This window comes from Vicia villosa, linkage group LG3, assembly GCF_029867415.1.
Source record: "Vicia villosa cultivar HV-30 ecotype Madison, WI linkage group LG3, Vvil1.0, whole genome shotgun sequence".
NCBI lineage: Eukaryota > Viridiplantae > Streptophyta > Magnoliopsida > Fabales > Fabaceae > Vicia > Vicia villosa.
In genome coordinates, this window is record NC_081182.1 from 9,017,679 (window position 1) to 9,089,767 (window position 72,089).

At 32.6% G+C, this 72,089-nt stretch overlaps 5 protein-coding genes across 6 annotated transcripts; 2 read left to right on the forward strand and 3 right to left on the reverse strand.

Annotated features, from left to right (window-relative positions):
- Positions 1-7,468: 7,468 nt before the first annotated feature.
- LOC131660232 (protein MAIN-LIKE 1-like) lies at positions 7,469-10,768 on the reverse strand. Of its 2 annotated transcripts, XM_058929415.1 has the most exons (4): positions 9,965-10,768; positions 9,252-9,642; positions 8,422-9,126; positions 7,469-8,325 (listed from the first exon to the last, which is right to left on the reverse strand). In XM_058929415.1, exons 2-4 carry the CDS (start codon positions 9,636-9,638, stop codon positions 7,984-7,986), a joined length of 1,434 nt encoding a protein of 477 aa, XP_058785398.1. In that variant the 5' UTR covers positions 9,639-9,642; positions 9,965-10,768; the 3' UTR covers positions 7,469-7,983. The 2 variants fall into 2 exon arrangements, with proteins under 2 accessions (XP_058785398.1, XP_058785399.1); XM_058929416.1 differs by having other exon boundaries at positions 9,252-10,768.
- A 143-nt stretch (positions 10,769-10,911) lies between these two features.
- On the reverse strand, positions 10,912-14,339 carry LOC131660233 (transcription initiation factor IIF subunit beta-like). Its single transcript, XM_058929417.1, has 6 exons — positions 14,088-14,339; positions 12,893-13,001; positions 11,864-11,997; positions 11,691-11,765; positions 11,343-11,492; positions 10,912-11,220 (listed from the first exon to the last, which is right to left on the reverse strand). The coding sequence occupies exons 1-6, from the start codon at positions 14,310-14,312 to the stop codon at positions 11,101-11,103; spliced, it is 813 nt and encodes a 270-aa protein (XP_058785400.1). The 5' UTR covers positions 14,313-14,339; the 3' UTR covers positions 10,912-11,100.
- A 954-nt stretch (positions 14,340-15,293) lies between these two features.
- On the reverse strand, positions 15,294-20,410 carry LOC131654865 (V-type proton ATPase subunit a2-like). Its single transcript, XM_058924792.1, has 18 exons — positions 20,224-20,410; positions 20,071-20,115; positions 19,877-19,996; positions 19,671-19,778; positions 19,489-19,599; positions 19,109-19,282; positions 18,902-19,039; positions 18,676-18,783; positions 17,775-17,882; positions 17,517-17,665; positions 17,199-17,352; positions 16,944-17,104; positions 16,659-16,865; positions 16,389-16,572; positions 16,210-16,293; positions 15,921-16,114; positions 15,769-15,828; positions 15,294-15,687 (listed from the first exon to the last, which is right to left on the reverse strand). The coding sequence occupies exons 1-18, from the start codon at positions 20,365-20,367 to the stop codon at positions 15,480-15,482; spliced, it is 2,457 nt and encodes an 818-aa protein (XP_058780775.1). The 5' UTR covers positions 20,368-20,410; the 3' UTR covers positions 15,294-15,479.
- Positions 20,411-32,994: 12,584 nt separating this feature from the next.
- LOC131657516 (protein EXPRESSION OF TERPENOIDS 1-like) lies at positions 32,995-34,349 on the forward strand. Its single transcript, XM_058926905.1, has 2 exons — positions 32,995-33,623; positions 33,954-34,349. The coding sequence occupies exons 1-2, from the start codon at positions 33,158-33,160 to the stop codon at positions 34,340-34,342; spliced, it is 855 nt and encodes a 284-aa protein (XP_058782888.1). The 5' UTR covers positions 32,995-33,157; the 3' UTR covers positions 34,343-34,349.
- Positions 34,350-69,338: 34,989 nt separating this feature from the next.
- LOC131654866 (S-type anion channel SLAH4-like) lies at positions 69,339-71,706 on the forward strand. The gene is made up of 2 exons (XM_058924793.1): positions 69,339-70,212; positions 71,426-71,706. The coding sequence occupies exons 1-2, from the start codon at positions 69,340-69,342 to the stop codon at positions 71,684-71,686; spliced, it is 1,134 nt and encodes a 377-aa protein (XP_058780776.1). The 5' UTR covers position 69,339; the 3' UTR covers positions 71,687-71,706.
- Positions 71,707-72,089: the final 383 nt, after the last annotated feature.

Sequence of the window (72,089 nt, forward strand, 5' to 3'; positions counted from 1 at the left end):
TTGCCTTGTCAGCTTTACGCCACTGGCATTTACTGGATGTTTGTAACCATCCATCAGAAGATCCCATAGATCACCATCTAGGCCAAGAAAGTAACTTTCCAGTTTATCTTTCCAGTATTCAAAGTTTTCACCATCAAATATCGGCGGTCTAGTATAACCATTGTTACCGTTGTGTTGCTCAGCAGAGCCAGATGTAGATGCAGGTGTAGACTTTTCAATTTCACCAGCCATCTTTTACTGAAGCGTTTTTCTCTTCCTGAATCTTTTCTAAACACGGTTAAGTGCTTGCACCTTAGAACCGGCGCTCTGATACCAATTGAAGGATAGAAAAACACTTAGAAAGGGGGGGTTTGAATAAGTGTAGCTTTAAAAACTTGACAGATAAAAATAAATTGCACAGTTATTTTTATCCTGGTTCGTTGTTAACTAAACTACTCCAGTCCACCCCCGCAGAGATGATTTACCTCAACTGAGGATTTAATCCACTAATCGCACGGATTACAATGGTTCTCCACTTAGTCAGCAACTAAGTCTTCCAGAGTCTTCTGATCACACACTGATCACTCCAGGAACAACTGCTTAGATACCCTCTAAGACTTCTTAGAGTATACTGATCCACACGATCACTCTAGTTACAACCTGCTTAGATAACCTCTAAGACTTCCTAGAGTATACTGATCCACACGATCACTCTAGTTCCTTACAACTTAATGTAATCAATTCTAAGAGTATTACAATTGCTTCTTAAAAAGCTATAATCACAAACTGTGATATTTCTCTTAACGTTTAAGCTTAATCTCACTAATATATTACAACATCAATGTAGTGAGCTTTGATGAAGATGAAGATTCTGAGCTTTGAATTGAACAGCGTTTCAGCAAGTTAATATGAGTTGTTTTGTGCAGAATCGTTAACCTTGCTTCTCATCAGAACTTCATATTTATAGGCGTTGGAGAAGATGACCGTTGAGTGCATTTAATGCTTTGCGTGTTCCGTACAGCATCGCATTTAATGTTATACGCTTTTGTCAACTACCTCGAGCCTTGTTCACGCTGTGTCTACTGACGTAGCCTTTAATAGCTTTTAACGTTCCTTTTGTCAGTCAGCGTAGCTTGCCACTTGTACTTCCTTCTGATCTGATGTTTGTGAATACAACGTTTGAATATCATCAGAGTCAAACAGCTTGGTGCAAAGCATCTTCTGATCTTCTGACCTTGAAGTGCTTCTGAGCGTGATACCATCAGAACTTCAGTGCTTCTGATCTCATGTTCTTCTGATGCTTCCATAGACCCATGTTCTGATTCTGCTTCGACCATCTTCTGATGTCTTGCCAGACCATGTTCTGATGTTGCATGCTGAACCCTTTGAGACAAAGCTTCTGAGCGCTGAATTATGCATACTCTTTATATATATTTCCTGAAAAGGAAATTGCATTGGATTAGAGTACCATATTATCTTAAGCAAAATTCATATTATTGTTATCATCAAAACTAAGATAATTGATCAGAACAAATCTTGTTCTAACATGAAAGAGTGAGAATGAGATGCAAGAAGAGTTATGAACTATACCTATTTATAGTGTGACCTTCTGAAGCATTTTAGTGTGTGGAATTAAAGATTTTGATGGGTAGATTCTGTTATCCAAAAATCAGATCCAAAGTCTCCTTATTTGAGTCTGCTAATCGATTAGATTCTTCTTTTAATCAGTTAGATTTGTCGATCTTTCTATTTTTTACAAGATTTCCATAACTGATGGGATTTGATTGTCTTAGCGCATAAGATGTGCTTGGATTTGATTTGAAATTGTATTTTCCAGACGTTCTTAATCGATTAACAAAATGTGTTAATCGATTAAGACATCATCTTTCATATTTCTAGGTGTTTATTGGCCTTTTACTGGATTTTATGCACCCTCATTTGTCTTTGTTGGCACCTTTAGCTATGGAACTAACACAAATTCTCATTTTATGGGTTAGCAAGAATTTTATTCAACTGAGAAAAAATAATTAAAATAAAATAATTATATTAAGGGGTTAATCAGACTTTCCTGATCATTTCAACCTTAACATAATTTTACCTTTATTTATCAAGAAATTTCTTGATAAATATTTTTCCCATGAGGGAACATCTTGCGATGTATTCTTCTCTAAACATCATTGAAAGCGAGAGTTGGTAAAATAATAGAATGGATTAGTCTGTTACATACGTATTCATTTAATTGATATTTTCATATCATTAATTTTAGGTTACTCTAAAAAATACATTGTTTTGATCACAACGGTTGACATTCGTCATCATTGTTCATCCTTGGGATCAAAGACTTCAAACTCTGTATACTTCTAGAGTATAATGATGCTTGATACAACTTCTTTTAAATAATCATTTAAACTTCAAGCTACAAAGCATTCCTGCAAAACAATTAAGATTTCACCTTTGGTGCCCAAAATATCTTTTTGGGCTCATGTGCATTAGTCACAAAAGATCTAAGGTAATAACTTTAGATCTTTTCCATTTAAAGAAAAAATCTTTCAAGTGTCCAGTTTTCATATATTGGGTGCATTTATATAATGGATACTTCTCTTTTCTGAGATCTTCATTTTCTAGTCTCAAGATTGCATCTTCCGTGTTGGGTGCTTTTTGAGCATATTTTATCTTCTTTGTTTGAAGATGATTCTTTCATGATTCTCCCTAAGTTTGATGTCTCTTTTCCTCTTATTTGTTCTAATATTGAAGAAACTTCTTCATATTCTCTGTCGTTCTTTGAACAATAGGATCCTTCATTTGATGTTGATCGTTCAATGATTGAGCATGTTCTTTTCGAAGGTTTTAACCGAAGTTGTGTGATAGGAGCAAGACGTTGATATTTTCTAAACCAATCAAACCTATCTCTAATAGAATGAAGAGGTATCTAATCACTTTTTTTGATGATTTCAGTAGATTAACATGGATTTTATTAACAGAAAAATCAGAAGCATTTTATGTTTTCAAAATTTTTGAGATTCATGTTAAAAAGGAAGCAAATTCATTTTTTTCTGAGGCTTGCGCATTGACCATGGGGGAGAGTTTACATCACGCCAATTCACCAATTTTAGCTGTGAAAATGGTATACAAAAACAACTAACAGTTGCATTTACCCTGCAACATAATGGGATTGTAGAATAAAGAATATAACCATTATGAACATGGTTATGGCCTGAAGATGTAAATTGGTCTGTGCATGTCTTGAATTGGAGCCCAACGTTAGTGGTGAGGAATAAGACACCAGAAGAAGCTTAGAGAAGGATCAAGCCTTCAGTTAAGTATTTTAAGAGTTTTTGGATGTATTTCTCATGTTCATGTACCTAATGCTAAAAGAACTAAGATGGACGATAAATGTTTGTGTTGTGTTTTGTTGGGGGTCAGTGAAGTATCAAAAGCATGTAAGCTTTATGATTCAATTTCACAAAAGATCATAACAACTAAGGATGTTGTTTTTGAAGAAGACCAAGGATGGTATTGGGATAAGAAATATGAAGAAGCCATCTCTTGTGACTTAAATTGGGATTATAAGGATGTGGAAGTTAATATCGAAGAAGAAAATAAAGTTGGTCATGAATCTGATCATATTTCTGATATAGAAGAAGAGAAAAATGTCTCCTCTAATTCTATAGAAAAAGATAATAACACTTCTAATTCTAAGGAATGAAGGTGTAGAAGACCACCACTTTGGATGGAAGACTATGAAAGTGGAAAAGGAAATTCAGAAGGAAATGTTGATGTTAATTTGGCTATGTTTGCAACTGGTGATGGCGATCCTACTCACTTTGATGATGTTGTTAAAATTGAAAAATAGAGGAAATCCATGGATTTGGAGATGAAGACAATTAAAAGAAATGGCTCATGGGAATTGATGGAATTACCTAAAGGAGGAAAGAAAGTTGAAGTGAAATGGGTTTACAAGACAAAATTCAAAGAGAATGGAGAAGTGGACAAGTAAAAAGCAATTCTAGTAATGAAGGGGTATGCCCAAGAGTATGAGGTAGACTATATATAAGTATTTTCACCGGTGGCTTACATGGAGACAATTCATTTGGTGGTAGCATTTGCAGCTCAAAAAGGATGGACAATTTATCAACTGGATGTAAAGTCGGAAATTTTGCATGAAGAGTTTAATGAAACAGTGTATGTGGACCGACTTGTGGTTATGTACAAAAAGTTAATGAGCATAAAGTCTATAAAATGAAAAACATTCTTTATGGGCTTAAGCAAATACCACGTGCTTAGTACAGTCGTGTAGAAGCATATTTTCTAAAGGAAAGTTTTGAGATGTGTGATTGCGAGCATACCTTGTTTGTGAAGACAGCAAAAAAGGTATAGTATTACTTGTTAGTTTGTATGTTGATAATCTCATTTTTATCGGAAATGACGAGCTGAAGTTTCTAAAATTTAAAAGCTCTATGAAGCGCGAATTTGACATGGCAGCTTTTGGTAAAATGAGATCCTTTCTTGGTGTTGAAGTGATGCAACGATCAGATGGAATTTTCTTATGTCAGAAGAAGTATGCATTAGAGATGTTGCAAAATTTTGGACTAGATAGAAATAACTAAATGCACAATCTAATTGTTCTTGGTGTTAAACTCACAAAATATGAGTCTAGTGTAAAGGTTGACAAGACATAGTATAGAAAAATTATAGGAAGCCTTATGTATCTAACATCTACTCGACCCGATATGATGTCTGTGGTGAATCTAATTAGCAGGTATATGGAGAATCCTACTGAACTGCATTTACAAATGGCCAAAAGGGTGTTGAGATATTTAAGAGGAACAGTTGAGTTTGGAATCTTTTACATTAAGGAAGAAAACAATGAGCTTGTGACTTACATTGACAACGATTATGCAGGGGACTTGGATGATAAGAAAAGTACTTCGGGTTATATTTTCTTGTTGAGTTCATGTGTTGTTTCTTGGTCATCGAGAAAACAACCAATGGTGAGTCTATCAACCAAAAAAGCAAAGTTTATAGGTGCAATTTCATGTGCATGTCAAGTCATATGGGTGAAAAAAGTGTATAAATCAAAGCAAAGCCATTATGATTCATGGTGATATTAGTTATGCTATTAAGTTTTCGAAGAATCCAATAATGAATGGTTGTTGTAAGCATATTGATGTTCATTTTTCATTTCCTTCGGAATCTGACAAAGGCTGAAACTGTTGAGTTGATACACTGTAGCACACAAGAACAATTGACAAATATCATGACAAAATCACTCAAGATGAATGTTTTCCTAAAGCTAGGATGATCTCTAAGAGTTTGTTCAGAGAGTGATATAAACTGATTGCATATAGCATTCAGTTTAAAGGATGATTTATTAGTCAATTTTATGATTTCTATATCTTTTAAGAGTATTTATTTCCTTTAAATTAGTCTATCATATTATTAGAAAGTGCTAGTAGTGGGGTGAAAACATGCTAGTTTTTATTTCAATTTCTCATCTATGTAAGGCTATTTATGAGCCAAATTATTTATTTCAATACATAAAAAATTATCCCTGTCAATTTCCTTATACTTTCACATACGTGTTTTGGTTCCTAACAAAGGTGAATTACATATTATCTAATTATCTAATAGAACAAGAGATAACTTGTCAATTTTTAAAATTCAATTTGGTTCCTAATGTTGTATAAGCACAACCAAAACTGTTGTTTTCTTCTATGTGTCTCTCTCTTGGATTATCAAGCATACTTCCTTTGAAATCCATGTTCATGGGAGCGACAAAGTCCTAATAAATTTTTCATTTTCCTTAAAATGTCTCTGATGGTGGTAGAAGGGTCCCAATATGGGACATCCAACCCCCCAACACCCACTATACAATGCAAATTGTCTATTTGAAGTTGAAGTTGATTTTTTTTTTTTCTTTACATTATTGAGAAGATGGTAATGGGGAATCTTAATTTGAGGGGGAAAAGGATGCCTAAAAATCTTCTTAAAAGAAGACAGAGAAGATTCCTAGTTGAACATCACGATAGAAGACGTATGGTGTGGTGTGACCTCAATGGCTATCGCCATCTCTTTATTCTTCCAAGTGTTCTCATTCAAAACTCCACTTGATGTACTTTTGATTAATCTTGTTAAGGCAAAACCTCATGCAACATTACTTACTAATTAGTCTCTAGTTTTTAATACTAATATGATATTGTCAAGTATTAAATAATTAGATATCAATCATATTTCATAGAATGTGATACACTCTAACACCTTGCACGCTTAAGACATTGACATATCAGTATTACAGAAGGTCTTATCTATATCATTTTAAAGTTTAAATTGGATCTAACTTAACTCTCCTAAGATCAAACTTTAAGATAAAGGCTATTTTCATTATATTTTTTTTGTTGTTGATTGAAAATATATTTGTTAAAATAGTTTCATATTGTTTAGTTTTGTATGGAAAGAAGTGTGTCTAAAATTATATAATAGATTCTAGTTTTTTATTATAAAATGCTTTTTTTTTTTTAAATTAAATTTGTTTTTGACTTTTTTATTTTCTCTTGTATTCTTGTGTCTAAATATTATGAGCGATAGTTAAATATTTATTTTTAAGAGAAAGTGAATCAGCCAAATAATTTTGAAAAAAACTTGAAAGGTTATATTTAAAAAAATGTATTTCAAATCGATTCTTGTTGAAAAAGCTGAGAAAGAAGATGATTTTTTTTAGAAAATGACTCTTTTAATTTTTAATCTATTATAAAACTAATGAAGAAAAAATGTTTTTAAATGTGTGAGAGGAACCACGCAAAAAGAGTGGAGACATGACATTTTGAATATAGTTAAGTAATGAAGGAAATGGAATTAAGTAGATAAAAAAAAAGAAAAAGTTGAAATTTTAAGTTATGATTCGAGTCATGACTCTGGTGATGTGATTCGAATCTTGAATTGAGTTACGTTTCACGAACTTAAATAAAATTTGAAGAAGTGTTGTTTGTATCGATTTATGTGGTTGTGAATTGAATCACGAAATTTTTCATTTAATTCGAAGTATGAGGTTTTGTGAATCAAATCACATTACCAGAACAAAAATATTTTACAAAAATCTACTCATAGTTCTATTTAGATAGAACCATAAGTCAAGTCACATATCTCGAGTTCAATTTTGAAAATTTCTTTAGCCACCTCCCTATGGGGGTCACCTCCAGCGAAAATCCCAAAATACCCCTGCTTCGGAAATGAACTTCCGAAGCGCTTTTTTTTTAAAAAAATTTCCATAATTCGGAAGTGCATCTCCGAAAACACCTCATGGGGGGTGTCTTCGGAGATGAACTTCCGAAAACACCTCATGGGGGGTGAATTCGGAAGTTCATTTCCGAATTATGCAGAAACTGTGTTTTTTTTTTATGTTTTATCTAAAACAGTCTCGCATTTTAATTAAACGTAAACGCCAAATAAAATAAGCAATAGATAAACTGAAAATACTAATATGATAAATAAACAAAAAAAATACTAATCCGATGAAAATAATATATACAAACCGAAACAAATAAAAATAGTGTGCTAAAGATACAATCCGAAAACAAAAAATAAATAAACCCGACCACTACTGGGTGTGCCTAACCCTCTCACCCTGGGCCCTCCTCTGCCGCCTGTACCCCGCCGCACGGCCCGCATCAGTGACGATCATCTCCATCACAGCGACTGCATCTGGACCGCCCTGATGAACGACACCTCGATCCAACGCGTCCCGCCCAAGCATCTCTACCCGCTGGCAGATCGGCAGGAGATCAATGGCGTGGTCATCCTCGGCCTGCTGGTTCTCCAGGATCTCCTCATGTGCTGGCCTAGGAGCGCCGGGAACGTCGGGTCTCAGCAGACGATGGGACACCCGGTAGAACCATGTGACGTACCCCTCCTCACTGTGCCAGTCATGTGTGACCCGAGTGAGACGGTACTCCTGCGGTACCACATGATGCTGCCAGTCCTCCCATATGGCGGTGAGCTGCACTCGGGTCACTGTGTCGGGAGCTGCCTCAAAGGGTGACCTGGGTATCCGCTGCACGAATCCGAACTGACGCATGCACCGCTCAGGGAGATACCGGACCATGATGTCGGTCCCGCATGCCAACCAGCCTGAATATAGAGCAATGCCGTCAAAGGGGACAATCTGAGCGTAGTCGCTGAACGGCCTCCAGGTGACGTCGTCGTGCATCGTGCGGTCCAAGTACAAACGGTATGGTCCCACCGCATCGTTCCCCCTCTGGAGAGCGATCTGGCGGCCCTGGGCATGGCGTCCACATATGCAGGATCGATGTGAAAGCCGTGGATGCGGGAGAAGTAGGAGATGATCCAGCTCTGAAACAGAAACACGATAATGTATTAAAAATAAATACGAAACATAAATAAATAAATAAATAAATAAATACGATAATGTATTAAAATAAAACGTACCGTAAGTAGTGTGCAGGATCCGACCAACTGCCTCGTCCTCCAGTTGGAGGCCTCATTCAGCTTCTGGTAGAGGTATGCCAGAGTAGCTGCCCCCCAGTTCCACTGGTGAACGGTATCCAGGTCCATGAAGTAGCGGAGGTAGGTCACGTCGACGTACCTGGCACTCTTATCCACAAAGCATGCAGCGCATACCACATGCATGTACCAGCACCGGAGAGCGCAGCCGCGGTGATACTGTGTGAATAGCTCGTCACCCTCACCCTCAGCCTCGGCAGCCGCGTCCAGGTGGTGCTCAAAATAAGTGCTCAGTGTGGTGAACCAGACATGAGGCTCAGATGTCGTGACGCACTCAAAGTGAGCAACCTCGTGCTCCATGCCCAAATAGAGCGTCATCCACTCAATGGCCTCGACCCTCTGGATCCGAGAGTGGTGCAACAGTGGCCCCCTAATAGGCAGGTGGAGAAGACACTGCACGTCGTGCAAGGTGATCGTCATCTCCCCAACCGGCAGGTGGAAAGAGGACGTCTCCTTGTGCCAGCGCTCCACAAATGCCCCCTGCATGCCGGTGCTGATGGTGGTGTAACCCGTCATGCAGAGCCCGCAAAGCCCTGAACCTCGCACATGGTCATTAAACCACTCAGCTATTGGTTTAAACAGACTAAATATCTTCTGAGCGTGGTTCACCATTTTCAACGGCTCTCGCTCCTGTTGAAAAAAAAAACAAATAAACGACATATATTAAATAAGCGACATATATTAAATAAGCGACAAATAAACGGTTAAACTATAAAAAATGGTGACAATTAAACGGTTAAATTAAAAAAAAATACCTCTCCCTCCCAGATCCGCCGAGCGACGTGATCGTGGTAGTGAATCAGCACAGAGGTGTCAAAGGGCCCTCCCGGATAGTCGTCCTCCTGCTTATCCTCCTCCCCGGCTGGAGGGTCAACTTCCGGTACCCCCTCCGGCTCGTGGTAAGTCACTGTCGCCACCTCCTCCTCCTCTCGCTGGCGGGAAGAAGATGCCTGAGCCAGCCGACTCCTAGATCCTGAACCAGATGTACCCTCTCCCACGTCCACGGGAACTCGCACACGGCGTCCCCGGCCCTGCCCCCGTCCCTGGGTCGACGCCAGCTGCGCCGCCGCCCGCTCGCGTCTAGCCGACGCAGTCTGGGACTCTCTCCCCTGTCTGATGCGTGTTGGTTGGTTGCCTGACATGTTCCTGTAAACAATCGAAATCGATTAATATGCGAGACAAATGAAAAAACAAAAAAAAATGAACTTCTGGTACAGTTCGGAAGTTCATTTCCGAAAACTGGGGTGGAGGTGTTTTCGGAAATGAACTTCCGAAACACCCCTGCGCAGACCTTCAATACAGCCTCCAATGGCAGACCCAAAAAACCTAAACCAAAACTACTTTTATGCCTACTAAACATCCTAATATCAGTACTAACCTATCTTAATGTGATTTTTTCAGTTTCTAAACACCCTATTAGAGTTTATTCAAATAGATCTAAAACTTGAAAAAACAATGTAGAACTTACCAATTAGTGTTTGATGATGAGTTTGGAAGAAGACTTGGGAATGCTCTTTGATCTTACACTTGATTTTGGCAGAAAATTTGAAGAGGTGTTGTGTTTTGATTTGAGTTAGGGTAAATGAATGGGGGAGGGGGAGTGTTTTGTTAAATCTGCAGAACGCGCAGTATTTCGGAAGTGAACTTCCGAAATGCTGTTTTCGGAAATGAACTTCCGAAATAAGACAATTTTTTCAAAAAAAAAAAAACGCTTTCGGAGATGCATCTCCGAAAACGCCTTTTCTTGCATTTCGGAAATGAACTTCCGAAGTCAGGGGTAGTTTGGGTTTTTCACCAGAGGTGGACTAGAAGGTTGGGAGGTCTATAGAGAAATTTCCTCAATTTTTGGAAGAAAAAAAAAAAAAGAAGCCATGATTTGAGTCGTGCTCAACAAAAGTACCCATAACACGATTCAAAACATTTATGATTCAAATTATGCTGAACAAAAATACTTGATTCAAATCATACACTTTCTTGATTTGAGTCATTTACGTTGACTTTGGTCAAAGATTTTTTTTTTGATAGAAGGTCAAAGGAATATTTTATGCATGCAATGCAATAGCAATTTTAAAAGAGGTGCTAGTGCAAATTTATTGTGAATGACACAATTGCAATACAAACATAATAGACAAACAATAAAACACCCTAATTGCACATGGTTATCCTATGAGCAATGTCAGAAAACACTTCGTTTAACAAACATCACTGTACTTAACAAATTCCCACTTACAAAAAATCTCTTGTATGAATCGAAGATCATTTGTTCATCAGTTGAAGATATTTCTTAATGTGACTAAACAATAAGAAAATGAATTTAGACACAGACACTTGCTGTAAATTGTAAACCCAGAGAAAGAATAGTAGCCTCCAAAAACAAAGACAGGTACACCAGTTACTCTACACTTTACACAAAAGTATCTGAAAAGCTCTATGGAGCCAATATATATTCATTGCATGTTTGATATTATGGTGGGCAGCGCCTTGATTTTACAAAAACTATACCCCAAACTTTTGCAGTATTATGTTAGCTCATCATGATTTGACCAAACACACCAGAAATCAAATATGCAAAGTTAGATAGTTATAATGTAAAGAACAAAGCACTTATTCAGCATTTGTTTCTTCAACCGATTTCTTGTATTCAGGCTTCAGCTCGTAAGTTCCTTGGTTGGCACCTCTTTTATTGTATACACACAGCTCATTCAAGATCTCTTTCAAGAATTGCTGCAACAGAAACATCAGGTTACTAACTTATGCCTTAAATGCCAGAGCTCTATGAGAAACCAAAATCAGAGTCGGCCAGGCACCAATGCCGTACTAAAACAAAAGGGCAGAAAAAAACATACCGCGGGTTGATCAGTTTCTTGGACAAGTTGCTTCAAGGCCCAGTTAGGCTGTCTTTCAAATAGTTTGAACATAATATCCTCCAGCTCTCCCCGGTCTCTTCTTGTTCTCTTTGTATCAGTTTGTTTGACTGGTTGTGTCCTCTTTTTATCCTACAAGAGTTTCATAAGTATAAGAAAAAGCTCCGTAGAATTAGCACGCACACATTTGCAGAAATAAACCTTCTCGAAGGAGCAATTCCAATTAATTATTTTTGTGATTTGCATCAATTTCGTCGGCGTTTCAGTGTTTTAGAGTTGTGATATGAATTTCAAATTTTCAACATTACAACCCATATGCAAAATAAGTACCTTAAAATTGGTTGAAACTAAGCCAACCATTCCAGGCATTGGCCTCATGTGGACTCCACGAATATCCTCAATAACCTTGCAGTTGAATCAAGGGAACCAAAGAATCAATTATTTTATCAAACATATAAAAATAAGAATTAAGTGATAATTCATTGATAAACATGAAATACTACCTGTACTTGTCGATTTTTAATCATAGATTTCTTTGTCCTCTCCCGGCACAATTTTCCATAATCATCAATGTTTTCATGGCGTGGTTTCATATCAAACTTATGCTCTACTTTCCCTTCCATTGAAACCTTGTCACCTAAAATAAAGGTAAAACTGTTACCTAACTCAAGGAAGCCAAACTCTATTGTGACAACAAAAAGAAAAATAAGCTGTATACATAAAAGTAGTACTCGAAAAGTTTTTAATTTAAAATATAGACCACTACTCACAGTATCAGGAACTCCAGAAAAAAATAACAGATCATTGGTTGGGCACTTATGATTACTAACATGAAATAATGGTTGAAATTCAACTAGTTTAATAACCACTGACTCAGCATAATCACCAATAACACAATAGTTGAACCATGGCTATTTGGAACTTACGAAAAGTATCAAATTGAAATAAGATTCACATATATCATAACTTCCGATACATGTGAGTCTTATCTTGATTTGATAATTAATAGAATTCAACCGATACCAATCTCTACTGTGTATCTATTTGGACATGAATCTGATTTTGAATTCAGATTCTTTATGACGAATTGCAATTAACTATGAAGAAACCCAACCTGATTCATTCTAATGAACCCCAACTACTTTGTGTAACCAACCACTTTTCTTTAATTATTTAAAAGTGGACTTTCTTGAATTATTTTGAGGTTCAATATGATAGACACATGTGTATTATAATTAAGTTGTCACAAGATTCAATTCATGAATCAGTAAAAAGGTCTTTTGATTCACGATTTGAATCTAGATTTGATAACCATGATTTGAACCATAATCCTGATGGCAATGTCACAAGTTTTATTTTACATGTCACCATGGTTAAACCAAATATTAAAAAATAAACATCATATCATCTACATGATGCTAGACATCTAACGTGTGTCCACTATAAACTTGCTCCAATTTTGAAATTGCAATTGATGAGTAGGAACTACAACAGTGACAACTGAAAAATTGGGCAGAGAATGCACTTCTCACCTTCACTTGTCTCAGAGAAGATGCACATAGGAACGAAGTCTTTAAACATATTCAGAGAATAAGCTTTCGCCATATTCACAGAATCAGTGCCAGACATCTCCATTGTAAACTGACATGATAATGAAGAGTTATAAATCAGTGATTGTCTCAAAGCAACACAAGCAAAAAATATCCAATCAAAAGGTGATGAATCTAGAAACTAAATCTTTGTTCCTCTTGCGCAGTTAATAAATATGAATGTCATAATAGTATGTAACATCTATAATAACTAGTAAATAATCCTTGAAATATGGAAATGATTGGATTTAGAACCTAGTAATCAATCCTGGATAACGGCACACGGTGACTGACCCCAAAATTGTAAAGCAAGGTCAACATTTGAATCAAGGGCAACATGAGATTTTACATTGGCTTAAAAGTTCATGGCAATCATGGCTATCATATTGAGATTCAAACAATTAATCAGAAAACTACTTTTAAAAAGATGATTCAAACAAACAAGTGACATATGCAAAAAAAAATATCGGTTGATATATTATAAGCAAATTTCAAAATAATTCATATTAGTTGCCAACTATATGAAGTGGACAAGAGGCCGGATGCCCAAAAGCTCAAGGGCAAGCTACGATTCATGCTATTCATCAGAATGAAGATTTATTTTGCGGTTCTTAACAGAAATAGATATGCATGTACAAATTACAATGATTCATATTGAGTGTGATATGCACGATTATCTTGGTGCCACGACTTCTCTGTAATTTTCTGTGACTTAAGCTGCTATAGCAGTCACTACTCACTACGACATAAAGTGTAATGTCGTACATCCAAATCCAAATTAGTGACCGAAGGCTCCAATGATCAGTAACAAATTACAATAATAAAAAGACTAATATTACATAATAATATTATAGAATTACATGGATAAGAACAACAAATTCAAGTAACCTACTAAACAAAAACACACAACTCAAATCAAAAGCAATCACACTGTATTTAATAGCCTTTAAGATCAAACTCCGATTCCTAAAAATTCAATTCCTAAAATTAGGTGTTCCAATCTAACCACTCTAATCCAAAATTGCAATCATATAGGGTTTCAACAAAGGTAAAGAGAAAATTATCCACAACAATCAAACCAAATAGTTAGGGTTAAAATCGTCATAACGAAGTGAAAAAAGCGATGAAAAAGAAGAACCTGAAGATGAGCAGGATCGTCTTCAGGAAGCAACGGATCAATAGAGAAAACGACTTTAGAAAGCGGTTGAGAAGGAGGATGATTCTGCCATGACTTAGCAACAGCCACCGGACACTTCATCAACCACACGGATCTCTCCGCCTTTGAAGTCTCCAGAGTTGAACCGCTACTTCCGGCGTAACCGTTTTCTTCTTCCATCTTTATTCTCTCTTTCTCTTCCTTCATCGATGGTTGTTGTCTCGACTCGGTTTTCCTTGCTTCTTCTTCTAGTCAATTTTATTTATTTGACTTCGATTTGTTGAAACTAAAATGGGCTTTGGGCTTGGGCCAATAATAATACTCATTGCTATCCGCATTAGTGTTATTTTCATACACCCCTCTAATAAGTATGTTTTATGATATTTTTTGAAAATTGAATAATGAGTGGTTTATTATTTGGAATTATATAAGTCTCGAGAAATTAATTTTATTAAATTTTAAAATCTAAATTAATTAAATTTAAAGGATGTCAATTAAGTTAGATATTTTTTCAAAATTTAAACTGTAATTTTAATTTTATGAAAATTCTTGTACTATATAAATTTACTATAATGTCTTAAAAAAATATTATTATATGAAAATTTTTCATTTCATTTTAAGGTGTCTTCACATAAAATTTCTCAGACGTAACTTCTCTAAATTTCATTTTCTTCTATTTATTTCTTCCTCCTTTATGTGATTATTATTTTTCTTTTAATTTTATATATATTATTATTTGATTCCCTTTTTTTTTAATGTATTGCTTCCCCTAAATCCTAAAACGGTGTGTTTCAACTTTCCCCTAAAATTTTATCCTAAAAATAGATAAAGTAATAGTTAAAATTGTCAGAAACTTATGTCCAATATAGAAGACTCGCAATTTATTTATTAATCGTAGAATTAATTTTGTATTTAGTTAAGACATTTCAAAATTATTGGTTGTAGAACATGGTTAGAGCATGTCTCAATTAAGCTAAACAGAAATGATGTAATTCCTTTGTTTCTATCATCTAATGAAGTTGTTTGCCGTAAAAATAAAGACACAATTGAAAAATTAGAAAATTTAGAACTCTTTATGCTATTTCTTCATACTAGTTATGTGAAGACCATGAAATGATAACCTTTTCTTCCATTTCTCACTCTAAATTCTCTCTCCCCTAACTAACTTATACTAATGGACAACAAACATGAAATACAATACTCTATTGTTATTTATGAGCTATTGTTTGAATGGAAAGTTGATGTACAAAATATACATGTTATACATAGCTACAACTGGGTGACATGTAGGAACACTTATCATTATATACACTATATAAGTTCTTGAAGTAAATGAGATATTTTCATCTTTAAACATCACCTAGTATTTAGCAACTACAGCCCATCCTCATCGCCAAGGGTTGCAAATGCAAATGGTAAGAACTTGTAACCATCTCCTTCATAAAATTTGTTCTGGAACTCTACCCAATGAAGTCTTAAAGCATGCAAGAAAGCACTTAAACTTTCCATTACCAACAAGACTCCAACTGTCGCACTTATAAAAACGATAATGCCAACAATGAGCACAATCGTATTGTTATACCTGCATCAATCACACAAATACATCAAATAAATTACACTGAGCTTCTAAAAACTTGAGACGGTCCTGATTACTAGCACTTACCCGAGAGCCAGAAGTAAAACTTTGTCATAGAAAACGCTTGACAACTCGGAATGAGCTAGACTAAACAAGACCAAAAACCAAAAGAAAGTTAAAATGATGGCTTATGATATGAAGTATTCACATAGTGGCATCAGAAACTTTCAACTACTTACCTGAGGGCCCATAACCGAAGATATGAAGCAGTATTGGACACAGCTCCAAGAACAAATTCTATTGTATGTATAAGTTGGTGCACAAAAATCTCACTGAAATCAAAATCATCATTGTCACGATGAACACCATCTGACTGTGATTCAAGAGGATCATCCCCGGCAAAGAGCAGAGAGTAAGATTGACCTTTATGCCTCTGAAAAAGCATGATAATAAAAATTACAAATTAGTTTCAATAACAACCAATAAAAACTAAAAAAAAGATTAACAATAGTTATAGCATATATATACTTCTCTATGTTGTTTCTTTAGGAGAAAAGGCTTTGGCAATAACATCCATGGTACAGCAACAAGTGCCAAAAGTAGTAATATAACCTAACAACAGTTAAATAATAGACAGTTTATATGTGACATATTTTTACTATAGAAAATTGTGTATCCAGTTCTAAATGAAGTATGAAATTTCTTACTTGAAGAAACTTTTGTCCTGTAAAGAGTTGGTTTTCACCCAAATCATCTGTTGGACTTAGGAACATGTATATCATGACATGATAGAGGTCAGCCTGTGATCCAGTGCACCATTTTACAATTATGAGGAGTGAAAGGTATCCAAATAGGCTATTCAAGAATATCATCTGCGGAACAAATTGGTGCCTGAAGCAACAAAGACAAATCAAACAAGACATATTTATATTTGAGAGACGAATCGAAGCGAAAAGGGCTAAACAAGACTAAATTACCATATGTTTATATTGTTTTCAAAATATTTTGCATTATAGTAACTCAATATGATTCCGAGATTCATCTGAGATACTCCGAGTAGAATTGACATCTTCATTTTCAAAGAGTTAAGAAATGGAAGTTCGCTACGAGTGCCATGCCATTTAGGATCCACACCAAATGGATATGTGTCACGCATTTTTATCAAACCTATTGTAGTAGCATCCCTGAAAAAGTAATATTAAACATGACTATAATCATTATAAGAGAACATTGATATGTCAAATAAATTTAGTTACAACCACCTGCATGAAGAATCGCGACATCCATAGGCCGTTGGTCCGAATAGTTCAAAAGGAATAGAGAAGAACTCATTGTATATAAATCCGGTGTAAATTGAGAAGAGAGACATCAACAAAATAATATATCTTCCACCAAAAACCATTTCTAATATGTCTCCAAGTTTCTACAAATTAACAATATCAAATAAATTTGAGGTTGATACAACAAACAAGGAAATGTTTAGAGTGAATAGAGAACATAGTGATTGAATGAAGTACCTGAGAAGAAAACTTTTTCTCATTTATTATGAAATACAATGTTGCTAGTAGTAAGCATATGCCATGACCCCAATCGCCAAACATTACAGCAAAAAGGAACGGAAATGTAATGATCGTGTATACACCGGGATTTGCTTCTTGATATTTGGCAATTCTATCAAACAATTATCAACAACTTGTTTACATTAAAATATAAATAAATACTACCGGCAGAATTGAATCATGAACTAATATCTTACATTCAACTCAACTATGTCATTTGAATTATCCAGATAAAATAGGAGTATGTATGAACGAATTAAATGTTGTGTAACTTACCCATATGCATCTACAATTTCTTGAAAAGAAGCAGTAAATTTATTTGTGCAAAAATATGTGGGAGGTAACTCCTTTGTTTGTAAAACTTGAAATATTGCCCCAACTTGAGAGCTACAGTCTGTAGTTGCCTGCAACAATACTTTCTGAATCTGCATGTTGAATTTAAATTAGTTGGCTAAGTTAGCTAAGACAAGTTACAATTCATATATGTTTATGAATATCTTATTAAATATTAAACTTGTAGGTTTAAAAACAAACCTGACTTGTTGCAGAAAGAGGACACCATCCTTCTGCAAGGAGACATTTCTTTGTCACATTAATGCTTAGCATATTTAGAATGTGATATATGGATTTTTCCTTCTTCAACTATTGATGAAATTTTATGAAAGAAAATGTTAGCTTTAAAATGATTTTTTCACATAAGCTTAGAAGCAAAATTGAAAAAGAGAAACATATATTGTATAGACTATTCCTGGTTGTAGTGAGTGGGGGAGATTAGACAGGAGTTGGCTAGATTTTTTTCTCAGTAGTTTATGGAACCTATGTATAATCGTGTATAGTTGGATGGGGGAACTTTACTTCTCTTTCTCTGGAGGACAGACAGGTTCTCAACTACGTGTTTTCACCCACAAAGATTGATCTAAAAATCTCTCAATGAGATGAGAATAAGAGTTATGGTTCTGATGGTTTCAATTTTTCTTTCTTTAAAAAAAGTCAGGCCTTTCCTTAGGGGGTCTCTTTCTATGTTTTAGCAGTTTCAATGCATGGGGATTCTCTCGTTCAGAGTTTCTCCTCTTATATTTTCACTCTTATCCCTAAGGATGGCTCGGTTACTAGTTTGGAAGACTTTCGCCCTATCTCTTTGGTCAGATCACTCTATAAGTTGGATGCAAAAGTGTTTATGGCTAGATTATCAAAATTTATGGACAAGCTCATCTTGCCTAATCAATCAGTGATCTATTTGGGTCTCGAAGCTTTTGGTTTATTTATCGCTCTAACTTTTGTATTTGCCTTTTGCTTGGTTTGTTTCTTAAGAGCTTTTTGTACACTTTTTGTATTAGCTCCTTATGTATTTTTGAAACGTATGTACTCTATCTCCATCTATTCATTTCTTAAACTAGATAAAAATACTAATTGAAATTGAAATTATCAAACATACCAAAAGGTTCCATTGCTCAAATTCATATCCAACTGTCTGCAACAAATTGCTCCGATGAAGTAAACCCATATCTATAGTTGTCTTTAATTCTGCAAGTTTTCCTGACACCTAAGTTCACAATGGAAAATTATTAAATTTTAAAAAAATATTATTTAGAAAACTCTTTCATCTAAGGTAAATATTATTTAGAAAAAAATTTCATGATGCAACAATCTATTGTGTTTACCTCTGTCATCGTTTGAAATTGTTTACCCAAATCATCCGAAAAAGGATAACGATTTGCTCCAAAAGCATCACAAATTTTGGTAATTTTACTTTTTATTCTCTCTCCAGAATAGAATATAACAAACACATTTTTATGAACCTATAAAAAGATAAGTTAAAATGAATAAAAATAGTTAAGATTTTAATTTTAGAGTTTATAATAAGTAACCTTCTCTCCTGACAAAGGATCCACAATATAATCTTCAACCATAGCTTGTCTCAGAAACACATTTCCTCTAGTAGCACGAAATAAAATTCGTTCAAACGGAATTGATTTTTCCCTATTAACAAGACCACATATAAACCCGAGTTTAATCTGATTTACCAGATATGTTGTTGTCTCCTACAAAACAAAACAAAAATCTTAACTTCGTCAATAAGAAACATGGAGAAAACTTTGTGAATATAAACTTTCAAGACCGTCTTAAGTTTTTGAAGGTCATGTGTATGATATTTACGATTTGACTGTGACAAATTTTGTGTCATGTGCGTTAACTCGTTGCACACCCTTAAAGATGATCCTAAAAACTATAAACTTAGATATTATACTTGTTCAATTAATAATGGACTGTCAATAGTCCCTTCGACAATTGGTTGAACTCCAAGTTCTCTTTGGCGAACTACAGCGCCATTTTGCGCGGAAGGAAAAAACTCTCCAACCTGAAATGATAAAACAATTAAAGCATTACAAATTTAAATATGATCCCAATGGTGAACATTAAAAATGTTACCTTCTCTAGAACAAGCTTATACTCTATAAGCTCATTATAAGCATGTTGCAACTTTTCATTATTTGCATTAATCTCAAGTAGATCGGCTTCAAGTTCCGCCAGTTTAACCTATAAACAATATAGACGGAGAAAAGTTTTTTCACATGATAAAGAATTTTTTTATTACCTTAAGAAAAAATAATAACAATTTTAAAACACTTCACAACCTCTAATTTTTCTAGATCCACATCAGCTGGTGTTGATAGAGTTGAGGGAGATATACTGGCCTTTGTCATTTGTTCCTTAAATAATCGCATTGTACGCGTCATTTCTCCGCATCTTTTAACCTAATGGTTATAGTGTTTAGCTTTTTACAATCTAATATAGTAAAATCAATTCTATAAAATGCAACATAAGGTACCTGAGAAGCATAAGTTCGTTGGAACGGGCTTTTATCTTCATTAAGCTGAAGAAATCGATTATTTAAACAAGATTTATCTATAAGATTAATACATACGTATGGAGAAAAACACAACATAATCGAAAAATATGATCGTAGAAGTCGAGATCATACATCTTTGAATTGAAAAAGACCAAGATCGCCAAGGTACGAGATGGTTCGATGAGCTGATTCAATTGGAATGATCAATTGAGCAAGTTGCATAGGCTCAGAACGTAGCATATCCATTGTGGAAGAAGAATAATGTTCATTTTCCATCTATATTTTCTCAAGGTGCAAAAACACATAATTCATGAATGAGTGAAGAATTCATGGCGTGAATATATGCTATGCATCAAATTAATTATTGATGTTACTTTAATTTTGCGATATAATATGCTTCTTTTACGGAAAAATGCTCATGCACACATTTTTTTATTAATAATAACAATAATAAAGTTTTTTTTTTTAATTTCATTACTAATAATAACAATTGTAACTCAACATTATAATAATTATCATGTACTAATTTCCTAAGTTTAAATACCTTAAACGCAAAAAATACACATAACCATATATATATAATCAAGAATTTAGTATGTTAACCATGCAATCTTATCTTCTTGGAAGATTGGATGTCGCTGGAAAATAATCTCTTTTGAAAACGATTGTTTTGAATTCTAATTCAATTTGTTAGAAAGATTTTTATATGCTTGGCGTGTAGAAGTTTGGAATCTTAAATTTGGGGTTCTCAAACTCTTTCAATGGCCATTGGATTTCACACCATGAAAAATATTCTAAGTCTACCAAAATAAAGACACCTAAAAGTCGTAATAATAAGAGCAAACATCTCAAAAAACTTTATCTTGAAGAATGCATACACCCCATTTAGAGTCATAAGATTGGACTTAATGAACATGAATCAAGGAGGAAGACAAAGTCATTGCTTTGTAGTTAAAAGGCATGGAGATCACCTCCAAGGCACTACAAGTTAAACAAGAATCAAACGAAGAAAAACACGACGACCAAAGTGAAGATTCAAATGATGATGCATTATAACTCATATCAAATGGGTTCATGGTTTGTGGGAAAGAAAAATTATAAGTAGTTTCCAAAGAAAGATTTGAAACACTCCAAATATTTGAAAGAAATGAAATAGACTGAAAATAAGAGACAAAAAATCTTGTGCGAATGAAAAGACATATGACATTTTCAAAATGAATACCTAAAGCTTGAAAAAGAAAAATCTAAGAAGAACGCTTTCAAAGTAAAAAAAATTCATGCCAAAATGGGACGATTATAATGAATTGTCTAATGAAGATATGAAGATGAAGAGTAGATCTTATGGATAGTGGTCACGAAAATGAAAATGACACTTTTATGGATATAAAGTTTAGATATGAGTTATGGTACCAAGATAATGGATGTTCACGACACACGAAGATAAAAAGTCACATATGTAAAAGTGTGACTCTCGAGGATGGTGGGAATGTAGGTTTTCAAGAGGAGAACTGGACAATATTTTATTTAGAAAATCATTTAAAAATGATTTTTTTTTTTATGCTCACACCCATTCATCCTACATTCTCACTTGGTAAGGATAATTTAAGCAATTAGTTAGATACAATATTATACAAAGGTATAATGGACTCTTTACTTTATCTGACTGATTCGAGACCTGTCATTTTATTCATTATAAGTCCATGTTAAAGATTTTGATCATATCTTAGGTAATCTTACTTAAATATTATTGAGAGAATCTTTAAATATATGAAAGGTATTATTAACCTTGATCTGTGACTTTATTTATTCTATCTAATGAGACTTGATAAGGCTTCTTTATAGATAACATAATTAGAGAGATTGTTTGACTGAGATAAACATTAAGTGTTGTCTTTTAAATATTGGCTTTGACATCTTGATCTCCAAGTAAAATGACTTGATCATCACATCAGATGAAGACTTCAGCAAATAGTGTTGTCATCATCAAAACCAATAGGTCAAGAGATTGATGTGATCATTATACTTAGAAGCACATAACTCGATATTCTCCCCAATTTTTATTATGACAGCGCATCTCTTTGGAAGACGGACAAACAAAGAACAAATGGTAAAGAATTTGAGTGGTTAAACTCCACCTTACAAATAAAGAGAGTATACCCTACTCCCCTTAAGAGTATAGATTTTCTCCTTTAGAATGTTTAGAAAGGCGGGAAAAACGATAACATATATGAAAGGTATTCAAGCACATAGATCACAATATAAGAAGAAAAATAGTAGATGCATTTGATAATCAAGATATTTCAATAATTAAAATGAGAAAAAGGTTACAAAGGGAAATACTATGCAAGGAAAATAAGCATTAGGTAAGCAAACATGTGAAGACTACTTCATGTCCCCATCATCATCAAGGAACAACTATGACAAAAGATGAATATGAGCAATAATTCATTCCAGGTAGTTGATCTTATGTTTAGTCCCTTTACGCTCTTTGATGGTAGTTTAAAGGAGAGCTTCAATGGGAAAAGTCTAACAGGTTTTGTTAACACTCTTCTAACCCATATATATTTTCGCATGTATTTTTACGAAAAATAAAACAAATAAACCACAAGGGCGTCACATCTTCATATATTTTCATATAACAAACATCCCTGCTCCGTAACACGGGTTGCAAAAACACTTGAAAACATAAGTAGCTAGCATCTTTGGCATTTCCAATCAAACTATTTCAAACTTCGGAGCGGAATAAATGAGTCTCAAAACTTCTTTATAAAATATTTCAAATACCATGAAAGGTAGTTCAAACTTCAACAAAATCATCATACTTCATGTTATAACTTCATGATTCAAAAACAAGATAAAGTCATGAAAGTAATACAAAATCTCATGATAACAAAGGAACACAAGGTTCACAATCAATTGACCCCAACCCCGATGTTACATATCAGAGCAAGGCTCCCTTTATTCTACGGAAAGAAAATAAAACACACTCTGAAGTTATCTTTTAAGCTTCCTGCATTAATCTTGATCACCTCCAAGTTACCCACTTTTCGAGGCAACATTTATAATCAGAAAGGGTGAATAAATCATAATCATTATAAAAAAAAGATAAGTAATAAATATAGTAGTTATATCAAGGAAACAACAATAACATAATATCATTTACTATATTCTATAACATAACGATAATCAATACTCCTAGAATCAATCAAATACATCACTTAAAACATACAAAACATCATACTCCTAGAATCAATCAAAGAAATCACTTAATCTAAGTATTGTGCAATGCCACAAATAATGAAATGCAACTTCATAAGACTCATGCATGTGGTACCAAAACTTCACTGATGACTTAGTCAACGTTATCTCCAAAGATCCCCACCAATAGGATCGATTCCCGCTTGGAACTAAAACACTTCACCGAAATTGCACTCAATCCACACTATGGGATTGAGGCCATCAATGTACCATATCATCCTATATACATCATTGGATCAATATCCTGCAAAACATCACTGGACTATTCGTCCTGACAAATGCTATGAATGCATGATGCGCAACAACACATAAAATACGACCACGGCTAGTCAAGACGCATCATCATTCATCATATTAATCATACATCATCACATAATTCATAATGCACACATCATCATTGCAACAACATCAATTCATCATAGAACATACGTCGAGTCACGACAAGACTTAGTTAAATGAATTCATAATAGCAAGCATTACTTATTGGTATATCACCACATGGTATCATCATCTAGTCATGAGGAAAAAACACATCATCATCACAATAACATCATATCATCACAAGGAAGACACATATCAAGTTATATCACGACATGGTTACGTCAATTCATAGCAAAAAGCATACTTACTTTGTCATCAATACATAGTTTCATCACCTAATCATAATACAAGCACTATAAAAATACATCATATGAATCATTTTATTCTTCCAGGGTATAGTTCATTGCATTAGCTTTCCAACGCTTTGAGTGGTGCATCAAATGGAGTTTGAAAACTCAAGTTATAGACTTTAAAAATTTATGATTCTGACTCCATTCGCCTGGCGAATGAGGTGGCTCACCTGGCGAATCAAGGAAGTGGCTAAACCTCTCAAACCATTCAAACAACGAATCCTCATTCGCCCAGCGAATCTGACAGCACAACAAACCAGAAAATGCGATTTTTCACCGTTGGAGACCTTCCGTACCTCCAAATTCAATTCCGTAAAAAGTCTCAGTTTCATAATTCAAAATATTATGATTATACAACATTTATAACAGCCTATAACACCTATTTAGAGGTCCTAACCTCATAAATTCATCAAGCATTCATCCATCCATATGTTCAAATAATGATTTTCACCTATTTCGTCAATCTCCATCCTAGGTTCATCAATCAAACAAAAATCCCAAATGTAACCTACCTTTATCTGAACCCTAAATCAATTATAATAACAATTATGAACTCCCCTTACCTTAGATTGTAGTTAGCTTTGATTCTCATCGCGTTCTTTTTAGGAATTCCTCCGTGTTCTTCGTGCCCTAACTAGAGCTGTCAAATAAGCCCAATTTTTCAAAGCCCCAATTTTTTGGCCCCATTAAAGCCCCACTTTATTAAGCCCCTTATTAATGAGAAATTTTTTAGGCCCCATAATTTTAGGTCCCTTAATTAATATGTTATTTTTGGGCCCTACTGAGGGGGCCTTATTTTGTTTCAAAAATTTCATTTCTTGTTTGTTCCAATAAGGATTAGTATTCTTGTAATTTGTAAGGTAGGATTACATGGTCATTATGCATAAACTGTAACAAATCTATGTTTTACAAACTAATCTTTCATCCCTAAACAAAGTTCCTCCATATTTATGATAGAACCCCTAAGTCTATTAATATTGAGCCCAATATGGTAGAACCCCAAACATTATGTTGAGCCCAGTTTGAAATTTTGTTTAGACTTTGTTTCTCTTTGTCGTATTTTTAAGTAAATTTGATGTGATATACTTGTGTTTAAATGCTCTAATTTGATTTTGGTAGATGTCATATAATTCCATAATATTTTCTAGCTGGATTTGAGTGATTAAAGATTGATATTGTTTGATTAAGGATTAGCTAATATGGAGAATGGGAATATATTAGTAGTATATTTCTCAATCCCTGGTCCACCTTTGGGAACTATTATATGCTAATAAACTATGATAATATTAGGAATTAGTTGATCAAATGTAATTTGTCTGTATCTTGTTTCTGATATAATTAAATTAAACAATAAAATTAGTGTATGGACATGTTCTACACGACTTAGTCTCAAAATGTATATTCTGCACATAATAATGAGCCACCAAATAATATAGAATTATTCACTCTAAATATAGTTTGATGCTTAAATTTAAATTGAGAATTGATAGTAAATTATTGAAATTTATGCAAACTTGTGAATCTAGTTCTAATTAAAAACTGTTTAAAGTTAGCTTGTTTATTTTAGAATATTACTTATCAAAATTAAAATTTTATTTTTATTTTAAAAGAAATTTTTAATTTGGGGCCTTGGGCCCTCTTCTAAATATTGGGGCCTTATATTTTTAGGGCCTATATATTTGAGGGCTCATTATTCTCAGATTTTTTTAGGCCCACTCATTAAGTGGGCTAGGGCTCAAATTTTTTGGCCCCCTAAATTGACACCTCTAGCCCTAGCTCTTTCCCTTTGCCTCTTCTATAAACTTCGATCGCACAGAATGAATCCCTTCTCCCTCTTTCTGGGACCCCTAATATGGCTTTCCTATTTTTGCCCTCACTTAACCTCTTATAATTTACTATTTCGCCCTTATCATCTCTAACACCAATATTATTTTATTTTACTATTAAAAATAATTCCACTTATTATTCTAATTATTATAAATTATTCTAAAATACTCCAAAATCCCTCAATACACCTAAGCATCACACAAATCACCACAACATCACATGAATCATCAAAACATCATATAAGTCATCATATCCTCAAACATCACAGATCATCACAAACCATCATAAGGACTTAACATAACATCACATATTCAAATGTTTCACAATAACTCACATAAACATCACATAACCATTATTCATCAAAACATCATGAATCATCATAATGACTCACATAAAAACACCAAAGCATCACTCTACCGTTGGTATTCCACTCTTTCTCTTCCGATACTCATTCATTTTCTTTCTTAATTGAAAGTACTCAATTTAAGTCTTTTTTTATTGTTGATTGAAAGTACTAAGTTTAAATATAAATAAATTTTGGTTCTAGTTTTAGACTCTTTATAAATTATGCTCATAAATTGCATTATTTTATTAATATATATATATATATATATATATATATATATATATATATATATATATATATATAGTTGTGTTTGTGTCTTATGTTTTTTTACATTAGTTGTGCCTTCTTCTTCTTCTTCTTCTTCTTCTTATTCCTTGTTGTAGTGAGTGTGGGAGATTAGACAGAAGAAGAAGAAGAAGAATAAGAAGAAGAAGAAGAAGAAGAGAATGCAAGATAAAGAGGGGTTAACCTTGTATAGACTGCATCAATTGTTGTGGTTGAGTCTTTAAGACGGACTAATTTGATTGATGGAGACGCACATTAATATAGGTCATAGTCGATTATATCTTAAGGTTAATCAATTATGAAATGTGAAATTTGAAATTTAATTTTCAAATAGCCACTAATTGTTTAGACCTTTAAAAAATTGAATATATAACCTGTTTTTAGCTTCCTCGCTCTTTTTGGACCCTGCATGAATTTAGGCTAAGCGTATGGAAATGTTATAAATCTCATATTTAATAACAGATGATATGGACATATGTGTATACACGTCTTGAAAATTTTCACTTATGAAGAGATTTTTTCCCTATCAGTATCCGGTCTACTGGAACATCTAATCTAATTTAAGGATTAATTATGACATCAAGTAATTCCTACTTTTTCTCAATCACAGTTGCGGAGATCGAACCGTGGTCCTCCCAACGAAGTTCAACACTAATCTCCACAGAATTAATCAATAATTGATACTTATAAAGTGATTTTGTAAGACCGTTTTATGAGACTAAGTTACACTTCATCTAAATAACTAAAATAAAATTAAAGTAAAAATAAAATGATGAGCAAAGAAAAGAAACTAAAACGATAAAATAATTATGCATTGGTAGTCTATGTGGCAATATCCAAGGAAGATACGATAGATAAGTTTTATGTCATAGATGTATATATTTGTCTCTTCTCTTCTTCCAAAATGAATGTTATGAGAGACTAAACCTAATCCCTCTTACTATCTTTCTCAAATGAAATGGGCTTATTCACTCACACCCCCTTATTACTTCTATTTCAATCAATTAGGCCCAATAGCTATTATCTCGTTATTCTCTCAATAATTCTAATAACCTAATTAGCATAATAACACACAATTAAATAATTATCACACCAAGTAATAATTAAATAAAATAAACAAATAACAAAATAATTAATAAAAGGCTTAAATGCACTTTTGATCGCCCAATTTTAAAGTTTTTTAAGTTTTAATCCTTCCATTTTAAAACTCAACTTTTTAGCCCCTAAACTTTACCTCACTCGGGATTTTGTTGGTCCCCTCCAATTTTGAATAGTAGGCACTGATGATTGGGATTAAAAAATTATTTTTAATTACGTGGCATTAGTGACTAGGTTATTTTATTATTTAGTAAATTAATTAATAATTTTAATTATGTTATTTTTTAAATAAATTAATAATTAATACTTAAAAGACTTTATGGACCTAGCACTTTTGTCCCACACATTCACTTTTCAATTCTATGTTGTTGCTTGAATTACCTTTATAAACACTAAATATTATTCTTAGAAAACCAATGTGGGACATAATAACAACACAAGTACATCATTCTTATTCAACCACACAACAACATCATCTTGTTTAACAATATCATCTTCATCAACAACTTGGTTACTATGCAATGGAAATTGACATAATAGAACATCATCATAACATCACCACCATACTCATTCTACAATACAACATCATCTTCATCAACATAATAGAAAACAATGATGCATTAAGTCAAAATTCCTGAAACTATTTTAGCTACAAAAATGCATTAGTTCAAGTTCTTCAATCCATTTCCCCGCTGACAGACTCTCAACCTCTGTAGATTGCTTTTTTTTTCTTCAGTTTATTATTCTAATTATTTAAGATTACTTTTTTAATACCTTTTATGGTTATTTACGTGTTGCAGAGATTTCTTAATTTGATATTTCTTTTGGTTCATTAATAAAAATGTTTTCCATGTATAATATATTTCTTTGTGATACTACTACAAAAAGATACTATAGGTCTTCCAATTTTTCGCCATACTTACTGAATGTTACTGATGCAATACTTGCAGAATTTTACTGATGCAATGGAAATCCACAATCATAGCAATATTACTACTTCTAGCATGCATTTTCAAGGGAAGTGGAGAGAACAAAAACAGAAATGGAATTGAATTAAAATCAAACTTGTTTCTATCTGTACGATTTTCTCTCAAATTCTGAAATTGTAGGTGGTGATAATGATGTTAGTTGTTGCAGGTGTGTGTATGGAGTTTGGAAACCGTTTGAAATCGAAGGTGATGGGTGGTGGAGATACGAAGTTGTGCGAGTTGTTGCCCGCAGAGGGAGTTTGATGCGCAACTTTGGTGGTGATGAATAAATCTTATGATTATGGAATGGTTTGGAGTTTGATAGAAAAATGGTTGGGTTTATGTGAAGTTGTGCGGGAGAATATGAATGGTTTGTAGTTGAAATGTGTTGTTGTGTTTTAAACAAGTCCCACATCGATTTTTCATTAAATATCTTTAGCGTTTATATAGCACTTTTATGCTTACAAGAATGTAGATTTGGATATTGGGCTCTTGTAAATATCTAATGGGATTTATTCTCAAAGATTTATTTTAATTAATTTAAAAATGTACTTATTAAAAATATTAATTTATTCAGTAAAATTATTTAATAATAAATTTCTAAAAAAACATTATTAAAAAGTATTAAATTATTCATTAAAATAATTAAAAAAATATTTAATAATAAATTATCCCAATCAGCATTTACACATCATTAAAAATAATTTTTTTATCCTAATCATCACTAACATGTCAGCAAAAGTGGAAGAGGACCAACAAAATTTCAAATGGGGTAAACTTTAGGGACCAGAATAGTGAGTTTTAAAATTGAGGGATTAAAAATTAAAAAATATTAAAATAGGCGGACTAAAAGTGCATTTAAGCCTTAATAAAATAATAAAATAGCCAATAAATAAAAATTGGGATGTTACACATATACTCTTCAAATCTCGATCTAAAATGAACATATATTAGGTTCTAAACTCTAGACATAAATTTAGATCTAATATTCACATTGGGTATCAATGTTTAATGCTCCTTGTTGTTTAATGGGTTGAGACATCGTCGATTAAGCAATAAGGTAGACATGGGCACTGATGAGCATCAGTGTTATAGACATGGACACTGATGTGAGGGATACATGATGATATTGATGAGTATTTTAAGTTGCTTCCAACTAATCGATAGATTTAAGTTTTTGATGGGTAGATGAAATCCAAAACTTGATAAATTATTTATTCTCTAAGGAATGGATTTATTTTCTTGTTCATAATTTTACTTTATGCATTTTACTCTTTTAAACCATTCAAAAGCAAGCTCAAAAACATGGAGATTGTTGAACGATATTCTTTCCCTCTCACTAATCCCACTGGAGACGATAAAAAACAAAAATACTTACTTTTGCTTGCTGCTTTACCACAACCAACACTACTGCTTAACTTGGAAAGAGCTTTAGGAAGTTGTTGTGAAGGCTAGAGAAGATCGTCTCATATATCTTCTAGCCTCACTCAAGGATGCATTCTTCATTTCATGTTTTGAGCATTGCTTTTGACTTATTAGATTTTTCGAATTTTCATGTTCACTTTCCTTCCAACCTTCCTTCACCATCTTAGCATCTCATTGTTTATCATGCACACTTTGTTTTTTTTTTTCAAATATGCACACATATAGATAAATGGATATATAGATAGATATATAGGTAGATATGTAGATAGATAGATAGACAAACAGACAAACAAATAAACAGACAATAGATAGAGAAACAAACATACATACAGGCAGAGAAATAGAGAGAGAGACAGAAAGAGAGAGAGAGAGAGAGAGAGAGAGAGAGAGAGAGAGAGAGAGAGAGAGAGAGAGAGAGAGAGAGAGAGAGAGAGAGAGAGAGATAGAGAGAAACAATCAGGCAGCCAGACAGATAGATAGATAGACAGACAAACATACAGACAAACAAGCAAATATACCGACAAACAAGAAGACAACCAGATAGATAGATAGACATGAAATATGTCTTCACCTAGTCTAACCACAGCAATAACAACTACACTACTTGGAGTGGCCCCTCCATAATAAAGATTGTTAAACTATTCATAACACACAGTCATGGTGTTGGATTCGTAAGCTCTGCCAATTTGAAAAGATTAAAATTTTCTTTTTTTATTGGTCACAATTATGTACCTTTTCTCTATTTTCTTCATCAACAAAATATGATCACCTCAACATTATGCGTAAAAGTAAAATGCAACCTAGAATATGAGTCATTTTTTGATTGTGTGCGAGATCGTAGTGATTTTAGAAACCTTTGGTAGAACATTGAATTTTTACATGTAAACTTTTTTTATAGATCAACTTCTGACTTAAATGAAATTTTTTACATTCGTTCCGATCTCTTTGATGCGGGGAACAAAAAATCAACTCGCATCTTTTGAAAACCCATACCCTTGTATCGTGTTACCATAGTTTCTCGCTCCATGACAAATTCCTTCCACACTTAATTACTTTAGCAACCACCATCATCAACATATAGAACAGTGTATAATCAAATGAAACTCTATCAATTAATCTTGTACAATTATTAATGTCGATAGAAACTACAATGGTATGCCGACCCGCGTTGGCTTTGGTGGAATTGTTCGCAACTCATCAAGAGCATGGAATTTGGCTTCTCTAACTTCATCTCGAACTCTACACATATCCTCTAGAAAAAACTTTAAGTGAATCTTGAAGACTTTTTGCTAGCAAAAAATGTGGGTTTAATAGAGTCATTTTGCAGCACAAACACTTCTCGCAATATCAACCTCTTCGAAGCCTCCTCAAACAAGTACCAAAAAGATGTTATGTTGATTCGAAACATTAAAATTATCCTACTTTCAAACAAGTTGTTCCTAATTACACAATCAAAATTAAAATTTCTTCTATCATCGATCTCATAGTGCACATTTTTCCTTCTTTCTATATTGAACAACACTTATGCGATGGACGCTGAAGACATTTTCATTTTAAGATTTTATTTATTATTTTCCTTTTTATAACTCTACAACAAAAGAAAAAAAGTACACCTCAAACATTCAATAATCATAATAGTTATTTACTTTCCTTTTCATCAAATCTTGGTTAAGAAAGTCACGCTTGGCATAGCTAAGAGTCCCAAAAACCGTTTGATTTAAATTTTGTATTAATTATTTATATAAAAAAATCCGTATTAAGATAAAAAAATACTAGTAATGTGATGGAGACATATATGTAATTAAAAAAGCAACATATTTTTAAAAGATGAGTAAGGATCCTCTTAATTTCCTAAAAGAAATGGAGGTGTCCATTACTATATATAGTTTTAGTGTAAATAAAAAATATATTTACACGCATTTCTAAAAGTTGTGACATTAATTAGTAGGGAAAAGCCCGTTTTGCCCGCACTTTTTCGCGGGGCGGGGTAAGGTTTTAGGCCCGCTCTCTTTAATGTGTCCGCCCCGCGCCCGTTTTTTTGCGGGCTTTTGCGGGCATGAGATTTTTCATACAATTTTACTATTTTTAGGCCTAAAAGGTTCAATGCCAGCAGACTTTCCCCGCCCCGCCCTCACTTTTATGTGGGGCGGGACAAGATTTTAGACTCGCACTCTCAAATATGTCGGCCCCACCCCGCCCTATTTTTTCGCGTGTTTTTGCGGGGCGGGCATGCCAGTTTGCCACCCCTATTAATTACATATTTATGCATTGAAACTATAGTAATGGACAAAAAAAATGAAGATGATCTTTACTCATAATAGATGCATATAGAGCATCTCCAAAATGAAAGTTGTTTAATGTACAATAAGATTTTTATAAGATTCAGAGCTTAACATTTTTATTATTAGAGTAGATATACGTGACATATCATTGCTTTAAATATTTGTGTAAGTTGTTTCATGGAGTAATTCAAAAAATATATTGCTTATCATTAAATAATATTAATCTTCATAATTTATGGGATAAAAATAAATTTATTAAATCACATATATATTGTTTATTAAAATTACTATTGATATAAAATTAATTTAAATTAATTAAATATTACTTAAATACAATGTAACAATTTAGGCCAAGTCCAACACAAATACTTCTACCCATCAAAATAAATTCTCTCAGTAAGTTCTCCTTCCATATTTTGGTACATTAAAAAATCCAAATTAAAATAATTTAAAAATTATTCCAAAGACGGTCAAGAAAAGTACAAGCGGGTTTTCCGGTACAAGGACGAATAAGCAAAAGCTAATCTAACACGTGGAACCCCACTGTCCGTTAGATGGTCAACCCATAATTCTGAATTAAACTGTAGAGAATAGATTTTCATGTCCCCCACACGCACTCTCTCCATCTTCACTCACTCAAATATCATATCATAATTAATCACACTCTCACTCTCTCTCTCTCTCCGTCATTGCAAAAACCACTCTCAAAATACTGCACAGTACTTTTACTACAGTAACTATACAACAAACACAAAACCAGCCTCATCATACAGTAGAGTTGATGGCTGCAGTTACTATTGACGGCGTTGCAGACAACAAACTCATTCCGTGCCATAATTAATATCATACAGTTTTCTTCATCAAAAGCTGCAAGAACTTCTACCATGGATGATACTGTAACAACAAATGTCTAGGTTTTTTTCTCTAGGTCAAAAACAATATACTAGCAGTAGTAACGAAGAGATCTTAGAGATATGGCAACAACAAAGCTTGAAGAACTACAGTGTGTTTGGAGTGGCTCCTAAAACCTGTTCATTTGATGAGTGTGGAGGAAAATTCACGATGATGATGAGACGGAACGGAGGAACAAATTGTCAAGACTGTGGGAATCAAGCGAAGAAAGACTGTACACATCTAAGATGTAGAACTTGTTGTAAGAGTCGAGGGTTTCAGTGTCAAACACATGTCAAGAGTACTTGGGTTCCAGCTTCTAAACGCCGTGAACGACAGCAACATCTATCTATGTTGCAACAGCACCAACCGTTTCGTCGAAGAGATCATGGAGAGAGCTATAAGTATCATCGACATGTGGATAATCAAGATGGTGCAGGTTCTTCTCTTCCATGTCCTCAACCACCTAACCCTACCGCAGGTAATATTTGTATAGCGTAATGTAATTTCATAAGATAAGATATCACTTTAATATATAGTTTTATATAGTTTTAAATGCTTGCTTCAATTGATGTATGTGTCTATGCATGTAGGTAGTGTATACATGTTACTGTATTTTGTGACCCTAGCTATCTTCTTTACCATATTCCATTACTGTTTTTGAGTAAAACTGACGAACTCAAATTATTGATTTAGATAATGATTCTTTTTATTTTTTGAGTTTGTTTAATAATAATTGGAAAAGTGGAGGTAACTTTTCATGAATGAATGAGTGTTTTTTTATTGAGTGATTTTGTTGATGATTGTTTAGGGTTTGAGTTGGGACAGTTTCCAGCTGAAGTGAGTTCTGCATCAGTAACGTTTCGGTGTGTGAGAGTGAGTTCATTGGACGGTCCAGAGGAGCAGTGTGCGTATCAAACGGCTGTGAGCATAGGAGGACATGTTTTCAAAGGAGTTCTCTATGATCAAGGTCCTTCTCCTTCAAGTCTTTACACCAGTAGTACTATTGCACCTATGGAAGGTTCTTCAGGTGGAGGTCATCATCAACCTCAACAACCTCAACAACTTGATTTCTTGACAACTGCAACCGCATCTGCAACCACAACCACTGGTATCTCGTTTGATCCTTCACTTTACTCGGCTCCGCTACATGCTTTCATGGCCGGTACACAATTTTTCCACCCCCAACATCCTAATTAATGAGAGCAACTCTACCTATATACTTGAATCATATATGGTTGGATTGGAACCTTTCTTGTTGACATTTCTCAAGTTTTGTTACGGACTCTTGTTAATTAAGACTTAGGGTTAGTGATTCTGGTTGTTGTTAACTTGACTTTTTTTTATAAATGATTATTATGATTAATGGACTAATGATTCTGGTGCTGCATGAAAATGAAGGGGGAAAAAGATCAGTGTTTGTCATGTGTTACCGAATGTTAATTCTAATTATCATGCTTGTTAAGTGCATGTTTGGATATGAGTTTGGAATGGCTAGACGCCCGTTTAAAGGGTCCTCTACCGTGAAAACCAGAAGCGACAAATAGTAGCTTCCACGTAAACGTGATAGTTTACCGTGCTTTTGGATCACCCAACGCCACCCCAAACATGCAATAAGTGTTTTCCTTGACTCAAATAGCAATCGGATATATACAAGGTTTTAAATAACAATCGTCGCATATGATTGCAAAAAAGCTTTTCGCAATTTTGGTTGGTTGTGATATTGATTTTGGTCGTAACGGTGTGAATTTATCACAATATTTTTAATCATAAATGAATAACAGTATTGGTTTTGACACCTTTAAATACCATTTTATTGTGACCTTTAAATACCATTTTATTGTGACCCTGATCATTTTTATCATCTTTTATAGAACATTAGTTATTTATCGTCATATATATTATACATGTATATTATACATGTATGTGATGCGGTATTATGATGCATGTTTAAATTTTGTATTAAATAATAACATCTTTCTAAATTGCGGAATGTATCACGTGATGTTGCTGCATTGATGTGGTTGCGGTAGTGTTGGTAGTGTTTGTAATTGTTTCAATCGCATCAGGACTCAATTGCATGCGTCGTAAATCATGTTAAAAATCGCATCATAGTGTGATCGAAAACCATGTTAAAAACCGCATTATAATTCTACAATGGCCAATCATAGCACCACAACGGTTATATCAGCCTACAACTGATTATGCATTGCCTACAAAAATTACTTGATGTGAAACATAAAATAACTAAAAAAATTGAGTATTTTATGTTCATTAGTTTACAAAATAAATTCACCCTACAGCAATTTGACCACAACTGCAATTTAAAATAACCATAATAATATTAGGTGATCCAGACAAGATTGTTTAAATTCTTTGCACAAATGGTCCATCTTGTTCTTTGTCTTGTCTCCATTCATCGCTTCAGTTAAGTTCAGACTCTAAATTAAAGCAAAAAACCACTAGATAGTTATAGCTAACACTCTTTTCTACACCTTTTTTCCTTCTCTTTTGATACATATAAATGGAGAACTGCAACTAGCATTTACACCAACTACTTCTCTGAAAACCCAATAAAATTAGCCACTTGAATAGACATCCATGATCTGCGGATGTCACCTCCACATGCTTGAGTTGGAAAAGTTGTTTTCTTAATGTTTAATGCTTCTAAAAGTATGTGCATGATACATACATAATGCTTCTACCAATGATATAGGTTAAGGTACATTACCATACAACAATATAGGGCTAATCATAAACTTTCATAGATTACTTGTTTTAGTGCATAAGGAAGAATCAGAACCTCTACCAAGAATTTCCATTGATTTGTAATAACTGGCCCATTACATGTGCTATGTGCTATACTATACAATTACAACCTTCATTTGATAGTGACATACCATTCTCTTTCTCTTTCATATCCATGCTTTTGTTTTGTAATAGTAATTTCTTATATCAATATCTAGATGATTATATCTTTATATGAAGCAAAGATTGAAGTTGACTTGATTTTTTATATACTTTGTGGAGGACATATGTAGATAGGGAATAGAAAAGGAGTTGAATCTATAATTGTAGCTTAAGTCTAGTCACTTCTGTTTGCCACATGCATCGAGAGAATAGAAAGAGAAAGAAAATAAAGCTAGATTATGAAATCATAGTTCAATACTTTGGTGATGTTGAAAACAATTGAATAAAAAATTAGGGATGTTGGTTGTGATGCTTTCAAGAATAAAAAATATGAGATAATTTTCTTTATATGGCATGATAGTTTGGCTTAACTTTTTTTTTTTTTTTTTTATATATAAGTTGGAATTTTTTTACACGCAATTATAAAGACTAATTTTACAAACTGTGTAATTTTAATTAAAAATATTTTTAACAATGATGCTTTTTACATTAATTAATTCAAAAAATATATTTTTTCAATTAGTTTAAAAAATATTTTTATAAATGATTAGATGTACAAGTATAGTTTTCTTTACAAATTTCTCATTTAGCATAATGATGCTTAGTTCCATTTTATTTTTTATTTGAGCAATTTCATATTAACCGTTATCATTTTTTAGATAAACAAATTAACTTACTAGTTAATTCTAGTAATTGCAATTCATGATGGTTTATTTTATACATTTATTTATAAATATATGTAATATTTTTTTAAGTAAATTTGTTAAAAAGTTGCTTTAAAAAATCATTTTAAAAAATAAGTGAAAAGTTTAATTAAAAGGTTAAAAAAGCCTATTAATCTATTAAAGAAATATAAATAAAAATAGGCGGGTAAGCCCACCGCCCGCCAACCCGCCATCTTGGCGAGGCGGGCATGACTTTTATGCCCATTTTATTTGGCGGGCATGCCCGCCCCGCTCGTTTTTTGGCGGGCATAAGGCAGGGCAGGCGGGGCGGGCGACCCGTTTTGCCACCCCTAGATTTAAATAACCGAAATAATAACTCAAAAAAATTTTCACCATAATGTAGACTACCAACAGTTGTGATAAGTTAAGAATGAAGTGACATACTTCGAATTTCAATATCGACGATTTTTTATTTTTCGTTATAAAAAGTGGTGTGTTCCCTTTATTTTTATATTTGTATTAAAATTAAAATACATTTTATCACACTCATTCGTTTAAACTGTGGTAAAATGTGGCATTCACTTTTACAATGTCATGGTCGCTTTCGTGTCAATATCTCATGGAGTCTAGTTTTCACAATCTCAAAAAGAGTTTGATTTTTACAGATAGTCACCGTTTTACAATCTCAGGAACGCTTTGTATACAATATCTTCATTCATTTTTACTATCTTAAAAATTTTGGCTTTAAAGATCAATGTTGAGGTTTAAATTTAATTGATAAAGTGAAACTTAGCATTAATCGTTAAACCAAGTTTTTCAATATACTATATTAACTTTTGAAGAATGAAATATGATGTTTGAAGGCGAAATGAGCCAGGTTTAGTAAAAAGGAGAATGACGCGCTTGTTGAGCTTTTATAAACAAATCCCTATCGTTTCACCATGTTTGGGAAGAGAAACCGTTGTAACATGTATAAGATATCACTGCAGTTGTTATTGTCAACCGTGGTGAAAAGTATTTCTCTTAAATTAAAATATAATGCATTTTAGCTTATTTCATTCATAACACAACAATGCCCTAACGAAAACCCTTTAGAATAAAAGAAGGCAATAACAGAGACCAATCTCCATAAAAACACCAAGCAAACTCCATCATTTCAAGTTCAAATCTTACAAGAAGGGTACACGAAAATCATATATTGGCCTTTTCTTCTTCATAGTTACGGTACAAAAATATTTCATCACTATTCATGTTAGAAGACATGTTAAGTTTTAATGTTGCTATTTGTTATTTTGATTGTGACTTGTTATATTTTGTTGAGATAGTAATGGGTTTTTGTTGTTGTTTAATGTTATATATTATTGTGATTGAGTGATGAGATTGAGTTTGTTTTGTGTTGTTGTAGTCATTTCATTGTAATTATGTTGTTGTAGTTATTTTATTGTTATCGTGTTGTTGTATTGAGATTGTTATTGTGTTGTTGACAATGTTATTGTTGTATCGTTGTATTGTCGTATTATTGATATATATTGTTTTTCCATATTGTTGAAAAGTGACTTAGTAAATTGTTATATTGAGAATGTTGTTGTTATGTTAAATGATTTTACAAGCATTTGATATAAATTTCAAAATATGGATCATAGTTGGACGAAAGCTGATAAATTAGGTCCGAGGTATGAGAAAATAGTTATTGAATTCCTTGAATACACGGAACAAAGTCTTTCTGACAATAATGGAATATTTTATTGCCCACGTGTTATATGCGTGAATTTCAAAAAAATTGAAAAGAAAGAAATATTCCATCACCTATGATGAAATTTGTCAAAATTATACAATATGGACGTGGCATGGTGAAGTAGATAAAAAATAAACCGCGACGTTACAAAGACATGAAGATGTAGATATGGATGATCGACTAGAAGAATGATTGTGCTATTCTCACGACCCATTTTTCCCTTGCTAAGATCGATTGGGATATTTCTCTATGTGATGGTAACAAGAGTCCTGGACCAGATGGGTTCAATTTCTACTTTTTTATTTTGACTACTTTTGTCTCAGGAGGTAGAGTTGTCTCTCTTTGCTCTGTGTCTCCTAGGTGGCAAAGGGGATAACCCCTCAGGTTGGTTTCATGATAAAGTTGTAAAGAAAGTTGTCTCTCTTCGCACCCATGATTTTCCTAGTGATTGACAAGTCCTATTAATGGACTTGGTCCTTCCTAGTATTTCGAGTAGGTGGTTCCCATCTAAAGTACTTTCCTAGTGATTTTAAGTCCTATTAACTAGTTACCAATTTCTCCTAGAAACCCACGCAGGATAGAATTATTACAAGAGATAATTTACTTAATAGAGGGATCTTTCTTGGTTCGGAGGATGTCTCCTGTCCTTTCTGCTCTAGAATACAAGAGTCGTCTTTCCATCTTTATGTGACATGTAACATAGTGGTGTTTGTTTGGTATAAGATCTTTAGTTGGTTGGGTTCGTCCGTAGAATTACCCAGATATTCCCTGATTCTTTTCCAAATATTTCTCCCTCTTGGTTGTCCTTCTAGGCTTAGGTGGACGTCTTATGATTTGGCATGCTATGATCTGGTCATTCTGAAAATTTTGAAAATATTGTGTTCACAGGTAAATTAGTTACTGCGAAGGATGTGGAAGATGTAACACCCGAGGCCGAAGAAGGCGAGGGGTGGTTACACCGCATGGAACACCTGAGGCCAATGGGGGCTAGGGTGGTCGCCACATCGGAATGAGAGGAATCCTGAGGCTGTGCAGGTATGGGGTTGCATGGTTGAAGGAAAGCTTATAAGGATTGATGGGTACTACTTATACCAACAAGATGCATCTTCTTTTCGGTAGCTCATTCCATAAGAAATCCACAGTTAAGCGTGCTTGACTTGGAGTAGTATTGGGATGGGTGACCTTCTGGGAAGTTTCCTGGAAAGCGTGCGAGTGAGGTCAAAGCATGCTGAAAAGACCCGTGTTGGTTTGTGGGGTCAGTCGATCATCCCGAAAGTAGTCTGGGGCGTTACAAATGGCATCAGAGCCATACCTCTTCCAGTACGATGTGGTTCGAGGACGAACCATGCGGAAGCTGGTGGGCATGTAACACCCGAGGCCGAAGAAGGCGAGGGGTGGTTACACCGCATGGAACACTTGAGGCCAATGGGGGCTAGGGTGGTCGCCACATCGGAATGAGAGGAATCCTGAGGCTGTGCAGGTATGGGACTGCATGGTTGAAGGAAAGCTTATAAGGATTGATGGGTACTACCTATACCAACAAGATGCATCTTCTTTTCGGTAGCTCATTCCATAAGAACTCCACAGTTAAGCGTGCTTGACTTGGAGTAGTATTGGGATGGGTGACCTTCTGGGAAGTTTCCTGGAAAGCGTGCGAGTGAGGTCAAAGCATGCTGAAAAGACCTGTGTTGGTTTGTGGGGTCAGTCGATCATCCCGAAAGCAGTCTGGGGCGTTACAGAAGACATGAGTATCCTTTTGGCTTGAAAATGGTATCTTAGTAGGTTTCTGGGGAACTGTTGTGCTTTCTCGGCATAGCTCAAGAAATGTATTAAGCATCTGCGCCAATAGCGGCTTGAGTGTCTTCGACCTTGGGGTGTTCTAGTTGCTTTGGTGAAGATTGGTTGTTGTTTTCGCTGGTCCTTGGCTGGTGAGCTTCTGGGAAGTTTCCTGGAAAGAGTGCGAGTGAGGTCAAAGCATGCTGAAAAGACCTGTGTTGGTTTGTGGGGTCAGTCGATCATCCCGAAAGCAGTCTGGGGCGTTACAGAAGACATGAGTATCCTTTTGGCTTGAAAATGGTATCTTAGTAGGTTTCTGGGGAACTGTTGTGCTTTCTCGGCATAGCTCAAGAAATGTATTAAGCATCTGCGCCAATAGCGGCTTGAGTGTCTTCGACCTTGGGGTGTTCTAGTTGCTTTGGTGGAGATTGGTTGTTGTTTTCGCTGGTCCTTGGCTGGTGAGCTTCTGGGAAGTTTCCTGGAAAGAGTGCGAGTGAGGTCAAAGCATGCTGAAAAGACCTGTGTTGGTTTGTGGGGTCAGTCGATCATCCCGAAAGCAGTCTGGGGCGTTACAGAAGACATGAGTATCCTTTTGGCTTGAAAATGGTATCTTAGTAGGTTTCTGGGGAACTGTTGTGCTTTCTCGGCATAGCTCAAGAAATGTATTAAGCATCTGCGCCAATAGCGGCTTGAGTGTCTTCGACCTTGGGGTGTTCTAGTTGCTTTGGTGGGGATTGGTTGTTATTTTCGCTGGTCCTTGGCTGGTGAGCTCTAGCTCGTTATTCGTATGGTGTCCTCTTTTTGGCCTTACCAGTCTTATCTTCCTTATTATATTGGCGTTTGATTTCTGCTTATATGTATTGGTGGTTATGCTGTCTAGTTGTGTTCACTGCTTTTCTTTTGGTTGAGATGCTTTGGTACCTCTCGTGCCTTTTCCAACCTCTTCATACGTACTTTGGCCTTGGTGTCTCTTTCATATTTATTTTACATATTATATTTGCTTTTCAAAAAAGTCTGCAATACAACCACCATTGCCTTAGATTGATCATAACACCAAGAAGACAGAGATATTAATAACCACCAGATCCAAGTATGCAAACTCGAGATTCGAATAAGCAAATTTAGAAGTATATAGCAACCAGAAGCTCCAATCCAGTAAATCTTCTCCTCTGATAACAGAAAAAATAAAATCTCCAAGCTAGACAATACAGACATGCCGCATCGATCCAAACCACAAAAAATACTACGAGCACTTCCAGAAACTGGTATGTTGCCAAAGATGCATGTTGTCCACTTATAATTGAAACAACACTTGCACTTTAAATGCCCCAATAGCTACATTCGCCCAACCAATATCAGTTATAATGATTTTGTCTTTTTCTCCAACTTATGTATAAGATGATTATTCTCTAACAACGTAGTATTCTTGTCATTTATGATATGTATAAGTAATATTTTTATCATCATTTGAAGTTAATCCTCAAATATTGAAAAACAAATCAGCAGCGTAAACTATGCGAATATAAAGTGGAAAAATAAGTGTATGACTTAAAGGTAAAATTTATCCTTATAATTACTATATTGAATTTTAGAATATCAACATATTCAAGACACTAAAAATTAGGGATAACAAAATGAGATAGGTCCATCTCGTTTAAACTTGTTCCGTTTAAACCTATAAAAAGTTGGGACGGGACCATCCAAGTCAATTTAGATAGTTGAGTTTAAAATTGCACTGCACCCTGATTATTGACGTGCTAGAGAGTTGGCGGGTTGACCTATTAAACAAAAATATTTTTTTTAACATCATGGCCTTTCTTGGAGGCATATTTCTTCTAGGGTTCGTCCTTCTTCCCGACGTGACCTTTCTTAGGGCATAATTTTTTCAAGGATCATCCTTCTTCACAGCGTCTACCGCCTCTACGGCTAGGTCCAGTCCACCTCTGTGTGGGCCTCTCACTCAAAGGTTTCTATGACATCGAATTTTGTGGCCATTATCATATCTACATTATTTATAATGTAAGTAATGAGAGACAATATAGGTTAAATTATTGCAAAAAGGTGACCTTACAAAGACAAATCAACAAACCAACTAATGAATTCACTTCTCACAAAAGATTTTCTTTCTCTCTCCTTATTGTTTGCCTCAAGTAAAAGTCGGGTATCAATGTAGAAGTTCGTAGAACTTGTCTTCCCCAAATCACCAGAGAACTTTACAAGGATACATTTTAAACTCACTTCCTCTTGGAAAAGGTCAACCTCCTTATAAATATACTTCCTTGTATTCTGGAGAAAACGATCTCGTGTCCAAAACTTTAGGAACTTATTCGTACACGATGGATGGGGAGTATTAAGGGAAAAAAGAGGAATACCTTAGAGTAAAGTATACTTATATCTCCTAGCTCAACATGGGTGTGAAAGAGATTTTAGAAATTGTAGCTTCTGAACGACCCCCTCACTTCTCCATAGGGTACGTGCTTCGCTCCTTCTTCATAAAAAAACTAATGTTGAACTCTTGAAAAGAATTTTCTGGACGGTATGATTGAGGGGGACAACAAAATAATACTTATCTTGTAAGTCTTTAAAGTTGTCCATGTACACTTCAAACATCTCGTGACCTTGCTTCATGGAGATCAATACTTGGAGATATAGGGGAGTTGTTCTTATACTCACCAAGTGTTGAAACACCTTCACATAGGCCTAACTTACATGATGCATATACAAAGGACTAATCCCTAGATGATTTAGAACCCCAAATTCAAATTCATTAAAAGGAAAATAAACACTCGTACATATGCAATCAACACACCTCAAATCGACTACAGATGTGATTATCATTTCCAAGGAATATCACTTGCGAGTGTGATAATGGTCTCCATTCTCTATCAATTAATGTACTTCAGTCTATTATCACTGATATAGAACAATCAGATTCTCATAACTTTTCCATCAACCCAAGGGCAATATGCATCATCCGGAGGTAGCTTTAGAATTTGAAAAGAATTTTTAGTTTGTGTGGGAATATCATAGTACTTAGAGAGCTGCACATATTTAATATTACATTATGATCCTTAAAAAATAAAAACAACTAAAGCACATGATCATATATAGACAAGCTTGCATAAACTTTAGTTTCTTTAATGTCGTGCTTAACATTTAATTTTCTTGCGTCAAATATCGTAATCTTCTTTGTTTTTTATCTATTTCAAATTTTTTCTTCACTTGATTATACATGTTAATTCAATAGAGATACAATACACACAATAAGAGGGAAGATATTCTTTGAGAATTTTTGCCTATCATTAAAGTGACCATTGTGGCTTGTTTGTGCTCTTGTTGTCGTTGCAAAGAAATGACATTTACATATGTACTTGATGTTAATAAACTTTTCTTCATGATCATCTTGATGAAGAGGTTTATATGCAATCTTTATTTTGTTTTAAAACTTCTAATCCTTCTTTAGTTTGTAAACAAAATAAATCAACCTATGATCTTAAACAAGGTCATAAACAAGCTAGTCGTAATTGAAATAAGAGACTTACTAGTACTTTATTTTTAATTGGTCATTCTCAAACTTTATCCGATTACACTACTCCTATGTTTATTATAAAGCATAAAAAAACATAATCTAACTATTCTTTTAGTTTATATAGATGGTATAGTTTTGGTTGGTGTTGACATCAAAGAATTTGTATTTTTGGAGTCAAGCTCCTCTCCATTTCTCATCATCTCCATTTCTACCATTACCATAGTTTGTGAAATATAAATACAATATTGTGATATTAATTGGATTTAATGATTTATTATACACTCCAAAATACTTGCAAACTATAGTAATGGAGAGAGGAAATGGAGAAAAAAAATGGAGAGGATTCTATCTCGTATTTTTGATGCAACACGTGCTTCGTAGGAGGCAACAAATGATTTTAATTTTTTTATTAGTTTAAATTTATATTTTTGTGTGTGATTTTATTTTTAAGAAATAAAAGCTCAAATTCCAAACTTTCTCATGAAAGTCACTTTTACTTTCCCTCACACTTAATTATTTATGTGCACATTTGTATTAGTGTGAGGGATGGTCTATACTTTAGCACTTACCTTCTTAGGTGCACTATACACATGCTTGTTACATATGTTGATGGTATTTTTCTAACTTGTTTTAATGGAATTGTTCTTTAAATATATATTTAGATACTATATTTTAGGTGACCATTTGAAAAGTTAATTTTGACATGTTTGTATTAGATTGTGATTGTGAGTTTGTTTTGAGGAAGCAGGTAATCAAAATAATATATCATGTTGACTATCTTTGAGGAAATCGCTTTAATACATGAGATTTGAGCTTTTACAAGGGATTGTGTTGAAGTTACTTTAATAATTAATTATGTACTTAAAATGATTCATAAATATAAAGTTGTAATTATATTGCGAATTGATATTTTTACACTCAAACTAACTCCTACACCTTATTTTAATACGGTTTTGTTTTATTATATTTATACAAAAAATATTTTGAAAATTTCTTTAGCCACCTCCCTATGGGGGTCACCCCTAGCGAAAATTCCAAAATACCCCTGCTTCGGAAGTTCATTTCCGAAAGCGTCTTTTTTTGAAAAAATTGACTTATTTCGGAAGTTCATTTCCGAAAACATTATTTCGGAAGTTCACTTCCGAAATACTGCGATTTCTGCAGATTTATCAAAACATTCCCCCTCCCCCAATCATTTACCCTAAATCAAAACAAAAAGTGGCAAAGGCGAAAATTTGTGCAAACAGAATTCCAAAGCTGCATCAAGGCTCCAATCACACTGCTAAACAACATTCAAAAGCCCTCAATCCTAACACTTTGTAAGTTTTGAAATTTTTAGATCTATTATTCAAATGCGTGTTATTTAGGGTTTTAATTGCATAAATGATATATGGTTAGGTTGTTAGTAGTATTTAGGTTGTTTAGAAGCATTTTGATTTGGTTTGAAGTTTGGTTTAGGGGTCTGCCATGGAAGTTGCAGAAAACTCCATCGCAGGGGTGTTTCGGAAGTTCATTTCCGAAAACACCTCCATCCCAGTTTTCGGAAATGAACTTCCGAAATGTATCAGAAGTTCAAATTTTTTTGTTTTTTATTTTGTCTCGCATATTAATCGATTTCAATTGTTTACAGGAACATGTCAGACAATCAACCAGCACGCAGGACTGCGTCTTCTAGAGAGGGTAGGGAGTGTCCGTTTTAATTTGCAAGTACTTTATTTTTAACGCCTTTGTTTATTGTGCCTGTTTCTTTGAAGTTTGTGTCCCTTTCTTCTTTTATAAAAGGAGGTCTCATGGACCTTTCTTTCTTCATTTTTACGCAGGAATGGGTGGCGCTAAGGGAAGAAAGGGTTCTTCAAAGAAGGAGGTGAAGGAGGTGAAGGAGGTGAAGGAGATGAAGGAGGTGAAGGAGGTGAAGGAGAAGAAGAAGGTTTTGACTGGTTATGCTTCTCGTCCCCTGGGGGTCCATGGCTCGGACGTGCAGACTCAGTCTTCAGGCGTGATCAACGCTGATGGTTCTGATACTGAGTGGGATGAGGATTGGTATAATTATCTTCATTCGGAGGAGTTCGCTCGTCGGGAAGAATAACGTGTTTTTATTTTGTTTGATGTGTATTTTGTAACGCTCGTCGGGCAGAATAACGTGTTTTTGTTTTGTTTGACGTGTTTTGTTTTGTTTTGTTCTGATTTCGGATTGTATCGCACAGTATTTTTGTATTGGATTTATCATCTTAGTTTTTGGATTGTTCTGATTTCAATATGTAGATTCTTAGATTTCATCGCCGCGAACACTATCCATCTTCTGGATTATAAACATAGAACTTTGACTTTCCCAGCGCACCCCTTTGTTTGATTTTTTTGTAATGACGTCCCCTGATCAGGTAAGAAATATGGACACATGTGCCTACGTAAGCCTTCTAAGACGGTTACCTTCTAAGAAATGTGGTAACACTTTCCTACTTAAAAGCCTACGTAACAAAAATTGGGAAGCTCCACAGCCACGCCCTATTTAAAAGAATAAAAAACCTTTTGAAATTTCGAAGTTCCCTTTTCCTTCTCCCCACCACTCTCAGACGGTTAACTTCTAAAACACTTTCCTATTTAAAAGCTTCTCACCCATTTTTCTTTCAAAATATCCCAAATCATTTTCGATCCTAAGTCTTCTTCTTTGCTTTAACGTTTTCTATCTCTTGTTACTGCTTTCATCATAATGTCTCGCCGCGGTGGAGGAAATCATCCCGAAAATCGCCGGAGTCAACCATCTCTTGCACATTCTCAACAATCATCCATCAATGCTGCAGGATCAGGCCGTGGTGGTGGTGGCCGTGGCTCTCGCGGTGGACGTACCTCCAATCCTTCTTCTTCCGGACATCCACCTCCTCCGTCATATGCTCCGGCCCCGGTTACCTCTCCTCCGTCTGTTGTTGCAGCTTCGGTTGTTCGTCCATCTGTTTCAGCGCCGTTTGTTCCATCTGTCGCAGCGCCGGTTGCTTCCTTGAGTTCGGCTCTGATCTCCATCTAGAGCCTGACTGCCGAAGTTAAACAGAAGGCTACTCTAGAGTCGGCTCCGTCGTCTCAGAAGGAAAATTGGGAAGGAAAATTGGGAAGGAAAATTCAAGTTCGTGCTAATCATTTTCAGTTGCGAGTGGCTGATAAGGATCTACACCACTATGATGTAAGTATAGTTTGCTCATAAGTTTTTTGTTGTTGTTTATTACTCCCTCCGTTCCTTTTTAAGTGTCGTTTTAGCAAAAAGCTCTTCAACCAAGATAGTGGATTATTAGAGTTATTTTTCCTATTATACCCTTATTTATTTTTCTCTTTCCAAATAAATTCAATCATTCACTCTCTTTTTCCAATAACTAATTGAAAAATTTGAGGTGGAGTTATTGAGAAAATAAGGGTATAAATGACAAATTATAACATTAAATTATAAAACGACACTTAAATAGGAACAAAAAAATTCTTCTAAAACGACACTTAAAAAGGAACGGAGGGAGTATGTTGGTAAGTTACAATGTGGTATGGATTTCTAGAGGATCAGGACTTTCTAACCTGTTGCAGCGTCTCCTCCATCGTCTTCATCCGATTAAATAAAGCGAATCGTTCTTGTTTGTTATTTTTCTTCTGTCCAGACCTTTTTTCGGAAGTGCATTTCCGAATTCCTCCAAGGGGGGTGAGTTCTGAGATGAACTTCCGAAACACCACATTTTCTGAAAATGTAACTTTATTTCGGAGATGCATCTCCGAAATCAATATTTTATATTAAAAAAAACACGTTTTCGGAAGTTCATTTCCGAAAACACCTTTTTTTCAAAAAAAAAAGTACCTTTTCGGAAATGAACTTCCGAAACAAGGGGTAGTGTTGTAAATTCACCAGGGGTGAGCAAGAAGGTTAGGAGGTGGGTGAAGAAATTCTCAATATTTTTCTTTATTTTAGTTCAAATAATTCTCAAAATCATTGTGTATTTGATACGGTGTATATACGATGTAGCTTTTATGGATGTACAAATAGCATTTCTCTATTTTTTTTTTTAAATATTCGTTCATATTTAAGCATGTATAATTGATTAAATAATTAGAGGTGGCAAACCGGCATACTTGCCCCGTTTAAGTTCGTCCCGTAAGAAAATGGTGTCGGACGATCATAGTTAAGAAAGCAGGCCTAAAATTTTGATTCGTCCCACAAACAGTGAGACGAGGCGAGCTAAGCTCGTGGACATTGCACTTTTTAAGCATAAAAATAAAAATTTTATGCTATCCGTACCCGCAAAACGGATATGCCCAACGAGCCAGGTCTGTTTTTACAAGGGATTGTGTTGAATTTAGTTTACTAATTAATGATGAGATTAATTGTTATGCATCGTTAATATTATGCATTTATATGGTGAATGCATCACAACCATTCATAAATAATATTTTATATGAATTTAAAGAAAAAGCAAAATATTTATAAAACTTTAACGGCTATTATTTACTAATGGAGTAAAACTATTTTACGCTATTTGTATTTCAATTAAATGATATGTGAGATGTTTAATAAATATAAAGATATAATTATATTTTAGTGTAAAAGATAAATAAATAAATAACCATACATCTATAATATAGTAATTTATCATAAATATCAGGATTACTTGGGAATTGGGATGGTGGATCCAAGGCTAAAAGTTCCTCGACAACATTAAATTAGAATCTAGAGAGACATGTAATTCTTCCTCAACCTAGATTCTTATTTTCTAGACACTGTTTTTCTCTCAAACACCCGTTAGATGCGAGCTATAAATTACAGATCTTAACTTATAACTGGTAGTGTAAAATTATACTATAAATTGAGAGTTATGTTTATGTATGTTTTTAGGAGCTAATTGATTGTGTCCCGTAACACTTCATAAAGTATTTCATTCACATTTTCAACATTAAAGACAAGTGCAAATGAGTGATAACTCAACACCTACTAAATAATTTATTCAAAAAAAAAAACACCTACTAAATAATAAATTATCTTGAGAGTAAGAATGAATCGGTTATTCAATCATATTACAATGAAAAGATTGGAATACATATTATTATTTAAAATATTTCATCATTGAAAGGGTCAATTTATGTATATATTTTTGTCTAGATCTAATTGTGTCTAGTGTTACTTTATCAAGTTACATGTTTTGTTGCTTGGATCTAACTTGTTGTATCCATAACATTAAAGATAAGTGCAAAATTTTAATGAGTAAGATGTAATATGATTTTGAAATATATATTGTAAAAATCATAACAAAGCTAAATAATGATCTTATGTAGTAAGGGATATATATATAGAATTGTTATTCATTTTTGTATTTATATAGAATTATTAATTAAAATAAAATAGGTATCATGTTGATGGTGCCCCGTAATAAAAATAGAAATTTTGACCTTTAAAAAGAATTTTATTTTTTGTTTCAAATAAAGACAATTGTTAATTAAAATAAAATAGATATTTTACTGAAAATGCCACGTGAAAAAAATAAAATTTTGACAATTGAAAATAAAAATTTTGTGTCTCAAATAAATAAAATTGTTAATTAAAATAAAAAAGAAATTCGCTGATAGTGGCCTGTTAGTAAAGTAGAAATTTTAACATTTGAAAATAATTTTTTAATAATTATGAATATTTTATAATAATCATAAAATAATTATATTTTCGGTTGAGTAAATTTTGACGTGTTCCTCTTCATTTTATTAAAAAAAATTCAATTTATTAATTTATTTATGTTCAAAAAAATAAAAAGGGAAAAAAATTGAGGAGAAAAAATTAAAATGAAAGTGAAAATATTGGAAAGAGAGAGAAATGCAAAAGTGAAACATGTGAAGTGAAGAGAGACAAAGAAAAATCCAATGGTCAATACACGTGGCGGTTGGACATTTGTTTGAAAGATTGAAATATTAACTTAATTATGAAAACACAAAACAACCCTTTTGGCTTTATAAATTTTGAATGACTGAAGGATATTTTAGGTAGAATTGTGGCATCTTTCATTAATAGCTAGATAGTAGACTAGTGTAGTGACTTTCATTATTTAATGGACCATTATTATATCTGCTCATATTTAAGTTCTTATAATTTATTTAGATAATTAATTATCAAGAATAAATATTTAATTGACTTTATTATTTAATATTTTTTATCAATTAAGATCCAAATTTAATAAATAATTAATATAATTATATAAAATTATTTATGTTTAATAGTGTTTGTGGTTCATAAACCTAACCGAATCGCAGTAATGATTAGGGATGAGAATATATTAACCTGATCTATAGGAACATATAATCTAGTTTAAGATCAGATTTAGATTTTTTTAAGAGCCTATTTAATTAAATAGGTCAGATTTAGACTATTTAAAAAGTCTATGAAACCTTATATATATATATATATATATATATATATATATATATATATATATATATATATATATATATATATATATATATATAAATGAGAGTATTTTTAAATGAGAGATGAGAGGAAGAAATATCAACCGTTGGATTCATCAAGAGAGAGAATGTTAAGACATTAATGAGGCTATTAATTTATCTCTCTTGATGAATCTAATGGTTGATATTTCTTCCTCTCATCTCTCATTAAAAAAATGCTCTCACTTGATATGCTCCATATATATATATATATATATATATATATATATATATATATATATATATATATATATATATATATATATATATATATATATATATATATATATATATATATATATATATATATTTATAATGGTATATACGCATATATATTAGAAAAAAGATTAAATATATTGACATATATATGTATATTAGAAAAAAAATGCTAAATAGGCTGACCTATATAAGTATACATAGGTCGGCCTATAAGGCTTCTTAAGTAATATGAATTAATTGAAAACCTTAATGAGAAACAAATTTTTAAATAGGCTTTCATGTTAGGCCAGACTTTTAAAAACGACAGATCAGACTGAAAAAAATATTCTATAGTAGACTATAGGCCAGACTCTGGCCTTATAAATTTATCGTAGATCAGACTCAGGCCTTCTAAAGCCTAGCCTAGCCTAACTTATTTCTATCCCTATTAATGGCCCACCCATTTAATTCGGAGACTCTGTTCGAGTTTAAAACATGGACCTAATTTTTTTAAAATATAATTTCATTAATAAAAAATAACGCCAATTATATAAATCAAAGTATTAATTAAACTATAAATAGTATTTCACAGAATTTTAAAATTTTAGCTACTTAAAAGAAACCCATTTGCAAATATTTTTTGAAATAAATTCATCAATCAAATTTTTTGTATTTAATATTTTTTCATTTCAATAATTAATAAAATTGGATCCCTAAAAATTTGGGGTCTGGTGCTGCAACACTTACTGCATATGGCAACACTTCGGCCTGACTTTATAAAAACAATTTTAATAAAAAAACAACTTCATTATTAAAGGAGTTATAGTTCAATTTTCAATATATATATATATATATATATATATATATATATATATATATATATATATATATATAAAAGGGGGCCCTCGCCTAAGGGTGGTGTCGTCTAAGCGACATCTGTACATAGGAGAAGGACTCGTCCTTATCACTGATGATGTGCATAATGCTATTATTTAAAGGGGATGGAATCCACCACTATCCTCTGAAGATTAGGTGGTCAAAAACTTCCCTGATCATGAGCGAGCAATTGCCGCCCCTAAAATTTACCCAAATCCTAGGTCCAAGAGGCCTCTAGAAATACATTTCTTCTAGGGGTATGAGAGGGATTAAGCCAAAAAGATCACACCCCACACATGCTTATACCTAAGCACATTATTCATATATAGAGCTTCTCACCTTACTGTTGAAACACAATTGGTTTGTACCATATCTCTAAAGTTTTGATGATAACAATGTATTTAAAGAAAAACTAGGTATACTAATATATGTTCTAGTGTGCATGACCATAGACTAAAATTTATAATATAAACTTAGTACTTGCACTAAAAATGAACATTAAATAGAAGCTAAAAGATCAATAATCTAAAGGATCAGAACGTGAGAACCAGACTCTGAAGGATGTCAACTTCTAATTACTAGATTCTTAAGAAAGTCAACCTCTAAAGTTCAAGATTGTAAAGGTTCAGAACCTGGGATCCAGACCTTGAAGACTCATACGCTGAAGAAAATCAACGCAAGGATCAAGAATATTGATAGGTCATTATCATACTCAGAGATCATTTTGTCTTCTTCTAATCACATGCAATTGCTCGGACAGCTGAGATGCAATGGATAATTCCTCTTGTAGAAAAGTGAATTCAAATAACGACATTAACAATATAAAGAAACATTCTAAAATCTATAATCAAGCTTCTCCAAGACTCACTTGTGCAAACTCTTGTCTTCATCAACTTTTTTTTGTCTCTCTATATAAGGAGCTGAAGAATTGAAGAAAAAGAACGAATCCTTGACAATCAAAGAAATTGTTACTATGTCAAATCAAAATTACAACTTTAACTTATAATTTCTTAACAATTGTATATCTTAAAAACTTATAAGTCTTAAGATTCTTTTTGAGTTGTATTTTGTTTACACCTCTGATTGTACATCAAGTGTAATATTCAAATAATCTTTTATCTGATTAGGATAGATTGTTAGAAGTCTCTTGCTTGTGTGTTTGAGCACACAAAGTCTCTTGCTTGTGTGCTTGAGTATTAGAAGTCTCTTACTTGTATGTTTGAGCATTGAAAGTCACTTGCTTGTGTGTTTAAGCAGTTGTAATCAGTAGAGATTATCGTGAAATTCCTCGGAACTACAAGTGAACGGGACTACTCTCGTTTTGTGAGAAGAACCAAAATTAAGTTGCTTGTGTCTCCCTTTCTTTCACTTTCTACCTATAAACTTATTTTTATCCACTGCAAACCATTGACTTTGTATCAGGTTCTAAACCTTGTGTTTAGAATTTGATAAGAGGGTTTTACAAAAGAAAGAAAAATCTAACACAATTCAACCCCCATTCTTGTGTTTTTCACACCTTTAGTTGAAATTAGAGCAAGGTCTCTGCTTTAAACACCTAATAGTTGTACATAAAAGATCCTGAGAGAAAATCATGTATGTTGGTCACGAATCTAGTTTTAGTAATAGTAACCATGTTGTGAACTATGATTATAGTGCTTCTGAGAAGAACAACTATACTTCTAAACCTCCAACCTTCAGTGGATATTCTACAGAGTTTGAATGGTGGAAAAAGTAAGATGTACACTCACATCATACACATTGATGGTGAGTTTGTGGGACATTCTTGAAAAAGACATTATTATTTCAGTTGATGGAGTAGGAATGGTCGCTGATAGAAAAATTCTCACACCTACTGAAAAGAAGATCTATAAAAAACATCATAGAGTGTGTGTCATTTTGGTACGCTTTACCTCACTCTGAGTACCTCAAGATACTTGACAAGTCTACTACAAAAACCATTTTTGAATCTTTGTGTGCTACCTATGAAGGTAATTGACTTGTGAAAGAGGAAAAGGAAAATCTTTTGGTTCAATAGTATGAATTATTCAAAATGAAGGAAGATGAAAATATTGAAACCATGTTCTCAAGGTTTCAAGTTTTCGTATCTAGACTTCAAGTTCTGATCAAAAGCTATACAACTTCTGATCCTGTCAAGAAGATTCTAAGGAGTCTTCTTGTAAAATATAGACCAAATGTGACATCCATCTAAGAAGCTAATGATTTGAACAAAGTAAATTTTGAAAGTTTGATAAACAATCTCGAGAGTCATGAGATGGAGCTCATAGGAGATGAACATGCAAAGAAATCCAAGTCTCTTTCTTTGAAATCTGTTGGTCAATCTGCTAAATCTCCTCAAGTCTGGGAACCTGAAGAAGTTGTTTTTACAGGAGGTTGTGAAGAAGGGTCTGATAATGAAGAGATGACATTTTTAATCAAGAGGTCATAATATCTAGATAAGAAGAACATAAGCACTAAATCTACTTGAGTGTCTCTGGTCTCGTGGTAAAATATTATCTGTGCTTTCTTTTTGAGGTTGGTGTTGTGTTCCTTGGTTCTAGTTTGGCACCTCTAGCTTTGGATACTTCTTTTTGTCGTGGCTTAGTTTCATACTTGTGTTTTTTCTTTCAGTTGTGATGGAGGTTGTAATTTCTTTTGGATTTTGTTTTCGGTGTTTTTAAGATTGAGTTAGACACATATTGCTTTTTTTTTTTGTTTCTTATTTATACGGTAATTTATCCTACTTTGTTCTTCTAGTTTATGTTATTTGCCTTTTAAAAAAATAAATTGATAGTCGCCACTTAAAATTTACAACTTTAGATTTTTATTTGGTTCCTTAATTACTTATTTTGTTTAGTCACCGCAAATAAATATTCTTAACTATCAACATGGATACAATAATTTTTTTATAATATTTTTACGATAGAGTATAGTTGCTTTAAGTGCATCTTTCATGTAAGGGTGGAAATAGACTGGGTCGAGTTAGGCTTTGGCAAGCCTGAGTCTGACCTGTCAAAAAAACAGAAGTCTAAGTCTGGCCTGTAGCCTGTCGTAGGCTTATTTTTACGCCTGAGTCTGACCTTTTTGAAGGTCTAGTTAGTCTGTTAGCCTACATCAAAGCCTATTTATTCTAGACTTATGTAAATAAGCAATTAAAATAATGTTTAAATAGACTAACTAACTAAAAAAAGCAAGAGACTAAAAATTTGTTTGCATTGACTTATTTTAACTTACCTATTAGCATAAGTTCTACGAGACTATTTGTTTAAGAGAACTTATGAAAACAATAATTATCACGTGTTTTCATCTTATTTTCACAAAGTCTTTAAGATAATCAAGTTTTATTTATGTATTTTAATTCAAAGTACAAAACATAACATAATGATAGTAAAAAATTATTGATATTTATTTAAATAGGCCGACATGATAGACTTAAAAGACTTTGTTTAGGGCCTGAGGCCTAACCTTTTTAACTATATAGGCTTATAAAAAAGCCTAGGCCTTTTCTATTTAAAAAAATGCATGGCCTGACCTGAGCCTTTATAGGCTAGCCTATAGGTCCCTGTTATCGGTCTGACCTATTTCTACCCCTACTTTTATGCAATATTTTTTTCAACATCGTTGGAAATCATTTTTATTATTTTGAGAAATATTTTTATCTTGTTATTTTAAATGTTTTAACTTCTATATTTTTTATCACATTACAAAAGAAATATTTTTTAAAAAATATTTTTTGTTTTTTTATTTGTTATTATTATTTGTGCATAGTCACACACTCTCGGGAGCTATGATAAAAGAAAATCTATATCTAAAAAGAAAAAAATATAGTAATAAAATACATTTATTTAAAGTCTTAAAAGGTACTCTTTCTGTCTCAAAATAATTGTCACGAAAAAAGGGCCCAAAATACTTGTTCCTTTATATTACCTATGCACTTTTATATTAATATTTCAATTATACCCTTTAATAAATATTCTTAATTTATTATTTTCTCACTTAACATTAATGCTAATTTGAATACACCCCTAATTATTCAGGATAATTTGGTAAAGTTACTATTCTCTCTTTCATTTATTATTGTTTCTTAATTTGTATGAAATGTTCAATTGCGTCAAATAATATAGGACATAGGGCAGTGTTTTAAAAACCAGACCAAACATAGGGTACTGTGTCACTGGTTTATTGGTCGAACCACTGTGTCATTGGTCGAACCGCATGTCTAAACCGGGTTAAACCAGATAACTCTGTTGAATAGACCGGTCGTTGTAACAAAATTATATAGGTATAAAACTTGTCGAACCAGATGATTCAATCTCTACAAAATATAACTAACACTTAAATTTTTTGAAAATATCATATAAAAAATAAATTCACAAGTTTATAATTTAAATTCAAATTTTAAACATAGGTATCATACATAATAAAATAGTACAAAATTATAAGGTATGATTGCAAACAAAGTTTAACCGCAACATAATCTAATTGAATAATTTATAACAAAATAATTTCATTGTCTACTAAATTTAATTCAAGAAACGAAAAATTGTTGTCAATATTGGGAACTCCTTCTTCAATATCAAAATCATCGATAACAAAATCAACCGCATCTACAAATTATTTTATTTTATTTTATTTTATTTCTTTTACTTTTTATTTTAATTCTTCATTAAAATAATTAAAACGAAGTCGTTTTAATTTTTTAAAATAAAAAAAAATAAAAAATGCACTTAAGTCGTCGGTTCTGAAAAACCATCGATTTTTTTGATTTTAGCGATTTACATCGGTTTTGACCGGTTCACACCGGTTCAATGACATTTCTGATTCAGCTATTGAATCAGACTAGTTACTTAACCAGGTATCAATTCAACCGGTCCGACCGGTCAGTCCGATCTGATTTTTAAAACACTGAAAGAGGGAGTAGTTAATTACATGTATTCAATGTTTTAATAATTGGACTTGTGGTTGGAACTAAGAATTGGAGAAGTTATTGGTTCAAGTTGATTATAAAAAAATTAGCCATTTAATCAAATTGGTAGAAACAAGTGGGAATTGATTAATATCAATAAATATCAGCTAATCAAAGGATTTTGCAATACAACTTGCTCTTTTCTCTTTATTAATAGTCAAAACAATAGTATTTTATAACTATTTTAAATAAAAAATTAAGTCAACATCAAAATAGAAAATATATTTTACAAATTAAAATTTAAAATAGAAATTTTGTCCGTCAAAATTTAATCCATGTTCACAAAAGAAAATGGAAGAAAAAAACATGTAGACACATAAAATCAATTTAGTCTATAATATTTTTGATGTAAGACACCTTCACCTCGCCTTTTCCATCCTCGTATTTGTCAAAAAGTTTCAGCTGTATGCTTTTAACCATCATCACATTAAATCCTTCTGCCGCCAACAAAAAGAGGAAAGGAGATAGAGGACCCTCTTGCCTCAAATCTCTTTCCATCTGAAATTATTTTGTCGGACTCCCATTCACCAACACCGATATCGAGGCAGACCGTAAGCATTCACAAATCCAACCTCGCCATTTTTAATTGAACCCCATTCTTTCCATCGTGACGTCTAAAAACTTCCAGTCCACCGAATTGTAAACCTTTTCAAAATCTGCTTTAAAAAGTAAGACTTTTTCCCCCTCCTCTTAGCATCATCAACTAACTCATTTGCAATGATAATACAATTGAGAATTTGGCGCCCCTCTATGAAGGCAAATTGAGACTCTGAGACTACCTTACTAACCAATTTTTTCAGCCTATTTGCAAGGAGTTTAACGAGCACTTTGTACATGCACCCGACTAACGAAATAGGTCTGAAATCATTCAGCATCACTTAATTATCAATGTTTGGGATAAGAGTTATGAACAAACTATTTGCCCCTCGAACTATTCGCCCATTTGAGTGGAATTTTTAAAATGAATCTCAGGAAATCCTCTTTGATTACTTCTTAGAACTCCTTGATAAAACCAAAATTTAGGCCATCCGGCTCGGGGCTCTTCGTGCTATCACAATACCATACTGCACTTTTGATCTCATCCACATTAAACTCAGTCGTCAAAGCCTCGTTATCCTCCGTATTTATCATCTTGTACTCAACTTCTCTAATAACTGATCTGTTCACCATACTGTTCCTGTATAATTCAAAAAAATGTTCTTGGATCCATTGTTTAACCTCCTGAACTTGCATTAACTTTGAGTCATGTGTCTCTATATAAGTAATCTCGTTGATCCTCCTTCTATTAACCACACACCGGTGAAAGAATTTAGAATTAGCGTCCCCTTCTTTAAGCCAAGTCATTCTTGACTTCTGCCACATGATACTATTCTTCATTCTAGATAAAGCGAATAGTTGAGCCGACACTTCTCTTTTAGATTCTATATGCTATGCGGATAATTCTACCTCTTTGCTTCTAATCTATAATTCATTCAATCTCTTCTTAGCTTCTTTGATTTTACCTTCCAAATTTTTGGCATGATTCTCGCTCCATTCTTTAATTCTTCTTTTGACCAATTGAATCTCATCTTTTAGAACATACCCACCCCAACCTTGAACTGCCATCGATCTCCAAGATTCCTCCAAAAATTTATGATGCCCCGGTATCTCTCTCCAATGGTTAAACAAGCGAAACGACTTCGGTCCCCAATTCTGAATTTTCTCGTAAATCATTATAGGACTGTGATCGGATAGGCCTTTCTTTAATCCCCATTGACAGCAAGCTGGCCATTGAAGTAACCATCTTTTTGATAATAGGAATCTATCAATTCGACTCATTGCAGACCCGTCGAGCTTTGACCACGTGAAGCGCTTACCTCAAAAAGGTAAATCTATCAGAACCCCACAACTCTTCCACGCCACTGAAGTGTTCACCTCCAAACTTTACATGCTTTACGAAAACTTTTGAATTCCAGAGCAATAACAACCCCTCTGATCTCCCTTCAGCGGCCTTAAACGTATAGCCACAATCCTTCGATCCCCATAAATTTTTGCACATTCTCTTATCCACTGTTGCCAACTTAGTTTCTTGTATTCCAATCATGTCTGGATTGATTGATCTAATCAACTGATTCACCTCTTTCTTTTTAATGATCCCTCATAAACCCCTTATATTATAACTTATAGTCTTCATATTAACCATCCAACTCCCATTTATCTCCTCCCAGCACGTAAACATCGTCACATGGCGGCAGTAACCATTCTCATGACCTTTTCCGCCGCCGCTTTATCTCCTTCCTCATTCTCACACAATTTTTTCAAAATCTCCCCTTCTTCCCATATGCTATATACACCAATTTTTTCCCGAATTCACACACACCCTTTGAGATACACACACCCTTTGAGATTTCTGAAGCGCCCCAATGAACTAAACCCCAGGATTTCAATTCATCATTATTAACTAGACTGAGAGCATTTAAAGAAATCACCTTTGATTTGTGTGTTGGCCGCTTTTTTTGTTGATCCTTCCCTCTAACCTTCCTCTTCGCTTTAGATTTTCTCTTGTCCATTAAGATCAATCTCCTAATATTCCTCCTCTCTTTGGACTCGACTCGCTTCCCATTCTTTGCTACAATTAATCCTCTATGCTGCATATGCTATTTCTTCTATAGCTGAATTCGACACCGTTCTCGCTTCCGCATTCTTCACCGGCTCCACTCCAATTTCGGTTCTACCCCCTCACCACCATTTAGGGACACAACTTCACCACAGTGTTGTGTTACGTCTATGCCTCAAAGATGACAGCGATCAAGACCCAGACCGCCTTCATCTGTCCCAGCTTTACTACCCGCTCCAACCTCTCTACTCCCGCCTCCCTGGACCGTTTTACTTATTGAAATGGACCATTAGATTGTAAAATTGACTTTATTATTTCGGCCCATCACTCTTCTACCCGCCCATATTTTTGACTTCATTATTTCACCTCATTTATTTGAGAGAATCATTCCCTCCTCATAATTACTTATCAATACGAGTGATTAAAGATCAGACACGGATTATAAAGGAATAAAATCAAAGGCCACGAGACAAGTGGCGTAGACTTTAATGAAGCACTTGGTCATGAGGAACAAGTGAAGTTCTAAGAAAAAAGATGAATCTCTAATTAAATATAATCCAAAACTACCCTATGGTTCAGGATATGGAAAAAAAAAAAAAGTCAGAAAGCCATAATTATTTTTGGGGCAGATTATATTGATCATTGACAATGTTGTAATTGAGGTTTAAAATCGAAAGGTAAATTTAAAGTGGTAGTGAATAGGATTTATTAAATGACTAAAGTCCACTTAAAATATCTCATTTATCTTATTCTACCTGTTTTATTTTAACAATGTAGTTTTTTCCTTAAAAAAGATTTAGTGACTTAAGGATGCAGGACCATTTGGAGGGAAAAAACATATTCAGATTCTAGAATAATGGTGGCATCATATTTGATTCTTGGAGAACTAAACAAAAATAAGAGTTTGGATAAGAAATTGTAATAGAAAAAGATTTAAAAAAATTGAAGGAATTTAAATTTTTTTAGTAAAATTTATTGTTTAGCTAAAAATATGAAAAATTGTCATTAATGATGTTTTATAAAATATTTTGTTCAAGTTAATTTGAAGAATTAAAAATTAAAAAATTTAAAATTTAAAATTTCTCTTCTACTATAATATAAAAATCAAATTGATTACTATTAATCTTTTAATTTTACAAATTAGTTCACATATTTATTGAACATTTTAAAATGATCTCTTAACTTTTTTAAAATTACAAATAGCTCTTTAAAATTTTTAAAATTTGTGTTTTTAAAATTTGAAAAGTTATAAATTAATCCCTATCTTTAAATTATAAAGTTGACTGAATTCTTAAAATTTATAAAAATGATTTTAAAAATTTAACAATAAATAATTCGAATGTTGTTTTAAACATGGTAATCAAAATCGAATCGAATCGGTCTGTTCAACCGATTAGATCGGAAATTGGAACCCTGGCCGGTCTATTTAGACTTGAAAACCGGCATGCAGAAGAATCGAGATTTAAATCGGAAAACCAATTGAAAATCGCTTAAAAACTAAAAAAACTAACGGTGTAGGCAATTTTTAGAGTCGGATCGGATTTTACTATTGATTTATTAAAATATAACAAAAAAATCGTTTTGAATCAAAATAATGTATGATCAAATTTTCTTCTTTCTTCTCCCATTAGTCTAGTAATCAAAGTAAAAACTATTTTAAATTCTCTTGTCATTCTTTATTCATTTGATGAATAACAATAGATTTTATATAATAATAATAATAATATATAATAGATAAATACAATAAAATACAGTTCAACGCATAAAAAATGACTAGACAATGTCATGAGCAAACAATTGATAAAATTATTAAATTATTACTTTTTATCATTATTATTATATTAAAATAAAAAGAGAAAAGACCTTATTTTATTTCAATTTATTTTCATTCATCAATTTTTTTACAATATAAGTCATCTATTACCTGAGTTGGTTTATTCATAAAAGAGAAAAGACCTTATTTTATTTCAAATCAGAAATAAATACATGCAACTCATTGAACTTGAAAAGCACATGAATGTGCAATAAAACTTTGCATTTGATCTTTACCAAAGTTCAAAATGATGATGATAAATAAGATTGAAAATTTGTCAACAAAGTTGTATTTTATAAATTGAGAAGAAAATAATGTAAAATTAAAAAAATTAAATAAACAAGAGAATATTATCTCAAGTATTTTTACAATCAAGAAGATAAGTAGTCTATTTAAATTTTAGTTGAGGATCAAATAAAACATTTTCTGTCCGTTGGAAGCTCAACCGGAAAAAAAAATGACACATTTTTTATAGTAAGTTTTTACTTTGCCTAATAAATTAAAGTAAAAAAAATTTTAAACAAGGTAACATCAATTATTCGTAGTTTAGTAAATTTACATGTGTTTTTAGTTTTTTATTTTATTCTATTAATTTTATTTTTAGAAAATAAAAGCTCCAAGGACAAACTCTCCGAAGAATGTGACTTTAAATCTTTCTCTCACATATTTATTAATGTGCCCATTCTCTATACTAGTGTGAGGGAGGGGCTGTATTATGTTTCACTATACACATTCTTTTCGTATATGCTATGGAATTATGGAATTTTGTGTGACTTATTTTGATTTGAAAAAAGAAGAAGAAGAAGAAGAGACTATGCCTTTAAGGGATTCTTTGACAATTCAATTTTAACATGTTTTTTGTTTGCTTGTAACTGTAGGGTTGTCTTTAGGTAGTTCATATAATTAGCATAATGGTCCATGTTGTCATTTTTAAAAAATTTAAGTATTGATTTTTCTTGTGTTTTATTGAATTAAGTATTGTTCTTCACAAACCATTTAAAATTTAAAATTAAGTACCTATCGAAAATACAAATATTTACCTATACTTGAGTTGTTCAAGTGATGTGAGTCAAACAAAAAGAAGTGACTTGTGTGGTTATAATAATCTTCTCTTTTAAAAAAGTAGTATTCTAAAACAAACAAGAGGAAGAGGATAAAAAAAAAAGAAGAATCTATTCAACTCACAATGGAGGGAAATTAATGCAAATTATTTTGAAATTTGAGGAAAAGGTTGAAAAAATAAGAAGGACTTCCAATTTTGGTTCAAAAGATTGCAATGTGTTTATTATTTTTATCCTTTTTTTATATACAATTATTTTTATTTTAGCAAAAAAATTAAAAACAAAACATAGAACAACATAAATATAAAGTTTTTGAAAGTTGTAGTTAGTCCATCTCTATTCCTAACAGTAATACACATGCCAATATTGTTTCTTCCTTCCCATTCTTGCAACACTAACAAATTAGGTCAAAACAAAACTACCACATGGACGTAATAAACACGCAAATCACCTCACAAGTGAATAATTAATTGAAGAGATTCAAAGACAAATGTGTAAACCACAAACAACTAAAATAGAAAAATTATTAAAGTTCCAACGATTTTATTCACAAGCAATAAAAAACATGACTGAGTAACAAATCACAACACACAATAAAAAAAGTTACACTAGGGAGAAAGAAAAGGAAGATGCCTAACAGAAAATCTAACTTGTTTTTTATTTCATTTTTCTCACACTGAAATCCTAAAATCAGAATAAGAAGAAAACAAGCCCTTAAAAACTTTGAAGATCTAAGTAGAGAAGGATAAAAGGCAGAAACCTTGAAACCCTAAAATGAAAGTGAAGACCGAAAAACAACAAACAAACCTCTTTATCAAAGCATAATCATTTTGAAAAATGGAAGAGGTATTTGTTTGTTGGAACAGCCAAGCAAATCTGGAGAGAGATGGAGAAGTATAAAACGTATCGAGAGAGGTGATAAAACTGCGTGGGAAGGAAGAAATGACAAGAGAGGGTGGCGTGTAAAACCCCTCATGTGCTGAAGAGCATGCCTTTGGCAGAATTAATTAGGATTTCAAGGAAAATTGGGGAAGAGGAGAAAAAGTTGTTGCAGTAATCGATACCCATTTAGAAGCAATTTGGCGTGAAGAGGAGAAAAGTGTTATGAGAAAAAGTAAATAGTACTTTATGTTGGCATGAAGAGAAGAAATAGTAATAATTTTTAAGGCAATTGAAATTTATTTATTGTACTTTAAGTTGTTGGGCAAGTAAAAATTTTTGAATGGTTGGAAAAAACAATTAAAAGACATTATTTACCCCAAATATATTAATTTAGACTAAGATAACCAAAGGACAATATGGTGAATTTCAGAACAAATTTTCTTATATTATAGATTATTTATTTGAAAGATTTACGTAAGGACAAATAAATATTAAGTGTAGGAAATTGAATAAGCCTTAATTTGTATTTTTAGGAATAATTTTAAGTTTTTATTAAATCTAAACTTTATAGATTTCACGTTTCTCGAGAGTTTTAGTGAGAGTTATGTTATTATACTGAAGAGTTGGGATCAATTCAACTTATCAAGGATTCAATAATTGATGCTTCATTTATTCTCTTTTATTTTTTGTAAGGCTACAATTAGCGCGTATATCTAATTTTTTTTATTAGTTGAAATTTCCTCTACTTTAATGTAGTATTTTTTATTTAATGATTATCTTTAAATTTGTTATTACGATGTTGGTATTTATTAATGTTTTACTACTTTTATTGTCTTTAATATTCAAAAGATGATCTTTAAGTATACTTTGTAATTCAAAATTTATCTTATAAAAATGACATGCGACAATTTAACTATTAAACAAATTATTGCTTTATGGCCCATATTTTTGTAACAAGGAAATAATGTGGCTCTATGTGTTAAATATGTTTAACAAGTTGGGTCATGCTAACGAGTGCCCCAGAGGCACTGGTTAAGGATTTCAAATATAAAAAATATTTTATAAATAAATAAAATATTTTAGTTTACAATGCATTCAATACAAGTAGTTTTAATAAAACATATCTTTTATTTCTTAGAAAAGTCAATTGTTTCCATTTTCATTACATTGAATACAAGTCTTTAATAAACTAAACATACCTTTTTAAATCCTTAACCAGTGCCCCTGGAGCACTCGTTAGCATTTCCCTAACAGGTTTTAATGATGACAAAAGGGATCAAATAAAGATATCATAAACATCAGAAAATGAAGAAAAAAGTATGAATTAGTTCAAACAATGATGTGATTATTATGATGATTGGTCCAAAAGAGTCGAATGTTAAAAAATATCAATAAACAAACTTAACTATTAAAAATCACCATCTAATCTTGTGTTTATCTGTCTTATCTTTTAAACTTCATATATTTTCAAAACCTCTTCTAAAAATCACTTTGAATTGGGCCAAAACATTTTAAACTAAATCATAACCGATTTGAAAGTATTTATAGATTAGGTAGCAAAACTCGGCCTATAATCGTTATGACATGTGTGTAATCTATTATGAGGAGTAATTAATTGGATAATTCTGTTTTGATACCTAATAATCAATTATGCTTAGGATGCACTGAATCCTTCCTTATTTTCTAGGTAATGATCAATTAGATTTATAACCTAATTGATTATGGATCGGGCCTTCCAAAGTTTACTTTCATCTAATTCATTTACTGTAAAAGGAGGTCTTGCGTTCATTTTAAAAAACACAATTATTTCGAAAAACATTTTCTTCTCTAGTCTCACCTTGCTCCAAATTTCATACTGACATAAAATATAACTTTATTGTTAAGAGAGTGACAACTTAGTAGAGATTTCTTGTGTATCCACTATTATATTATTTTAATATGTAATTGTATATCAAGAGAGCTATGTTATCTTGAACTCTGATAAGTTATAAAGGTTGCAAAATAAACATGAGATGAATTTTGGGTGTAAGAAGGTTGAGGGTTGATCATGTTTTAACAGCTCAGTGGTAGTGGAATATCAAGATGTGATCCTTAGAGACTGACATAGACCTCATGGTTTTGGCTCTAACTAGTATAATTATATTGTGTTTCTTCCTTTTCCCTATCTTTCATCTTATCTTATTGTCTTGCGTCTTTCACCTATCATTTTCTCTTTCTACTCTATTATTAAAATCAACATAAATCGCTTAAATTTGTTTTAAGTTTTTGAAAATCGTTTTTATCAATGAAAATTTAGAACAATTGTGATTGGAATTGTTTTAGCTTTAAGACAAAATTCATAATTTCTAGAATTACGCCGCCATGGCTTCTCATTGTGACACAATTTGTAAGTTATGTGGTATGGAAGATTGGAGCGTAAGTCAATAGTGCCATATTGCATATACATTGTTACAAGGTTTCAAGAAGACTAATCTTCTTCACATGGCCATCAAGGAACCATGACACGATCCTCCCTTTAACTTCCTCTTTTTAACGTACTTGTGTTTCTTAAGGATGACAACGGGACAGGTCGGAGACGATTACTACCTCCCCCAAATCCAAACCCAAGTTCCTAAATAATTTTTGTTCTCCTCTCCAAACTTAAACCGGGATGGAGAATTAAAACCCAAACCCGACTCAAACAGGTTTGAGTTGGGTTCGGGTATCCCCGCCCATCCACCATCCATTTAGTGAAATTATTTTTTTTTAACAAAAATATTTTTTTTCTAAAACAAAACAATTTCGTACATACATTTAAAATATTTTAAATAATAAATACAAATCAAAATATCAAAATATTGACCACTTATTTAATATTCTAAATTATTAAAAATAAATATTAATATACATTATGAAATAAACGAGATGGGTATTAGTGTCCTCATTACCCGATCCGTTCTCATATTTTATAATTGGAGAAAATTCAAACTCGAATTCAAATTCAGTCAAAGCGAATTATCCCTATCAACTTCGAAGCGGATTCTGATGAGTACCCGCATGTATAGATTTTATTACCATACCTAGTGTTTCGTCTTCACTTCACTTCTCTTCAATGCAACCTTCACTACGTGTGAGGATTGTGGAGTTGTTTGGTTTGAATTATTTGAGATGATTTCAATTTCCCACATTACTCTTGATTCCATGTATAAAATACTACAAAACATGCAATATTAATAAAAAATAAAAAATAAAATGTAAATTCTACTTACCGAAGTACTTTTGTGATCATGCCTAAGTACTACTAGCCTTCTCAAACTTCAAAAGAGATAAGTGAAACAAAATATATCCAACTTTAGGTCTACTCAAATTTTCTTTCTTTCTCACAAATTCACTCAAATAAAAAACAGTATTATCACTCAATCAACATGCAAATACAATTCTACCATGGGTTTCAACAATTTCTAAATTGTCTATCAAATTAACATTGTAACACACATTTTTGAGATATTTAAGATTGTAACATAACTTTTGATAAAAGTTGGCTTTATTATTTGGAATTAGGCAATTTATCTTTACAATCATACAATTTTTATTTTATTTTTACCACGAGCTACAGCTTAAGAGATGATATTAGTATGAGAGACTTGACCTTCTTTTTGTTCTTAAGGGTAAACTTTCTTTCTTTTTTCCTCTGATGGATATCATTAACACATTTATTTTTTTAAGTTTCTCTTATTGCAATGATTTAAGAGCGCCACCCAAACTTAAATGTTTTGATAATGACAATTGTCAAGTGTTGATGATAACTTTTAACTGTTGGTGACAACTGTCAAAAGACTTTTATCACGATAATTGTTTCAAAGATTTTTGATGAAGGCATCAGAACAAGAAAGAGATATTTGGAGCTTCGCCCTTCATTTATATCAATATCAAATTGAAAGTGCTGGTCAATGTTGAAACAAACAAAATATCTTGAAGTTTGTGATATTTGAATATGTGAAAGCTTGAAGTCTAGAAGTTGCGAACTCGAATATATGAAAGTGTGAAAGTTCGTCTCATCTTGTGTTTGGGGTTTTTTTTCTAGTTCTAATCACTTTAATTGAAAAAGGAACAAGAGAAAGTCTTGATATACTAAGACAATGTACACATAAAAGTGTTTTCAAATATCCTTTTTTATAAAAATTCATAAAATCAATTTGGGCAAGCACAATTGGTTAGAGGTATGGTTTATCAATTACGAAGGTAAAAATGTACTATCTAATAGATTAAGAGGTTTATTTAATCGATTATATTAGAGTGTAATTCCTCCTAATTGATTAAGTGGTGTATAAACCAAACTCAGAACTATCAAAATCAATGGCTAAATAGTGATGACTTACTTGGGAGGAGAGACATTCTCTGTGGTAGAGTGAGTCATATTTCTAACTGACTCTTGAGATTACCAGAAATCAAATTAGTAACATTAAACAAATGCATATTGAGAAAAAAAAATCCAATGTGTATAAACTTGAGGGCTGTGAAGCACTGTACTCCATTTTAGGTAAAATACCGTAACGGATACCGGTATGCGTACGGTACTCGTCCGATATGCACCGAAGTTGTACCAATTTTTTTTAACTTGGTACACCAACTGGTACACATTTGGTACTATGCATCCAACTTTTTTGATTTTTTCGGCTGATATAATTCAGATTTTTTTTATTGAGTAAAAATTAGGTTATTTATTCTATTTATAACTAAAAAAAGTGAAAGAAAAACCAATCTATAACATTAAAACTTCTTTCACACTCAAGTTTTTTATCTTCTGCCGAGAGAAATTGGAGCACCTATGAATTTATTCACTCAAGAGAGTTGAGGATTAAACTTTTGTTCATACAAATCTCTGACTTCTCTCGGAAGAAGAGTAAGGTTTATAATGAAGGAGCAACACAAATGTGGAATATTGATGAGGATGAATGAGATCTATTTGATGGAGTTGGTATTCTTGAAGTTGCTAGTCTTTCTCTCGATGAACTTAAACTAGAAGCCGCTTTGTTTAATAATATTGGAAAGAAAAATATTAATATTCAATCATAATTTCATGATTTTTTTTATACTTTATAAGTGTGATTTATTTATATTGTCAGACAGATATTAATTTTTTTAAAGTAAATTGTTTTTTAATTTTAATATTTTTTTGTTATTTACGTAATATAATTTTTTTGTTACTTTTATAATTTATATTTTTTAAAAATTATACTAACGTATATGTACTTTCTAACGTATATATTATAATCGTTACATTTTTATAAAATTTTTTATGATGTTCTATGATTAAATATAATGTTCTATGATTAAATATTTATATTTCGTCAATAAATTTGTATTTGAATTATCATGAATCTTATTGTAAAATTATAAGGATAAAAAAAGTAATTTATTTTTAAAATACCTCACATTCGATAATTGAAAATGTATTGAAAAATTAAAATATTAACTTTTATAAATAATATTTTCTTTATTTAAATAATATCCTAAAAGTATTGGTTAACAAGATCCTTTAAACTTATATAAAATTAAAATTTCTCCCCTCTCTTGCTCTCCGCTCCCCCTAACCAAACAAACATACTAAACCTGTAAAGCATTTTAAAAAATGGTGGGCCTATATCATAAATGAGACTATACATTACATTATTAATCTTAATTTTAGTCTTCCTATAAAAATATTAATTGAGATGTATCTATTACTTATCTTAAACAATTAAACTATTACTTTTTATTTAATATCTATGAATATGATTTTTTTTATACTACTTTTGCAATAGAGTATAATTATTCTAGGTGTATTTTTAGCCCAACACAGTATATTATAAAAATCTAAAAAAGTGCATATTTAAAAGTGCTTTAGACTTTTTTTGAATACTCTCAAAATAAAACGAAAGAAATTGTTTATAAATATTTTCATTTCATTATCTTAAAAGATACTCCAAGAAGTGATAGTCTACTATATTTTCTTCCCTTTCTTTCTTTCCAAATGTACAAGGTGTCTTAAGTTTTCTATAGGTAAACCAATATTTAAATGTGATTAAATAAATAAAAATTCTATTTTATCAAAGATTAACTATGACAAATATTTTGTGAGCTTATATTTAATTAAAAATTACTTATATTAAATTTTGAGTTAATGCAGTAATCTATTTTACATACCTTAAAAATTACTCTAATATTGAAAAATACTGGTTACAAAATTAAATATTTGACATTTTTTGGTTTTCTTAACATCATAAAAAAGTAATCTTTATAAAAAAAAAAATTAATCTTTATATTGAGAAACACGCGTTGCAGAGTTAAATATTTAATATTTTTCTTTGCTTAACATCATAAATAAAATCAATCTTTTTACAAAGTGTTCAAAATCTCATGTATAAAAATATTACATTTTTCAATAAAATTATGAATATAATTTTTAAAATGATTTATTTTGTCGTCTAAAACAAATTTACAATACAGTTTATTGTCTGCTTACCATTCATTCCTAATTCTTAGATAATCTTTTAAAAATCATTTTAAATACAAATATTGTAATGAAAATAAAATTATCCGCGTGCAAAGGCAACCAAAATGGACCACTTTTTTATCTTAGTCATAAAACGCTTCCTCCTTTTTTCAAACTTTTAACAAAACTTTTGATTTTTAATACTACCACTTGTTAGTGTGTCCACTCTCATACTACTATAAAATCTTGCATGTTCCTTAAGCAAAATCCACACACCTCACAAATCAACATGGAAAAAATTTCCATACCAAACATTGAGCTTGTCATCATAGAAAAAAACATCACAAACCTAAACAATAACCAAAAACCAACCTCATTAATTGTCACAAAGAGATTCTTAACATGTTTGTTAACAAAACTCCATGCAGGTTATTTCAGAATCAGTCTCTCACTTGGTGGACAAGCATTACTTTGGAAAACCCTAATTGGACCAACAAAAGACACAAACATTTCAAGACATGTTCTTAGCATGTTACCTAATTCAGTTTTCATTCTACTTTGGTCTTTGTCTCTTTTTATACTCTCATTACTCTCTCTTCTTTACCTCTTAAGATGTTTGTTTTTCTTCAAGATGGTAAAAACTGAATTCTTACACCATGTAGGAGTTAACTATCTTTTCGCCCCGTGGATTTCGTGGTTTCTGTTACTTCAATCATCACCGGTAGAATTTATAACTCCTGAAACCATGACTTACTTGATTCTATGGTGGATATTCGCGGTTCCGGTGGTGGTTCTTGATATTAAGATTTATGGACAATGGTTTACTAAAGGGAAGAGGTTTTTATCGACGGTGGCGAATCCAACGAGTCAGTTGTCCGTGATAGGGAATTTGATTGGAGCACGAGCTGCGGCGGAGATGGGATGGAAAGAAAGTGCAGTTTGTTTGTTTTCATTAGGGATGGTTCATTATTTGGTGCTGTTTGTAACACTTTATCAGAGATTCTCAGATGGTGATAGTGTTCATGTGATGTTAAGGCCAGTTTTGTTCTTGTTCTTTGCAGCACCTGGTGTGGCTTGTTTGGCTTGGGAATCTATTGTTGGAGATTTTGATACTCTTTCCAAGATGCTATTCTTTTTGTCTCTATTCCTCTTCATCTCACTGGTATATATTATTCATTTTTTCATTATATATAACTTAAAAGCGACTACTATAAAACCACACGTACACAACAACCTGAAAATATGAGAGTTTAAATTCTGGTGATGATATCTAACCTAATAATATATATTAATTTATGTCGGTTGAATTAGAATTTGCAGATAAAACACTAGATAATTTAAACTGTAGTAGTTGTTTTCATGCATGGAGATTAAGTCTCCCTAAAAAGATAAGGATTTTTTTTTTAATATTTAAAGATTGATGTGAGCTTTTCCTCAAGTAATGACAAAGCTAACAGCTGGACTAATTTTTTAGTCAAAATGAAGTGTTTTAAAAATTGGTTTTTTTACACAAACATGGGATATGGATTGGAAACATTTTTTTTTTGTGTGTAAGCTGTGGACAATTTGGAAAGTCTCTATCATGTATTTTGTTGCACCACTTGATACTAAAATTCATGTGCTATATAATTTGGCCGTACAAGATTGAAATATCCTAGTTGATAGTAACATCTTAATTTAGGGATTAATTTGAAAAAAATTTAAATTATGGGACCAACTTGCAGATTTTGAAAATTTTGGGTTTCATATTAAATTTTTTAAATTTAACCTAAATGAAATCTTTCGCATATTTTTATCAACTTAACATATTATCCATAATTTTTATCCAAACAACTAATTTTAATGTAGCAATTTTGAATTCTCAAAGAAAAGTAATGTTTTCATTAAAATTTCTCATCCAAACAAATCGCTAACCTTTTGGTGGAAATATGATGCATGGTTTTAAATTGTTGATACGTTATTGCGGTCATTGAAATTGTTGTGATGTCCTTTGCGACTTTTAGTATGAATTTTAATTGACAAATATTTAAAATACACAGTTAAAATCATTTAATGTTAAGACTTTTTATTACATAAGAAAGAAACTGAGTTTTCGTATTTTGGAATTTTGAGTTTTGATTAAAATACTTAAAAAAACATGTGCAATTTTTTTTTGATATGATTTATAATGAAAGTCAGATATATGATTTTAATTCACATCGCAATCACACTCTCTAAGACTTTCTAGAAGAAGTATCAAAGTCGGATACCACTTGGTATAAGAGCAAAAGTTGAATCTTATGTTGGATTCTCATCATTAATTAATGAAGTTTGATAAAAGTCAAGGTGTGACCTAAAAAAATTAGTGATTGATATTTTTATGTTGAATTAAACAGATTTGCAGGCCAGCCCTATTCAAGAGATCTATGACAAGATTTAATGTTGCATGGTGGGCTTACTCATTTCCTGTTACAATCCTTGCTTTGGCTTCAACACAATATGCACAACAAGTCAATGGAGCATTTTCACATATTCTAATGCTCATTCTTTTGGCACTTTCTGTTCTTGTTTCTGTTTCTCTTACAGTCTTTACTCTCCTCAACTCTAAGATGCTTCTACCAGATAATGATCCCATTGGAAGCTTCCTCATTGTTTAATTCTTTTGTTGGTTATCAATAGTGCTATTTAATAGTTAAATTATTCAATTAATTATAATTTAAATTGTTTGATTATAATTAGATGTGTGCTTACCTACATATCTTAATGAAATACTAATTAATTTTGTAGTATTTGTACAAAAATAAATATGATAATTGAATATGACTGTCATTTATTTGACGCGTGCATTGGCAAATATTTGCGGTGTCACAATTTCTATTTTTAAGTTCATTTAAATATAGATTGTAATATGGGTAGTTTAATATTGACCTAAGGATGGAAAGTTCAATATGAGTAGTTCAATTATAACATCTCTTATTTATAAATAAGAGATATGATAAAAATATCGTGATAATTTTAGAAAATTTCTTTAGCCACCTCCCTATGGGGGTCACCCCCAGC

Excerpts from the sequence above, each read along its gene's own strand:
- LOC131660233 (XM_058929417.1), bottom strand. The coding sequence starts at position 14,312 with ATGAAGGAAGAGAAAGAGAGAATAAAGATGGAAGAAGAAAACGGTTAC. Across the intron at positions 11,766-11,863 it reads TTAAAAATCGACAAGTACAG|GTTATTGAGGATATTCGTGG; the intron begins GTAGTATTTCAT and ends TTCAACTGCAAG. Across the intron at positions 11,493-11,690 it reads TAGTTTCAACCAATTTTAAG|GATAAAAAGAGGACACAACC; the intron begins GTACTTATTTTG and ends AAACTCTTGTAG.
- LOC131660232 (XM_058929415.1), bottom strand. The coding sequence starts at position 9,638 with ATGTCAGGCAACCAACCAACACGCATCAGACAGGGGAGAGAGTCCCAG. Across the intron at positions 9,127-9,251 it reads GGCGGATCTGGGAGGGAGAG|GAGCGAGAGCCGTTGAAAAT; the intron begins GTATTTTTTTTT and ends TTTTTTCAACAG. Across the intron at positions 8,326-8,421 it reads GATCCTGCACACTACTTACG|AGCTGGATCATCTCCTACTT; the intron begins GTACGTTTTATT and ends TTTCTGTTTCAG.
- LOC131654866 (XM_058924793.1), top strand. The coding sequence starts at position 69,340 with ATGGAAAAAATTTCCATACCAAACATTGAGCTTGTCATCATAGAAAAA. Across the intron at positions 70,213-71,425 it reads TATTCCTCTTCATCTCACTG|ATTTGCAGGCCAGCCCTATT; the intron begins GTATATATTATT and ends TGAATTAAACAG.
- LOC131657516 (XM_058926905.1), top strand. The coding sequence starts at position 33,158 with ATGTCTAGGTTTTTTTCTCTAGGTCAAAAACAATATACTAGCAGTAGT. Across the intron at positions 33,624-33,953 it reads ACCACCTAACCCTACCGCAG|GGTTTGAGTTGGGACAGTTT; the intron begins GTAATATTTGTA and ends ATGATTGTTTAG.
- LOC131654865 (XM_058924792.1), bottom strand. The coding sequence starts at position 20,367 with ATGGAAAATGAACATTATTCTTCTTCCACAATGGATATGCTACGTTCT. Across the intron at positions 19,997-20,070 it reads AACGAACTTATGCTTCTCAG|GTTAAAAGATGCGGAGAAAT; the intron begins GTACCTTATGTT and ends TATAACCATTAG. Across the intron at positions 19,779-19,876 it reads TGGATCTAGAAAAATTAGAG|GTTAAACTGGCGGAACTTGA; the intron begins GTTGTGAAGTGT and ends TATTGTTTATAG.